At 37.3% G+C, this 72,089-nt stretch overlaps 1 protein-coding gene across 1 annotated transcript; it reads left to right on the top strand.

Moving 5' to 3' along the window:
* The first annotated feature begins 44,841 nt into the window (after positions 1-44,841).
* LOC145096244 (uncharacterized) lies at positions 44,842-46,874 on the top strand. The gene is made up of 4 exons (XM_079034000.1): positions 44,842-45,701; positions 45,744-45,940; positions 46,044-46,687; positions 46,761-46,874. Exons 1-4 carry the CDS (start codon positions 44,842-44,844, stop codon positions 46,872-46,874), a joined length of 1,815 nt encoding a protein of 604 aa, XP_078890126.1.
* The last annotated feature ends 25,215 nt before the right edge of the window (positions 46,875-72,089 follow it).

The raw sequence follows: 72,089 nt of genomic DNA on the forward strand, positions 1-72,089 counted from the left end.
CTCCTTCTCCTTCTCCAATTGTTTTTGGCGAGATCGGTCGCCGCCAGTAGTGCCGCTATGTCGCTATCATGCCTTTCGTTCCTGTTTCACAGTCGGAGAACCACCAGGCGGGAGTTGTGTCGTCTTTATGCCATCAAATCACCACCGAGATGCGTCGTCGCCCTTCCCATCGTGGCTGATGGACCGGGAACTGGAAGAAGCCCGTTGTCATCAGACGTAACTGCTTTTGTCGTGACTGATGGGGAAGATCGGTAGTGGGATGTCGAGAGAAGGGAGGGGCTGGCCATTGCCGCCGTTAGCTGATGCTGCTGCCGGCTGTTTCGCAGCTGTCGGCTATTTCACTCACCGCCATCGCCGCTCACCACAGGAGGGTGTGGGTTCGTTCTTCAAGCAAGATACAAGTGTAAGACTCTTCGAATTATGGTGCTGGTCGTGTATGGTTTGCTGTTTGGCGGGAGTTCAAGGAAAAAGCAGCTGCCACCACATGTCACCGTCGGCCACCACTAGGGTGGCTGTGTGTGTTATTTTGGTTTTAGCATTGTAAAATGTAACCGGAAAGAAAAATAATGACAAGAAATTGAAAACCACCACCTTACGGTGGTAGCTACCACCGTGTCGTGTGGCGTTATGTTTACCTCGTTGATTTTGATTCGTTTGGGGTGCTTGAAGCCCTAATGGGCCCAATGAAACCTAATGGGCTTAGTGAAAACTCTAATGGGTATAATGGACCCTAATTGACCCAATAAAACCCTAATGGGTTAATAATATTCTAGTGGGTCTAATTGGCCTAATAAAGCTCTAATGGACCTAAAAGCCCAAAAAATTGATAAACGAACTAGTATTTGGGTTGGAAACCCTAATGACGATAAAACCCTAATTTTCAGAGTTCATCAGGACCCCCACACACGGGAATTATTTAATAGTTTGAAATATTAAAATAATAATCATTGGAAAAGATTAATCTCTGTAATATTGGACTTAATGGATTAAGACTTAATGGATTAAGTCCTTAATGGGACAAGTAAGACACACTTATTCCTAATTATCATTTTATGTGAAAGCTCTAATCTCACTTGGCCTTTGAATTGGGCCTTCCTATTGGGCTTTGGCGATTAGACTATTGGTGGGCCATCTAAGAACAAGTTAATGGACAAAGGTAATTAGATGGGCTTTAGGATAAGGCCAATGTGAGGACTTAGGCATAATTTGGAAAATTAGGCCATAGACGGGCCATAATTGGGCCTTTATGATTATGAGATATTGGGCCATTAGAAATGCTAAATGTTTGGATTGGACTAAATGGTTGGGCCTTTAGAATAAGGTCATATAAAGGCTTGGGCCCAATTTGGAAAATTGGGCCACATGTTGGGCTTTGAGCCATAGTTGGACTTTTGGGCCTTTGGAGTGTGATTTGGACCTTGGGCTTGGAACCCAATTCTTAATTGGGTGTTGTTTGATGTTGGCAGTTCAGGAATCTATCAACTAGCAGCTGGAGTTTCATTCGCATGACTTCAGCAGTGCCAGGTGAGTTATCCTCACTATATCAACAGGGTCTAAGGCACTAAGGCCGACCCTTTATATATTTGTATCTGGATTATGACATGATATGTTTATTAATTACATCCTGGTAGTTAGGATGGTAGTATGCTTATGCTTAGTGACCTGGTTAGGTCAGTGTCCTGTTTATAGGATGATGCTATGTTAGTGACCGGTTAGGTCTGTATCCCGGTTATTGAGATGTTGCTATAAATAGTGAACTGTTAGACCGATTTAACTGTTATATGATACAAGCTAGCGTATGATACTTATGTGCACATATTTGTTTGATTGGGGGTTGGGTTGAGGCGGTCCTGATTTGTGCTGTAGGCCAACATAACCGAGGAGCAGTCCGGATAGGCTGTAGGCACTACGAGGCGGTCCAGTCATGCCGAAGCTCGGGAGCAGTCCAGATAAGCTGTAGGCCCTGCGAAGCGGTCCAGTCAGGCTGAAGGCTCATTATGCATGTTGTTCTGTATTTTTTATATGATATGGATATATTTTTATGGCGTTGGTATTTTGGGGAAACTCACTAAGCTTCGGGCTTACATTTGTTGATTTTATTTCAGGTATTTCTGATGATCGCAGGAAGGCAAAGGCGTGACCGTGCACCTCCTCATATTTCCATGATTGATTCTGGGGTTACTATGATATTAAAATATTTTGAAAACATTTTGTAATAACTAATGGCTATTGGATGTTTGAAAAGTTTTAAATTGGCTTGATTTTTATGGGTGTTACACCCATTTAATCATGCAACTCAAGATCTGAAACTTTGACCCAATGGTCCCTAGTAGGTCCCACCTGTATTACCAATATCACATGGGCCTTGCCCATTGGTCCCACCCAACTAGAGCTACACAGGCCTGACTCCGTCTCAGACCCCCAATGGTCCTCAATCTAGCACAGAGAAAGACTCCTCGACAATCCTGATTGGCGTGCCCAAGACACAGACTGATTCCCCCTTACGCTTATGACTACCTGTAACAATAGTCTACCTCATACTTGTGAATGCTACGATCCCATCACAGCCTTACAACGCTCCTTACTAACCATGGTTACCACCTATGGCCTTACCACATCCTAACCATCACAACCCCTGTATCCTGAGCCAAAACCTGCATCGAACTACGTCCAATCAGGTGATCGGGTCATCCTTCGAATTCCAAAGTCCTCAACATGAATTCAACCACAAGCCTGTTATGCATAATAAGGGAGACGCCGACCAACGGTTGCAAGTTTCCCAAACTCCCACTGACACAACCTCAATCTCAACAGCACTTGGGTCGTCTCTCGTCCTGGCCATGATGTGAAACTTACCCTAGTTCCACACCCTTCCGAACTCCCAGAAAACTTGATCGATTCTCCCCCACTTGGATCCGACAAAGCTCTTTCACCTATTAATTCTGATGGATTCTTGACCCATTAACCTCATATAGCACGAACCACCCATGTCATGCACTACTCAATACTAGCCAAGCTCAGTGATCACCCGACTTCTGAAATCAGGAAGAAGACACTTGAAATCTTAACCAGTCTGATAATCCAAATCACCTCCCATGATACCTTACCAATACCTTGAGTTCTTATGCTGGCGACTAAAAACGATAACCTTTGCCCTGAACCGACAAATCTTTTTTCCCAACTTCCATTCCGAAAGAATCACTGAATTCTAACCGACTACAACCCATGCGAATATACAACTCCCTTGACACATCCAATGACCAATAAATAATGCAAATGACACCACTAGTTTCCTGCTACTGCTCCTCCCTAAGCAACGGTAAGATTTAAACCCAAAAGGTCTTTCAGAGGTGACTACCGATCCCACTTGATCAAAAGATAAAACAACCGATCCCTCACTTCATTGGAGAACTAATCTACTAATCTTGACCAAAGATCCTCCAAGCAATATCCTTGAATTGATCCCGACATAGACCCAGATCCGCAACTGAACACGTTGAAACCTGCTCAACAAGATACGACCCTCTGATGATTCATTGAAGACTTTCAGCATGCAGAATGGCATATAAAAATCCTTGATAACCCAGATAATAGTAGATAACTAACCCGATATCTAACTTATTCAAACCCAATGAAAATTCCAAAGCAATACAAATTCTCGATAACCACTCTGAAGAAGCAGAAGATAACATACCCACAAAAGCATTTGAAGGAATCCTGACTTCCTCTCCCTGAGGACATGCTGGAATACTTCCTTCTGACCTTAAATGTCAAGGACTAACAATAGGATCCTCCTTCCTGAAGGATTCTAGGTATCTACAAGCCTTGGGCACCAGATGAGCCCTTATTTACCCTATTACAACCTCATCCCAAAAGTCCCGACGATGACCAACCAAGAGCTCCAAAATCCCTTCCTTGTCCGAACAAAGGATCACCAGGTTCTATTCCAAAATATCGCGAGTAATCTCCAATGAGATAAACTCTCATGCCCCCGCATCTATCGACTCACTACCTGCTACAGATCCAGAACCAAAATATGAACCCAATTCCTGAGTGCTCAACACCATACCGAAAATAACATGCAGGAAATCTGAGTATACCCAAGAATCCTCATCCCACAGGCTTCCTAGGTTCTCCAAGTGTAACACCCCAAAATTCAAGCCCAAAAAATTTCATTTTTGATTAATTAATTCATAAAACGTTCATTAGGAAATATTATATAAATACGTCATCTCAAAACCGAGTATCATGTTTGAAACCCACAACCATGAACAAATGTCATATCAGAGTACCATCCTAGAAAAACACCGTGCGGAAATCATATGTGAGTGTGTATGATGCCATGCTACGCCGCCGGCTCCTTCCCCTTGGATGAAGAGGTACCTGAAACCAAAAACTAAAACCATAAGCACAAAGCTTAGTGACTTCCCCCATCATAACACATACCATACAATACCATCGGTATCTTTCAACCGGTAATCATCATCGGTATCTTTCAACCGGTAATCGTCATCGGCATCTTTCAACCGGTAATCGTCATCGGTATCTGTCAACCGGTAACCGTCATCGGTATCTTTCAACCAGTAACTGGGGAATATTCCACCCCTACCACTAGCATACGATAGCAAGATAAAAGCACACATTCAGACATATCCGGGTACTGACCTACCCCCTTGGTCCTAAGGACCACTATCAGGGAAAGTATCCCTATCATGTAACATATCATACAAATATAACTCATAACCAAACGCATACCAGACCAAGATAAATTAACACAAAGACAATTATCTTCTAAATACTCCTCAATGGTGGGTCGACATTGTGGCCTTAGACCCACCCCTACTGGAAGGTAACTCACCTCGTATCTGCTGAACTGTGCGGAAATCCTCTGACTGCTGCCACTGCTGCTCTGGAAATCCACGAGCTAAAATTCCCACAAAACACTTAGTCAGAAACTGACATCTACCCTTAGGGTAAAATGACCATTTTACCCCTTGACCAAATCAAAGTCAAAGCCAAAGTTGACTTCCAGTTGACCTGACTCGCCGAGTTGACTCGTCATCTCGCCGAGTCCCTATCCTTCCATCAGACCTCATACCCGTCTCTACTCGTCGAGTTAGGCGATGACTCGACGAGTTTTCCTTCTAAACGAACACCGATTGAATCCCCATCTGATTTTCCGAGTTGTATGAACAACTCGTCGAGTTCATCATCAACTGATACTCATGTCCTGACTTGACTCGCCGAGTTGTATGAACAACTCGTCGAGTTACTCTTCATCCTATGAACATGTTCTGTGCTCGACTCGCCGAGCTGATGAACAACTCGTCGAGTTCCATGAAGATTGTCTTGGACTCGGCGAGTCTGTTCATGCACTCGCCGAGTACCATGAATTCCCATAACACTTTGCTTAGTCCAGAACGTTGGGTCACTCCCCGGGACTCCTAAAACCCTTCCACACTCAACTGGTCCTTATAACCCTCACTGATATGGGATCAAAACCCTTGGACTCACCGAGTCCAGGAAATAGACTTACCGAGTCTATTACATTCCCTACTAAGAACTTCGATTTCTGATGTACAACACTTAACCAAATGATAGATCTAGGCCCCTAAACTCGATCTAGCACGTAAAGTTACAAACTTTACGTGCATGCATGGGACATTAGAGATTAAAAGGCTCTAAAATGGTTCTTTTGTTGCATGGGGCCTTCCTTGGTGCAAAAAAAGCAACCTAGATCTGACTTGTGGCTCATAGGATGACATGAAACAGAAGCCCAAACCCCTAACCATGTTTGCAAACATGGTTGGCCACCAAAAATGGCTTATAAAAGCGGTAAATCACCCCAAAGAGGGATCTAACAATTGAATGAGAAAGGTTCAGACTTTATACCTTCCAAAGATTGCAAATGATGAACCAAACTCGAATCCTTCAGTTCCCTCTTGATCCTTCTATGCTCTTCCTTCTTCCTTGAGATCAAAACTCACCAGAATCACTCAAAAAGCCTTAGATCTTCACAAAAACGGCTAGGGTTTTCTATGAGGAGTGTTTGGGAGCATAAAGGGGGAGAGGAGGCTGCATAAGGTCGTTTAAATAGGGTGCAAACCCCTGGATTAGGGTTTTTGCCTAAACAGCGGCTACTCGCCTAGTCCGGGACTCGACTCGCTGAGTCTGCAACTTAATCCCCGCGCCTCGTCCCGCTTCTACTCGGCGAGTCAGTCCTTCGAATCGCCGAGTACAAGGCCAAAAATGCAAAAAAATATGAAGATTTAATAACAGAATACATACCATGAACCAGGTACTACAAATCTCCCCCACTTATTTTAGACTGCGTCCTCGAATTCTGCCGCTTGATCTTGAAACAGCTCAGGGTAGTGCTCCATCATCTCACTCACCGGCTCCCAAGTCCATTCCGACCCCTTCCGGTGCTGCCACTGCACCTTCACGAGTTCTACTCTTTTGTTCCTCAGATCCTTCGACTTCCGGTCAAGGATCGCCACAGGCCGCTCGATGTAATTCAGGCTGCCATCAACCTGAAGGTCCTCCAAGGGTACCACTGCCGTATCGTCCACTAGGCACTTCCGCAGCTGAGAGACGTGGAAGGTGCTGTGGATTTGACTAAGTTTGGTTGGCAGATCCAGCCGGTACGCCACCTTGCCCACCCGGGCTACAACCCTGAACGGTCCGATATACCTTGGGCCCAACTTGCCCCGCTTCCTGAATCGGATGATGCCCTTCCATGGCGACACTTTTAGGAGAACCATATCCCCGACCTGGAATTCCAGGTCTGATCGACGCTTATCGGCTTAACTTTTCTGCCGACTTTGAGCAGTCTAAAGCCTACTTCGGACCTGCTGAATCTTCTCTGTCGTCTTGAGCACTACATCAGTGCTCCCCATGAATCTCTGGCCAACCTCGCCCCAACATACTCGGGGTCCTACACCTCCTCCCATATAACATCTCAAAGGGAGGACGGTCGATACTCGCATGATAGCTGTTATTATACGAGAACTACGCCAACGGGAGGTAGGTATCCCAACTACCTCCGAAATCTAAAACGCATGCACGCAGCATATCCTCCAGAATTTGGATGGTCCACTCGCTCTGGCCATCCATCTGCGGGTGAAAAGCGGTGCTAAAATGTAGACGAGTACCCAGCTCGTCATGAAACCTCTTCCAAAACCTAGAAGTAAACCGCACGTCTCTATCCGAAATCACCGAAACTGGCACTCCGTGCCGCGCCACCACCTCCCTGATATAGATATCGGCCAATTTCTCGGCCGAGATGCTCTCCTGAATCGGAATAAAGTGGGCGCTCTTGGTCAATCGATCCACGATGACCCATATCGAATCCATCCCCCACGCGGTCCTGGGAAGTTTCGTGATAAAATCCATCGTAATATCCTCCCATTTCCATAGCGGGATATCCAACGGCTGCATATTGCCGTGTGGTCTCTGATGCTCGGCCTTGACCTTCCTGCAGGTCAAGCACCGCTCCACGTACCATGCCACATCCCACTTCATGCAGGGCCTCCAATAGTCGAGACGAAGATACCTATACATCTTCGTCGCTCTGGGATGTATGGAGAATCGGGATTTGTGCGCCTCCTCCACCAGGACCTGGCGCACTCCTCCATGATAAGGGAACCACACCCTACGGTGAAGAGTCAATAAACCCCGTCTATCATAGTCAAAAGAGGAAACTTGCCCCACAATCCGATCACTCTTCCGATGTTCCTCCTTCATGGCCTCCTGTTGAGCCTCCCGGATCCGATCCAAAAGCGGAGTCATCACTGTCATCCTTAGACAGATATCCCTGATCGGCGCTGCCTTGCGGCTAAGCGCATCGGCCACGACATTGGCCTTCCCCGGATGGTAGAGGATCTCACAATCATAATCCTTCACCACATCAAGCCACCGACACTGCCTCAAATTTAGATTTGGCTGATCCATGAGATACCTCAAACTCTTGTGGTCCGTGTAAATTGTACAACGAACCCCATAGAGGTAATGACGCCAAATCTTGAGGGCGAACACAACAGCCCCCATCTCCAAATCATGCATCGGGTAGTTCGCCTCGTGAGGCTTCAGCTGCCTCGACGCGTAGGCGATGACATGCCCTCTCTGCATCAATACCGCTCCCAAACCTGCGATGGATGTATCGCAGTACACAACAAAATCCTCCATGCCTTCTGGAAGGGCTAAGATTGGCGCCTCGCACAATCTCTGTCTCAGCGTCTCAAATGCGGTCTGCTGCTTAGGCCCCCAGCGATACACCACCGACTTCTTAGTCAGTCGGGTGAGCGGAACTGGTATCTTGGAGAAGTCCTGAATGAATCTCCGATAGAAGCCTGCCAAACCTAGAAAGCTCCGAATCTCAGATGGAGACCTCGGAACCTCCCAATTCATCACGACCTCTACCTTGGCCGGATCTACCGAAATCCCGTTCTGGTTGACAAGGTGCCCAAGAAACTGCACCTCCCGCAACCAGAACTCACACTTAGAGAACTTAGCATACAAGTTCTCCCTCCTCAAAGTCTCCAAAACCTCCCGCAGATGCTCCTCATGCTGCTCCCGCGTCTTGGAATAAACCAAGATGTCATCAATAAATACTATCACAGACCGATCCAACATCGGTCTACACACGCGGTTCATCAGATCCATGAACGTGGCAGGAGCATTGGTGAGCCCGAAAGGCATCACCACAAACTCATAATGGCCATAACGCGTTCGAAACGCAGTCTTCTGTGCATCCTCCTCTCTGACCCTCATCTGATGATACCCTGAACGCAAATCAATCTTGGAGAACCAAGATGCTTTCTGAAGCTGGTCAAAGAGGTCATCAATCCTCGGGAGTGGGTAGCGGTTCTTCACCGTTACCTTGTTCAGCTCCCAATAATCAATACACATCCGATGCGAACCGTCCTTCTTCCTCACAAACATAATCGGGGCTCGCCAAGGTGAACTGCTCGGTCTAATGAAACCCTTGTCTAACAGCTCCTGCAGCTGTGTAGACAACTCCTACATCTCAGGAGGAGCAAACCGATACGGTGCCTTGGCTATCAGAGCCGCACCAGGAACTTGGTCGATCCTGAATTCCACCTGTCGTTCCGGAGGTATCCCAGGCAACTCCTCGGGGAATACGTCCGCAAACTCCCGTACCACAGGTACATCGTCCATCGTCGCCCTACCTGTTTCCCAGGTATCCATAACATACGCGACATAACATGCACAACCTTGCTGGAGGTAGAGCCTAGCTCTCGCTGCTGAACATAAAGTTGGTCCTCGTTGTGGCCTCTCGCCCTAATCACCAGCTCTCCCCCACTTGGGGTCCTGTCCCGCACCAACAGTTGCGTGCAGTTGATCACTGCCCCATTAGGTCTGAGCCAATCCATGTCTATAATCACTTTGTTCCCATACAATGGAATGGGAACCAAGTCTACCAAGTAGTGCTCCTCAAATAACCTCAGCACACAATCTCGAAATACCGTCGATGCCCGCACCGAACGGTCGTCTGCAATCTTTACCTCTAGAGGGCAATCTAACGTGCCCAAAGACTCGGAAAATCTCTTGCTAAGCGCAAGAGACACAAATGATCGGGTAGCGCCCGAGTCAAACAATACCAGAACCGGGATGTCGTTCACATGGAACGATCCTAAACAGAGCACATATCAATAATACAATCACAACAAAAGAAGACCAGAGGGAAAGAATCATACCCGTCACCACATCAGGTGCAGCGCGTGCCTCCTCGGCTGTCAGCTGAAATGCTCGGCTTCGCACCACTGAACCTCTGACTTGACCTTCCGGCCATCTGTAACCCGCGCCGTCGCTGAGACCGGCGCCGCCGCTGGCACTGCTGCTGACGCTGCTGTCAATCTCGAGAAATTGGCCCTTTTGTGGCCCCTCTGATTGCAATGGAAGCAAATTAGGTCTGTCATCTGTACCGCAGGGGCGGGGGCAGTACAATCCCTGCCAAAATTCCCCACCTTGCCACACTTATAGCAGCCCGAACCGGGCCAGTGCGACAAGCTCCCTCGTGTGACCGACCGCATTTCCCACAACGGTCCCGTCCTGCCTGGCCTTTCGGCCTACCATCAGATCCCTTGGGCTTCTTCCCCGAAGCCCCAGTCGTCAGCCCCTCCACTGCCTTCCTCTTCTGGACGTGCTCCAGACAATCTCCCTCTCCCTAGCCCTGGCAATCATGGAATCCAAGGTAGGGCAAGCTGAAAAACTAACATGCTCCCGAATGTTAGCTCGTAGCATGTCGTGGTAGCGGATCCTCCTCATATCCTCATCACCCGCATATTGGGGCTCTAGCAATGCCCTCTCCCGAAACTTGGCGGTGATCTCCGCCACAGTCTCCGTAGTCTACCTCATATCCAAAACTTCCTGGCCAGTCGTTGAAGCTCCACAGCTGGCGCAAACTCCACCCTGAACCTGGTCACAAAGTCCGACCAAGTCATAGCCTCAACAGCCGAGGCTCCCAATGAGTCACCAACAGACTCCCACCAATCTCTAGCCCTGTCTCGCAAGCATCCTGCTGCATATCACACCTTCGAACCCTCTGGACAGAAGCTCGTCAGCTGCGCAGACTCAATGTCTGCGATCCATCTCCTAGCAGCAATGGGGTCTTTCACCCCATGGAAATCCGGCGCACCACTTCCCCGAAAGTCCTTAAAGGACAGTATGCGCGCACCCACCTGGCTAGACGCCATTTCACTCCTAAATGAGCGGAGACGATCCTCCATCAGCTCAACAATCCCTTCCTTGATCGACCCAAATATGATAGGGGTCGACTCAAGGATGCCCCTCGTGATCTCAGACGAGATGAACTCGCGTAGCCCGTCATCAACCTGCTCGGATCCCGAACCCGAGCCCGATCCGATCCTGATCCAGAACCTCCTGCCCCAAGTTGTGTGGTCACCATACTGGAAATACACGCATAAAGGTCAGGATCATTCATATACTCGAGAGATCTAACATACTTCCCAGGGTTCCCGATTTCGTCTAGGCCCTCCTTGATTCGAGTACGGGTCCTCTGCTTTTAGTAGTATGGGCCCATACTACCTTCCACATCTACCCGTGCTTTCCTCCAGGATTGCTTCAACTTCACCAGGTCCCTTTACCGATACCCCTTTCCACTAACCTCATCCTAGGCTTCCCTAGGGCATTCTCCGACCTACTCTCCGCCATCAGCTGCACAGGAGCCCCTTACCATTTCCCCATAACTAACTTGCAGGTACTGTTACATATCCGCTCCTTAGTTAGTTGGAAATAGCTAGAACCCCCATATCTCAAAGCAAGCAGCATTCGTGCATCGAGTAACCAAATCAGGCATAACCTATACAGGCCATCCTACTGCTGACTAAACAGCCCTAGCATATAGCTCATAAAATAGGCATACAAAGCATCCTACTAGCTCCTTAGCCCTAGCTAGCATGCGATTATCAGAATCATATATCAGGCACACAAGTCATCTTCCTAGATCCTTAGTCCTATTCTATCATGCAATTCTGAATCAAACCATATAGCATAACATAACACGTATGGGTATCTTGGGGAAAACTTACTTGAGCCCGGCCGGTCGCACGCATCACACATCTTGTCTTTCGTAAAATCCTTTTGCTTAGATTTTTAGAAAACCATTTTATTGGAAAAAATCTTTTAGCCCCTCAGTTTGAGTCCAGACACCCCCGAGGGCGTGTCTGAATCCCTCAAACCAGGGCTCTGATACCAACTTGTAACACCCCAAAATTCAAGCCCAAAAATTTCATTTTTGATTAATTAATTCATAAAACGTTCATTAGGAAATATTATATAAACATGTCATCTCAAAACCAAGTATCATGTTTGAAACCCACAACCATGAACAAATGTCATATCAGAGTACAATCCCAGAAAAACATCGTGCGGAAATCATATTTGAGTGTGTGTGATGCCATGCTACGCCTCCGGCTCCTTCCCCTTGGATGAAGAGGTACCTGAAACCAAAAACTGAAACCATAAGCACAAAGCTTAGTGAGTTCCCCCATCATACCACATACCATACAATACCATCGGTATCTTTCAACCGGTAATCATCATCGGTATCTTTCAACCAGTAATCGTCATCGACATCTTTCAACCGGTAATCGTCATCGGTATCTTTCAATCGGTAACCGTCATTGGTGACCAATACAATAAAACCCATTGAAGCAATCCCTAGGCTTTCCTAGGTTCCTGACCTCAACCTGCCATCACCTGCTGACAAACTCCCCGCAATGTCAGTTATCCACCTCATGAATACAATCACATGAAACAAAGCTTAGATAATCCTTCAAGTAATAGACTCATCCCTACTTCGTTTGGACTCGGACAAGAGCTATGTAATAGGGTCAAATCCATCACTTTGAGATTATTTAATCCTTGTCACATGTTAATTGAAATATTTACTTAGTAGCTAACTCCCATCACTTCAGAGTTCCATAAAGCACAAAGCATGTAACATTCGTGCAGTAATACTAAAATCCATTGAATAATCATAATCATCCAATCCCACATACTACAACCCATACTAGGAGCTCCCACTCTCGCTACTTATTGCCTTGCGCATACACATCATACCCAAACCAACATCCCATGCCTCCTAGGCTATAAGGCATCACATAACAGGCCCACCTATCATTGGCTAATAAGAACTAGCATGAAAGTCTACAAGCTTATACAATAGGCATACAAAGGCATCTCTCCTAGCATTCTATCATGCAAAACTGAGCAGATCCTTAGCCCTAACTAGCATGCGATTCATAGATCTAATCATACCAGATAACATGTATGGGTATTTTGGGAGAAACTTACTTGAGCTCGGCTAATTGTATGCACCACACCCTTTCTTCTCTTATAAAACTCTCTTCTTAAAATTACTTTTCTTTGTGAAAAGCTTACCAAATCCTTAGTTTGAGTTCCGACACACCCAAGAGTACGTCCAAATCCCTCAAACCAAGGCTCTGATACTAACTTGTAACGTCCCAAAAATAATGACATAAAATTTTCGGTTTTAGATTAATAAATCGCTAACACATATCATTTACATAAAACAAAGGTAATCAAGATTTAGCAAAACATCATCGAATCAGAGTAAATCACAGTATGCGGAAACATGTGGTGTGTGTTCTGGAATCATCCCGATCTCTTCCATTTGAAAACCAAAGTGCCTAAAACATAAACTGAAAACCGTAAGGACAAAGATTAGTGAGTTCTCTAAGATACCTCATACCATACATACAAATAAACATGAAATGGGACCTGCCCAACATCGGATCCCGTCCAGCATCGGGCCCCGCCCGACATCCAACCCCGCTCGGTAGTAGATTGGGCCACGACCGACATATATAACATGTATCAAGTAAACATAAACACATGCAATAATCAAAAAGATATATAGCATACAAAATGGTCAACGGGCCCCGCCCGACATCGAGCCCTGCTCGGTAAGCACATAAACATATAACACATGCAAGATTCATGCAGACAGTTAGCATACTAACATAGAATAAACATTGGTCGACATTGGTGTCTTCGACCAGCTAAACTCAATGAGGAGACTCACCTCGATCCGCTGCTAATCAAATAACACTCGACTGTTGAACTAGATTTCCCACACTAACAACCAATAAATCACAATTAATAATTATGGCATAATCCATTAACTGTGGTCTCAACTCATAATTCCCGACGCCTAGGGTAAAAGACCATTTACCATTTCCTTAATGGGCCCAACCTAAACTTGGCCCAAGGCCCATTAATAGCCCAACAATACCACTCGAGGCCCGACCAGAGCCCAAACAAATACTTTATAGCCTAAAGAAACATCCCATCGTAACCGAATCGCACTCTAAAAGAGTCCAAGACCAAAAGCCCACTGATGAGACGAACACACCACGTTCCCTGGTGGAGCGTTGGGCGTTCTTCACCTAACCGAGGATCGGGACCGCCTGCCAAAACACGCCACGTTCCCGAGATGAACGCATGACATTCCCGGTCTTTGACCAAAAATTCACCCCAAGGTCTTAATACCTTAAGCCATGACGTCGAAAATTCAAAATAGCATAACCTCAGAGACTTACTCCATAAAGTCAACGGGTTTAAGCCTTTACATAGCTCAAAAAGGTCCAATCATGATTTGAATCACTTAAACTTCACAAAGTGACCAATAACTCAAGCATGGGAGGACTTAATGCATCAAGACTCCAACTTTATATCAAATCCAACTCAGAATAGGCAAGATCTACAATCCTAGGCTCTTGGAGTGATCGAAACTCACAAAGAGCCTCAAATGACCATAACACGCATAATTCAAGCCCTAACTTAGATCTTATGATAAAGAAGCATCAATATGAAAGTACTATGAGAAATACTACGATACTTACAAACCATTTTGGAACAAGACTTACAAACCATTTTCATAGAAAATATCGGATTTCCTGAAAGTACTACGAGAAATATTCTAAACAAGTACAAAACCAATTTTATACAAAAATGCTTATGAACTCACCAACTTTTTAGTTGACGCTTTTCAAAACGACTTGTATTCTTAGGGAACCAGTAACATGTTATCAGCTCTGCTATGAGATCAAGTGGTGCAACCTTATGAAATTTTACTTTTTGTCACTTTTGTGTAACTAATAAACAAGTACAAGATGTAAACTATGTAAGTGTGTATTTTCAGTGTATGTCGCTTGGAATGCTATGTTTCATTTATATTCACTTGTGATGATACTATACATTGACGTCATACGCTCCCATACATTTCCGTTGTCTTGGTTCGGGGTGTGTTAGATTGGTATCAGAGCATTGTTTATAGTGAACTAGTATATCAAACCATACAACTATAAATACAACGGGACTAAAACACTCTTACTAAAAGTATACCTTAAAAGTATAAGTATTTTTTATAAAAGTATACACACATACTAGGACATTATCATGATAAGAAAAAACCAAAGTAACTAAAGTCAAACCTAGAAAATTATGTAATCATAAATGGGATAAATAAGGCCTGATTAACTATATTTATTCAAGATACAACCAACATGTGTTTGTGAGTGATACTCGTGTTGCAACAAGACTATAACTTACCCATTTTACATGCAAATGAATGTTAGAATCAACCATAAAGTTTAAAAATACTATAGGAGTATTATAGAAACCATACAAACCCCGCGCTTAAATTTTATACATGTTCCTCACACTTTTATTCTCTCGCAGACAACATGGCTGAATTTCACCATGAAGACCCCCACTACCCTGCCGTAATAGCCAACAAACAGATCGAGGACGCGTTAGAAGAGGTCCAAGAGGAAAACCCAGAAGTGTGTCCTGAAGAATACCAAGAAAAGGACTACGAGGGGGAGAATTCTGATGAGGAGTCAGATGAGGATGAAGGTGCCAGAGAGGCCCTTAGCAAGCCATACCCTTCGGGAGCAATACCAAACAAACACGTAGAGTAGGAGGACCCTACCGGCCGTCTATGCTCCCTAGAGGAAGAAGCGGCCACCATAAGGTAACAACTCCTTGAATCCGAAGCTAGGGCAACCCTAGCAGAGCAGAGGGCGGAAGAGGCCACTCGTTAAATGAGTGAAATGGCTGAGCACCTTGTGCGTTATTTCATCATATGAGCGCCATTACACTACTCGCACTATGTCCTAGGTTTATTATGCATTCCATTACAACTAGTATTAGTAAATCAAGAGAGGTACGCCCTCCAAGAACCCATGTAATCCAAATAAACTCATTGTACTGATATCTATATCCTCTTTTGTTAAAATCAATGATCGTCCAATACCTACTATTACGTATCATCATAAATACATTAAAGGAATGTAGATCGAAACATTTAGAATCATACAATGAAACGTGTGACTTATAAGCGTGCATACCTAAATGTATATCTATGAATATAGATGAAATACAACTAGAAATAACCATAGTTACTCATGAAATCACTTCTGATCATACAACATAATCATGTCTTCCCATGGAGACAACCAGCACACCGGTGAAACACTGATCCTATGGATAGACTCCGCTACTTTCCAAGCCGCAGTGACAGTTGCGGTGACAGCAGTCATGGCACAAATCAACACTAACAACACAAATGAAAATGGAATCGGTGTCAACAATTCCAATTGCACTAATAACCAAGAGCACCAACGAGTGACTGCCTACCAGGACACCCCAAACTACAAACCCAAGACCAAGAAACCAAAGTCCTGGAAAAAGAAAGGGTACTGCTCAGCTCAAGGACCTACCAAAAGGCAACAAGTTGTAGCAGCCCTTACCCACACTGACCCTACTACCTCCACACTGAGAGAAACCTATATTGGAAACCTCCCAAAATGCAGCAAGTGCAACTTCCGTCATAATGGAGTCTGCCTGAAGTTGCATTGCAAAAGGTGCAACAAAAAGGGGCACAATGTCCGTCACTGCAAGACCCCGACTCAGTGCATCGCCCCAGCCCCCGATATTGGAGTACGACCAATATGTCGTACTTGCGGTAAAGCGGGACATTTCAAGACAGATTGTCCAATGAAGAGGAATGACGGAGGAGCAGAAGGAGTTTAACAACAAGACAGGACGAAGCAACAAGACCCTACAAGGATTTTCAGTAAGTTTTCAAACAACAAAAAATAAGCATTGAATTTTCACAAAAAGTTTTTACCAATTAAAATGATAATCATAAATTGTTCCCTCATCCGAACAGGGCCGTTCATAGAAAAAATAAAGATCCTAGTAGGTGAAATATAAACGCATGGTCATATATAATTAAGATTCTACAGGCTTAGAGTGCGTGATTCCGCCTTAATTTATGTTCCTTGTCTGGTTGTGGACTTAGGGCAAGGCCACTCAGTCGACTGGCTTTTAAATCTTAATTATATACGACTAGGTAACACCAAACTATTATAGAGAGACCAAGTAGGAAACATACTACAAGGTTTCATCAGTATTTATCCAAGTACTCATACCTACTAGAACACCCTAAATCCGGTACAAAATAGTCGCAGAGGTAGTAACAAGGATGAAACTGGTAGTGTTAAAGACATGTACATAGAACCCACTGTCATTCCAAACAATCATCCACTTCCAAATCGACTTAACATTTGTTACGATGAGAAGTCCATCGTAGTCATTCGGCATGGGCTGGCTTGACCCTCACCATATCAATTTCTATGCTGCAAAGAGACCCTTCGCATTACCCGACCGATTAACGAAACTTTTTCAACCTATAACGAAAAACCTCCAAATCAATCTCTTGCATATGGCCACATAAGTATCGGTGCAAGAGGTACCACGCTCTTTCCTAGACCATAGTAGAAATAAGAAACAAGAAGCAAAGGACATCGAGAGTAACCTAGAGATTTATAACGTTTTCGAAGTAGTTTCCAGAAGGTCTTTCGGAAATATAACCTAAATGCCAAGTTGAGTTCAGAATCGACTCAACCCTTGGAGCCATTCCCATAGCCAAATCCCCAATGCCACCTAGCACCAACGTAAACACAAAGAGTGTCCGGTCGATGGGACGACCCAATAAGTAAGGGAATTATCAGACCAAGACTTGTATCTCAGAGAGCACCCATATGAATCATAAAGAGGAAACACTAATTGTCCATAGGACCACTGATTACTAAGAGTTAAAGAAGCCCATCATAAAGGATTGATATCCCCTATTCTGAATCAACAACCTATTCATCCGACTTTAAGAAACGAGCGAAATTCGACATACCACTTGCTCACAAATTCGTAGAAAGAAACTCTCGTGGCAACCTAAGAATTTCAACCCCAACTACATCACCTGAAACCTTAAACTCAGTTACAATAGTGTCCGCTTTAAGGATTAGGGACCCTACTTTTGGGGCGTTAAGTACACAATCCTCATTTACCATGATCATTCATTCACCTCACCATATAGAACACAAATACAGACACCCCCTATGTTGGGCTGAGATGACCAACAAACGGCTAGCCAAAGGGAAAGTACCCTACGACATTTTCACCGCCCCCAAAATTAGCAGAGAGACAACCAAAGAGATTACCCAAATTTTGCGCACGACTAGAAGTATCTTTAACTTGACAAAAGAGCTATACAAGTAAGTGACAGAAACCCTTGGGATTTAAAGTCGGTGATCGCATACTACTAAAGGTCTCTCCTTTGGAAAAAGGATAATATGCTTGGAAAAGCATGTGAAATTGAACCTGAGATACATCGGACCCTGGAAGTCCTTGCTAGGATTGGTACGGTGGCTTATAAACTCCATCTACCACCAAAGCTCAGCAATGTACACCCTGTATTTCATGTGTCAAACCTAAAGAAATGCTTATCTGATGAGACCCTCATTGTCCCGCTTGTCGAAATTGAAGTGAATGAAAATCTCAATTTCGTTGTGGAACCAGTTGAAATCATGGATACAGAGGTGAAACGAACAAAGCAAAGTCGCATTCTCATTGTGAAGGTCCGATGGAGCGCCAAGCGAGGACCAGAATTCACATGGGAACGCGAAGACTAAATGATGCAAAAGTACCCCCCCCCCATCTTTTCCCTTGTTCTTGAAGGCTACTTTAGAACAAACTTTAGGACGAAATTCCCTCAAACGGGGGGATGATGTCACAACTAGAAAATTAGGGTTAAGATTGTGATCCTTGTACAAGAAAATTTTCCTCTATGTAACCTTGCAACAACTCATTTAGTGAAATTAAAACTACAATACTATTTAAGTTAATACGATCATACATTGTGATTCAAGTCGAAACAGTCGCATGCAAGTCCAAAACTCAATCTAAAAGCTAAGTCCAATCAATTTTGGGCCTTAGCCCAAGAATTCTCAGCCTAAAACCCCTATTGGACCAAAACTTTTTCTTTGAGCCTTATTTGGCCGAAAACCTTTCTTTAGACTTTATTGGGCTAAAAAATCTTTCTTTGGGTCCTATTGGGCCGATAACTCTTCATTGGGCTTTATTGGGCTGAAAGTTTCTATTGGGACTTCCAATGGGCCGTAAACCCTTCCTTAGGCCATAATGGACCGAAATCTCCTACCTTTGGGCTTTCAAGGAATGAAAACTCCTATTGGGCCAAGCCAAAAATCAAAACCCACTCTTTTTGGGGCACCCTTTGGGTCGAGAACCCTATGGGTTCGATTCGAGTTTGAACAAAAAAAAGATAAGGAAAATACATAGCCACCTCACAATTGTTGTTGGACTAGGTGTCTAAGCCCATAACTATAATTGGTAAGTACTTGACTTGAGAGTAGCATGGTCCATTTGGGTTACATGACATCAGAACAATTTGGATAGACTTCTATGAGAAGAGGATATTTATGATTTATTAATATATTATAAGTTCTAATATATTAATATGAAATCATATTATTTAATTAGTATTGATCAAGAATTAGTTTGGAATTAATTTTGTGATCAAAAGAGACTAATTAAATAAATGGGGATTGATTTGGTAAATCATTCATTCTTATATAGTGGGTTTATGATCCATAGTTCTTCATGTTGGGCAAAATCCATGTGGTGACCCATGGATACTCCATGGACGTTAAAACCCATAGATCATGAGGAATATGAAAAGTCATTAGTTACATGGTGTAACCCTAATGTGCACACTATATAAGAAGCCTCATAGATCATGAAATTGGCATTAAAGAGTGACTAGTGTTAGACACATGAGGGCTAGCCGATTTTGAATGTATATAATCTTCTCTCAAGTTATTCCAATTGTTGGTGGTGTTATGTGAACCATTTGAGGTGCAACACTTGGGGCACTAAGCAGTTTAAGGTCCAAGGAATCAAGTTACAACAAAAGGTATGCCATTCAACTATATTTCATATTGTATATACTCCATAATATGCTAGTTAGGATGATACCTTGGAAAATTGAAATTTGCATGTATAATAGAGAAAACATAGAACCAAGGTATATAAAGTTGCATGTACACCATAAGAGTGTTAGAATGCTCAAAACCCAATAGTGGTATCAAAGCCTAGGCTTGTTTTCTTATATACTTGATGCAAATTGCTTAAAAATCAATTTTTTTGCTATCTGGGCAATGGACTCGCCGAGTCCACTGGCAGACTCATCGAGTTGCATGCATTTTGCCTTGGACTCGTCGAGTCCAGTAATGGGCTTGACGAGTTGGCAGTCCAGATTGCAGTTTTTCGATGTTTTTGGCTGGAATTGGACTATGATCATTACCCTAAACTATTTTTGAACTTATAAACTTGTTTTTGATGTGGTAATGATCATACTGATCCAATTCAAAAGATAATTGTCAAAAGTTTCATGTTTTGTATTAGTTTAATGCTTTGGGTAATTACATGAAATTTGTTTGATTTGAATTGTCTTGTTGATATGAGTTTAATCTAGATTATGAATATTGCTAGACATGTTTGTTAGTTTATTTGGTGATTTAAATGGCCTTTAATGGATTCCATAACTTGTCCTCAAGTTATGGAATACCAAAAAAAATTCCTTTAAAAAGTTATTAAAGTCATAGGTTATAAACTTGAAGAGTCTTTTTCCATAAATTGTTTTATAACCTCCATAACTTGTCCTCAAGTTATGGATTTTCAAGAGTCTCTCCATTAAAACTACATTAAACTCATATGTTATGGATTCGAAAAGTTTTTTGAATTGTTTAAAACTTGCCCTCAAGTTTTGGAATTTGTAAATGTAGAGTCTTCTTTTGATCCATTTAGTTCCAAACACTATAATTTTAAATAGTTTAAAATTCAACCCTTATACTATTAAAATATTATGGGTTTAATATATATATATATATATATATATATATATATATATATATATATATATATGTATGTATAAGAGTAAAAGTCATTCTTACCGTTAGTAGGCCCCATTCACGAAGCCAGTCTATAAGGGGGTATAAGGTTACTGCCTATAAAATGGCAGTTTAATGGGTGTCCACTCTCACCTACCGCTTCCTTGACTGGTGGAGGGTCGTTAGTCGAACGGGTAGGATAGGACTCTAATTCTCCCTTCATTAAAAGTATAATGATAAATATAAAGTAACTAAACTTTTATTAAATTCCCAATCTTGGTTACATTAGGAAAATATGAATTTAGTGTTAACCCATGAAATTGCACTTTGCACCTTGTTAAGTCGTTAGTGGAGCGTGTGTGGTTAACCATCACATGAATATTGGACTGGCAATGTGTGGCAAAGGGTAGCTTGATGTAGGGGGTGATAATTTATGACACAACACGACAAAAATACACAAAACAAAACGAAATCGGGACGAAATCAAAATTTGAATTCGTGTTGTGTTCGTGTCAAGATTAAAAAACACAATGTCGTGTCGTGTCGTGTTCGTGTTCATAAATCGACACGAAATTGACACGATTAAGAATGTGGTTGTCGGGTTTTTCATGTTTGTCATTTTTATCATGTTATATATCTTTAAGTAGGAATGAAATACACTAATGGTTATGTAATATTATCTTTGTCGTGTCGTGTCGTGTTGCCGTGTTTTAATTGGTTCGTTTTCGTGTTAATGAAAAAAAACATGACATCGTGTCGTGTCGTATTCGTGTTGTACAAAACATTATCGTGTCAGACAAAAACACGACATGCCTACCCGATTTGACAGCCCTAGCTTGATGTTACTCATAGATCAATGGAGTGTGTGTGGTTAACCGGCACATTGATTAGGTGATTGTAACATTTGGTGTACCAAGCTAATTTGCATGGTTATTCACACCTTGTTTGTGATCCCTGGCATCCCAGTCACAAACTTGAAGGACACAGTCGAGATTTAAACATGTCATTGAATTGTTCAATGAATCTCAAAGGATCTAGGAGTTTCAATACACTTAAGACCTAAAATTCTTTTTCGTTTTTCATGGTGGAAATTGGTAAATCGTCATTTACCTACCTTCAAATATTTTGTTGTTTGGATTACGGCATCCTTCTTCCAAATTGTAAAATATTGTGTGGGTCCTAGCCTTAATATTTCATTTGGGTGTTATATTAAGGACTAAAATCAACTAAACTTGAATTTCTCCCATTTTTTGATGTCTAGTATAGAAAACTATGGTCTTCCCAAATCTTTTAAGAACAAGCTTTCCTCTTAAAGATGATTTTACACATGGAGATTAAGGTGAAAGATTAATCCCTTCTTGGAGATGAAGTTACATACTAACAAGCTGGGAGAGTTGAGTGTCGTGTTCCCATGGAAGTTGGTTGGGTTCTTCAATCACTTCCCGAGTCATAGAGTGAGTTCATTAAGCACTACTATGTAACAGACTAGGACATGGCCCTTATTTATCTTACCTATTTGCTTGTTGTTACTGAATCAATAATGATTTGGCACACTGGAAAAGCAAATTTTATTGGAAGATCTGCACCTCAATCTTCCATGGATATTGGCAATGGCAACATTGGAAGTCCAGAAAAGCTTTCTCTTCCCAATGGAAAAGGATCGGCCATTGTCAACCCGGGTTGACCAAATGGTAAAGAGAAGGGCTAAGTCTAAAATTGTCCCATGTGCCATTCCCAACGAGTCCATGTGTTTCTGTTGCCAAGAGAAGAGGCATTGGTTGCGAAGCTGCCATATTAACCTGAGAGACCACAAGGATGGTAAAGTCAAAGCTTGACTCTACTTCAGGTAAGTCTATTGTCTAACTCTATTAAGTTCTTATTTGGAGATTCTTAATACATGATGTGACTAGGTCGCATCTTGATGTTTTGAATCGAAAAATAGAGAGGGAGCTTAAGAGTAAGAGCATGTTGAGTCTAATTGCGAAGAAATGGATTTCGATCGCACGATTCGATGTGACATCCCCATTTTCACGACCAGAAAATACCGATTTTGTTTATGCTTTATAAAAATCAAAGTACCTTTTTTAATAAAAATGTTGCGGAATTTGTTCCTAGTAAAACCTGATAAATACGTTATCAAAGAATTTCCGAAGAAAAGTATTTTTATTCATTTTAAAACATTTGGGACGTCATAGTCAACACAGAAACATAAGCATAAACAGAACTTACATTCATTATCACTAGTGATTTATATCTCCTTAATCTCTCAGTGTAATGTGACTTCATATCAACACCTGTGATATAAATAAACTGAGTTGGTCAGGTTGGGAAACCTGGTAAGTACATAGGGTTTTCAACCGACAATAAATAAGTTTATTAACTTTATCAAACCAAACAAACCCGATTACCCGTTCCCGTTATCCTTAATTTACGTACCTAAAACATCTAACACAAGGGACCTAGTCTAAGGACTTTCATCGGGGTGACAAGACATGCTTCGAGGGTTCCTCAGTAATTCATGTCAAATAAGGCAACCATGTGGGGGGTGGAGTACTACTGGTGAGCACACAGTTCAAATTAACACACAGTTCAAATAAACACCTACATGTTGCGAACCTGCTAGCGTTCCACTGGACTGTCTAGAATAGTCTGTGGTTGTCATCTATACTCCGCTAGATGACTAGATCATCAATAACATCTATATCGAGGCCTCTCATTATTTTTTTTGGTCACACAACAACTATTACATCTACGCATGTTTTACCCAACACATTTTGTAGATATAAAATACATATACAGTTTAAATCATTTAAAACATGTATAAAATCGTTCATCCAACATAGATAGCAAGTATACAGATAATATGCACGCACAACATGTAATTTATATAAAATACTTCATATCTATGTGTAAGATGAAAGTAATTATGCACTCACTTGATAAGGTGGCGACTCTGAATTCAGACATCGCTTCGTTACTCTTAAAACAATTTCCCTCGACAAAACCTAGTATCATTACCACTAGGGTTTAGTTTAATATTCACCTAGACTAATTAATAGTCTAGCTATTATTACTATTATATAAGCGTTAAACAATACTTATATAACCCATAATAATAACCCAAGTATTTATCATAAGTTCCTAATAACGTTCCTATAATTTAATAAAAGCTATATTAAAAATAGTGTAGGCGTAGCTCACTTACAACGGGTTTTTCTCAAAATCGGGCGCTGATGGAGCAGTTTTCCCAAGCCGAAATGCTCTTCTTCTCGGAGCCGTCGGGCACTCCGGGGCTTCCTCCTCGTGCTAGGGAGGTACCCTAGGTTTTTCGAGGGGTTTCGGGGATAAAGAGAAGTTCTAGAGAGAGGGGGAAGTGAGGGGAGATGTGTGGAATGAAGAGGGATTCACCTCTTATTTATAGTAGGCTAGAGGGTCACTCACGTCGTCAACCAGGCTAGCTATAGCAGGCACAGCCTGGTGCTGACATGTGGCATTGCACATAGGGTGGAAATCAACCGATTTTCAAAAATTCATAACTTTCGGATACGAACTCCTTTTTTGACGTTCTTTATATCCACGCGTAGGTAAAAAGAAGATCTACAACTTTCATTTAGACTCCGTCGGCTCATTCTCGACCGATCTTAAATTTAACAGTAGGAGGAGTTTAAGCTGTTAAATGACCGCGAAGAATTCGTAACTCCTTCACACAGACCTCGTTTTCATCTTTCTGTTTACTGTTGAGTTCCTATTAATGAGATCTTCAACTCTCATTTAGGTCACGTAGGCCAAAAACCACTCAAACTAAAATTCGAGTTTTGGGTCGTACACCGTTAAGCTGAAACTTCGAAAAATCATAACTTCCACATACGAAGTCAGATTTGGGCGTTCTTTTTATGGATGCTCTCAGGTTAACATATTCTAGGACTTTAATTTATATTACTAAGGCTAAAATTCTCTCTATCGTAAATTCACTTTTTACGTCTTCTCGGTGCCGTGTCGGTTCCGTCGCGAAACTTCGACGGGTCATAACTTCTTCGTTATAACTCGGATTTCGGCGTTCTTTATATGTATGGAACCCTTGAGACATATTATAATACTTTGTTAAGATTATTTATTCTAAATAATATTTTGTCAAAAAGTCATTTTCGACCCCTATTATATCTAAATTGACTAGTCCATATCTACGGGCGTTACAATTATCTCCCCCTTAGGATGATTACGTCCCGAAATCATCAATGAAATAGGACTCACATGATGACTCCATACATTATCTCTTCATCCTAAGTAATAACCTTAACTTTCATGTTTCTTCGAACGAGTATCTAACTCTAAGACTTCCTGAATGCAGGCGATGTCCGATCTTGGACCCACTCTCTATCTCATGTTAGATTTCCAAATCATTATCTTCATGTCGCGATCTCGATCTTTATTGGAGACTCCTTCTTTAACAAACTTGAGATAAGTTTCTTCCTTCGATTATCATAATAGACCGATGGGTCATGTTCTAATGACCTCTCATCGTATGATGCACCGCTTGGACTCAGGTCTTTTAGAGTCAAATTCCAGAACAGACTATACCTTCCTTCATGTTCTAACCACATCTTAAAAGGTAGCATTTCTAGCTACAGGCAACTATCGCGATACCTCTACCGATCGATTTGATTATCTTTTATTTCAATCTTCTGGCTTAAGTCAGATGCTACATCAAACTTGGTTCTCTGAACCATGTAACATACTCATCGTAGTCGGACTCAATTCGATATGACCACTAGGTTCGGAATAATAATCATATTCTTAGTCATTAACGAAATGATGGTAACGACATATTTGAATAAAAAGGTATCAATTACTAGCTTTTTTGTAACCTTGTGACTTTCCCTGATCCAAGTGTGAGTCCTGTGCTTCCGGTAGTATAGGCCTCTACTACCATTCACACCTACTCATACTTGTCCCAAGTATTGTCTCGCAGTTTTACAAGTCATTATTACATAAACAGTTTTAACACATACAAATGTGTCCGAACAATCATATAATTTTCCCTAGACTCTACTAGGACTTCTTCCATGCATATCTTCAATCATCAATTCTGCTACACTCGGTTGGTGATGAAACTGTCAGATGATGGGATAACTCCATGGATTATACCAAAATTCTTTCTTTCCGCCAATTAAAAGTGTACTTCATCCGTACCACACATATTACCTATTTAGATGCATTCTAAAGGCAATATATCACTCTTACGATATCTTCTGATAGGTATCATTCACTATCGTAAGCCTTCTCATTTCCTCCATTCAATAAATTCACTATGAGTGTTCACCATGATGTTCTTGCACACCAAAGCAGGTGTTGTTCAGTGTATCGACACGAGAATATAGATAAAGGAAGATTTAGACGTGTATTCCTCCTTATTACTCCGAAAAGTTACATGCCTATTCTAACACCGTAATTAAACATTTAGAAATTTGAACACATAAAATTTCCAGATCCGATCGGCAACGGACCATAGATTCGATCAAAAAATAACATAAAACATCACAAATCATTTAGCACATAAAAGCATGTTAGGTATTTTCCCTAAATAAGCTAGTGCTTCTGTCTATTCAGGTGTACTTCCTAAAATATATTAGACACACTCCTCACAATCATCGCTTAGCATTCTAAGTTTAAGTCTAGAAATAAATCCTTACTCCTAGTTCGCTTAAACTAATGCTCTAATACCAACTGTGACATCCCCATTTTCACGGCCAGAAAAGACCGATTTTGTTTATGCTTTATAAAAACCAGAGTACCTTTTTTAATAAAAATGTTGCGGAATTGTTCCTAGTAAAACCTGATAAATACGTTATCAAAGAATTTCCGAAGAAAAATATTTTTATTCATTTTAAAACATTTGGGACGTCATCGTCAATACAGAAACATAAGCATAAACAGAACTTACATTCATTATCACTAGCATATCTCCTTAATCTCTCAGTGTAATGTGACTTCATATCAACACCTGTCATATAAATAAACTGAGTTGGTCAGGTTGGGAAACCTGGTAAGTACATAGGGTTTTCAACCCATAATAAATAAGTTTATTAACTTTATCAAACCAAACAAACCCGATTACCCGTTCCCGTTATCCTCACTTTACGTCCCTAAAACATCTAACAAAAGGGACCTAGTCTAAGGACTTTCATCGAGGTGACAAGACATGCTTTGAGGGTTCCTCAGCAATTCATGTCAAATAAGGCAACCATGTGGGGTATGGAGTACTGCTGGTGAGCACACAATTCAAATAAACACACAGTTCAAATAAATACCTACATGTTGCGAGCCTGCTAGCGTTCCACTGGACTGTCTAGAGTAGTCCGTGGTTGTGATCTATACTCCGCTAGATGACTAGATCATTAATAACATCTATATCGAGGCCTCTCATTATTTTATTTGGTCACACAACAACTATTACATCTACCTATGTTTTACCCAACACATTTTGTAGATATAAAATGCATATACAGTTTAAAACATTTAAAACATGTATAAAATCATTCATCCAACATAGATACCAAGTATACAGATAATATGCACATACATCATGTAATTTGTATAAAATACTTCATATCTATGTCTAAGATGAAAGTAACTATGCACTCACCTGATAAGGTGATGACTCTGAATTTAGACAGCGCTTCATTACTCTTAAAACAATTTCCTTCAACAAAACCTAGTATCATTACCACTAAGGTTTAGTTTAATATTCACCGAGACTAATTAATAGTCTAGATATTGTTACTATTATATAAGCGTTAAACGATATTTATATAACCCATAATAATAGCTCAAGTATTTATAATAAGTTCCTTATAACGTTACTATAATTAAATAAAAGCTATATTAAAAATAGCGTAGGCGTAGCTCACTTATAGCGGGTTTTTCTCAAAAACGAGCGCTGTTGTAGCAGCCTTCCCGAGCCGAAAGACTCTTCTTCTTGGATCCGTCGGGCACTCCGGGGCTTCCGCCTCGTGCTAGGGAGGTTCCCTAAGCTTTTCGGGGGGGGGGGGGTGTTTTGGGGGCTTGAGAGAAGTTCTAGAGAGAGGGAGAAGTGAGGGGAAGTGTGAAGAATGAATAGAGTTTCACCTCTTAATTATAGGAGGCTGGAGGATCACCCACGTCGTGAGTTTTAAGGTGCTCACGTCGTGAGTCAAGCTGGCTACAGCCAGGCGCAACCTGGTGCTGACACGTGGCATTGCACACAGGGTGGAGATTAGCCGATTTTCAAAAATTCATAACTTTCGCATACGAAATCCATTTTCAACGTTCTTTATATCCACGTGTAGGTAAAAACAAGATCTACGACTTTCATTTAGACTCTGTCAGCTAATTCTCGACCGATCTTTAGGATGTTAAATGACCGCGAAAAATTTGTAACTCCTTCACACAGACTCCGTTTTCATCTGTCTTTTTACCGTTGAGATCCTATTAATGAGATCTTCAACTCTCATTTAGGTCACGGAGGCCAAAAACCACTCGAACTAAAATTCGAGTTTTGGGTCGTACACCGCTAAGCTGAAACTTCAAAAAATCATAACTTACTCGTACGAAGTCAGATTTGGGCGTTCTTTTTATGGATGCTCTCAGGTTAACATATTCTACGACTTTCATTTAGATTACTAAGGCTAAAATTCGCTTTATCATAAATTCACTATTTACGTCTTCCCGGTGTCGTGCTGGTTCCGTCGTGAAATTTCGACGTGTCATAACTTCTTCGTTATAACTCGGATTTCGATGTTCTTTATATGTATGGAACCCTTGAGACATATTCTACAACTTGATTAAGATTATTTATTCTAAATAATATTTTGTCAAAAAGTCATTTTCGACCCCTATTATCTCTAAATTGATTAGCCCGGATCTACGGGCGTTACATTCGATGATCAGATTCTTGAGTTGCTGGTTAAGAGTTATGATAGATTGCTTTGGAATGGATAACAACATTTTTCCACTTGTATTTTCATTTTAAGGATAAGTTTTCCACAATTTTACAAATAAAGAAAAATTTTGAAATTTATCTTATTTTAAAATTTCCTTACAATGACATTTGTGAAAAAATGTTGCTTGTATATTTCCATTGATAGCAATATTGGAAACATGAATTTGATTCTTTCGTTTGTGGTAGTGTCAAATTTTACCAAATAAGGAAAGATTCTCAACTCCCAATTTTCAATTGGACAGAAACTTGGAATCATGCAAGTTGTATTATATGATGGATGAGAATTTTCATCTTTGGTGAATGAAGACTAATTCCTTGTTCACATGTATATGTGATTCAAGTGAAGGATTTGAGGATCAGGCACACTAGGTGTGCGTTGGTCAATATCCACCACAAATATCAATAAGACTATTCGTCATGATTTACTAAAGTCTAGTAAACATGGTTATGCTTACAAATTTAATTATAATTCTGAAACATTGGAAAAAGGTTTAATGTATGGCGGAGCGAATGAGAAGAATCAAATTAGGCAGAAAGATAAAAGAATCTCCAATCTGAAGAGACAGGAGAGTACTTTAGTATCGTGTTTTATGACCATCTTAATGATTATGAAATAACCATGTCACAATTGATCCTATAAGGATATCTTAGTGCATTTGTATGGCTAAGAAAAGGAATCATGAATTGTTGAAACGGTTAAATCAAGAAGTTGAGTCATACTTTGTTTCCAAAACAAGTCTTAGATTCATACTCCAAGATTGTGCCTTGAGTCACATTAAATTAAGAAAGGTTTAAAACACTTATCAAATGTAGAGTAAAAGTTTTCAACTCTTCTACATATGAAATTGGTATGTTGTGATTTTTTGGATAAAACAAAGACCAACTAAGGCCATTTGTGTGAAGTGTTTGTCTTGATAAGAATCTGCACTAACTCTTGAATATTTGATTCGTCAAGGAATGGTTCATGACAAGAGAATCTTATATGTCAAGAGGTCAGTGGGAGTCTTAAAGATCTTGAAAGTTTCAAGAACTAATCAAGAGTGAACCTATTGTTAAACACTAGCACACGACTTGAGGTTTGTAACCTATCGTGTTGACTTATTCTTGTTTCTGCGCCTATTGGTGGTTGTCGAGGCCAACACAAATAATAACCCTAAATATTACACACTAAAATAGTGTATAGTGGTAAAGGGATCGAATCCACGGAGATTGGTTCAATTTATAACTCTATGAAAAATCTCTTTGTAAAAATACTTGTAAAAGGACAATAAAAATAAAATGGGGGTTTTTGTTGTTTTGAAATACTTGAAACAAACTAGAATTAACTATGATTTAAATAGACAAATGCAACAAAAATAAGAGTTTGATGTAAAATCAATGAGGGAAAGATGGTTGACTTAAAGTTTCCTCACTTTGACTTTTGATGAACATATCATTAGAATCCAATGGTGCAATACTTTGATTTAAATCCTTAATTTGGCTATAGTAATCCAAGGAGCTTGAGATTACCTAGACTTTTCTTAATTGTTGAAATGGCTAGAGAAGCTCACAACAATTTCCTTAGTCAAAGTCACTAATTCCAAATAGCATGTAATTAGTGAAAGTCAACTAGCATTAAGAACCAAAAAGTCACCAAATCCAAGAGGGGTCAAATGTTTTCACCACCATGTTGGAGGAAATGTTTTTATGATTGTGTGAAGCAAAAACAACACAAAAATCATTTGTTGCTTGTTAATTTGAGGATCGTTTACTTAATCAAGAAATTAGCCAACTAATCACCACAAACACATTTAAACTCATGAACTAAAACATACAAGTAGTGATAAGATGTTAAAACACAAAACATTCCCATAAAGATTTAAGAACATGTTCATGGATTCTTCAACATTCAACAAAAGTTCAAAGGATTAACCAAAAGTCAACCAAGATTAGTTTAGCCAAGCATGGCTAAACACAAAGAAACAAAGTTAGAGAAAATTGTACCAAACATTAAGCAAGAATCAAGAGGTAAAAATATGATGTTCTTCAAGTGTTCTTGGCCTTCAAAAGTCTTCAAAACTCCAGAGAGAATCTCCAAAAATCGGATGTCTAAGAGTCTTCAAAAGATGGGCACCAACCTTCATCAAATAGCTCAAAAGAAGAATTTCCGAAACTGCCCCTGCAGGAGGTTGCGCGACCCGCGTGCTGTTGCGCGGGTGGGTTGCGCGGGTGGTCCTTGGATGTAACATCTTTGAGGTTTTGGGCCTCTATAGCTTAGCCCACTTAGCCCAGATCGAATCTAATCACCTCCTAGCCCATTTTCTTCAAGTTTTTCTTCATTTTAAGCCCAATTTGACCTCTCCAAATCCTCCAAAGCTCGTGCACTCTCCCGATTAACAATCTACGCACGCTTGAATAAACTCCCGCATCTTGCAAATTTAAAGTTTATTTCTCTCCAAGCCTTCAAATAATCATCAAGATCACTCCATGCATCATCTCCACTACCCATCAAGCCTAACATCATTTTTGTCTACCAAATCTCATCGCTTCCCATACGTCCCGAACACTCCCGCTCCGCTAGACCCAAAAACCTGCAATTATGCTCACAAGATTCGAAAGTACCCGAAATAGTCATAAAATAACAAAAAGGAAAATATGCATGGAAATTATCTAAATTATGAATGAAATATGCTAAAATAAACTATAAAAAGAAGTAAACAAAACTAACTATCACCTATTCCAGTTAAAGTTAACTATTCATATGAGTTCTGAGAGTTCTCAATTGGTTACATAACAACTTGGAAGAAATGGTAGGCCCTTGCGTTGCCAGGTGGCGAGAAATTAAGAATAAACAAGTTCAGTCCATATGACTTTGGATTTGTCACTAACCTTATCTTATGATTATAGTTATGACAAATTCACATGGATAGGAACACATACATCATAAAATCTAAGTGTCATAAGGTTTCTCTCCGATTCATGAAAATGATTGTGAGGAAATGCTTTCACTAATTAGATTTTAAGGAGATAGGATTGTGATATTTGCATTCTCAAATTCAATTATGATTACGGAATCCCTCTTCATAATTCGAATTGTGAGAAATGGCAAAAAGGTCTAAACATTGGAGCCTTATTGCTGTAAGTTCTTAAATAGTTTAGACACACATGTGAGCTATCTAAGGAAAGGTGTATGAGTTTAAGAAACCTAGATAAAGTCTTATCAAATCATCTCATATCATAAATCTGAACTTCGATAAGGAAGTCAACAAACTGTTGATTTCTAGAAATCCAGTTGATTTCTGAGTACATGTCAAAGCTAGTGGAAGCATAATTATTATGGGAAGAGTTACAATTTAGCAATGTTAATTATAGAAAACAAAAGTTTCAATTTGCAAAGATGCATGGTTTGAAAAGTTGTTTTGCTATAATTAAGTGAGAGGAATTCATACTTCATTTCAAATCTAAAAGCTTAGATTGAGACTTTGATGAAATTTAGTCAAATATATATGAATGTTATGTTGGAATGGTGCAACATAAGGAAATTCTATATATGGAAAAGGTTAATTGCGTTCTCAAAATTTGGTTATGATTACAACATCCCTCTTCATAATCTAAATTTTGAGAACATGGAAAATAGAAACATTAAAGCAAAAGAATGGTTAAGTATCACGTCTTTATGTTAGACATTATGATCATGTCTTTATGTTAGACATTATGAATCGTATCCCATATGCTTCAGGTATAGGATCGATTGCATATGCTATAATATTCTTGTGTTCTAATTTTCAAAATGCCTAGGGCATTAAGAGGGAAAAAGGAATAGAACCGGATTTGACTAAAGTGGTTAAACAACTATTAAGGACAATCTAAGATTCGCTAAAGATTGGTCGCTTAAGGACAGTTGGTAATATAAAAATGGATGGACCATGTTGGCATATTTTGAAGAGAGGCAACTCTTGTTCAGAAGTGATAGTCAAAATGGGAATAAGGAATGTTTCCAAATTGGGAGTTGAAGAATAGATGAGAAAGTTAGAAACTTTTATGCAAGAAGGATGTTCAAAGGAATGTACTTTGAATTTGAGACTTCATTTCCATGGTATTGTCTTGTAACAATATCCAAAGTAATAATTTTGTAATATCATTGGCCAAGTCTCTGTGAATTTTGACACCTGGACATTACAATAGAATCATTGCATGATAGTTTAGAATCTAACACATTCTGGCAATGACAAGAATTTGGAATTCTTACACTTGCAATAAGGATTTGAAATTTTGAAATAAGCATCATTGAAATGTTTTTCAATTGATCTATTTCACAAATTAAGGACCATAGACAAACATAGTGTGCATGCTTGGTGCATGACATAACTATTGTTTAGACAAACATAGTGTGCATGCTTGGAGCATGGCATAACTATTGTTTTAAGTCAAGTATTAAGTTGATTATTCGAAACATTATATAATGAATGATGAGTAATCAATATGGCTCAAAAGTTTTAGGGCCATATAGGATTAGTATTATTCTTGTGTTTCACTTTGCATGTTTTGACTTCCCAAATAACTAGGTTATTCAAACCATCCACATTCGATCATACTTTAGAAGTAGGTATTGAGGCAAGACTGTCATGAATGGGTCTGTAGTTTGTCTAGGACAAAGTGGTTACAGTGTTCATGAGTGCTCCTGGAATAAGATTCGAGTATTGGATTCAACTCACGCTCATTTGAATCACTTCATGGATTTTATCACGAGTGATCATGAGACGATAATATATTATATTCTTCAAATGGAGACATGTGAGTTGTAGTTGCGAGTCGGTTGCACATTGACATATGTAAACGCACTAATAACTTGGTTGTTATAAAACATATCATTGTGTGTAATTCGATGAGTAAGTACAAGCAAGCATTTGGGTCGAAGTTTATCTGTTCATTTTACCCCTCGTGGATGGAAGCGATATCTATGGGCCCCTCGATGCTTTAGTGATGACACTCCTAAGTGCTTGGCTAAGCCTAGACTAATTTGATTTGTTTAATTAGTCAGTCATCATAAATCGGAAATTGAGAAACAACAGATGGACAGGGAGAATGATTAAAATCCATGTCTCAGTCCATATGATATCTAGAGTGGAGGAATATATGATTCCTTATCTAATGGACACGTCATTGACTAGATCAGAGTTCGACAGCGGCTTTTAAGAGCTACGATTGCTAGTCGGGATGGAGTCATTCTTGCAATAATAGTTATTAGACTTATCCAAGTGAGAGAATATCGGATTAGGTGTCTAAGCCCATAGCTATTATTGGTATGTACTTAACCCGAGAGTAGCATGGTCCATTTGGGTTGCAAGGCATCGAAACAATTTGGATAGACTTCTGTGAGAAGAAAATATTTATGATTTATTAATATATTATAAGTTCTAATATATTAATATGAAATCATATTATTTAATTAGTATTGATCAAGAATTAGTTTTGAATTAATTTTGTGATCAATAGAGACGAATCAAATAAATTGATGTGGTAAATCATTCATGCTTATATAATGGGCTTATGATCCATAGTTTTTCATGTTGGGATAAATCCATTTGGTGACCCATGGATACTCCATGGAGGTTAAAACCCATGGATCATGAGGAATATGGAAATTCATGAGTTACATGGTGTAACCCTAATGTGCACACTATATAAGAAGCCTCAGAGATCATGAACTTGGAACTAAGGGGTAACTAGTGTTAGATACATGAGGGCTAGCCGATTTTGAGTGTATATAATCTTCTCTCAAGTTATTCCAATTGGTGGTGGTGTTGTGTGAACCATTTGAGGTGCAACACTTAGGGCACTAAGCTCTTTAAGGTCAAAGGAATCAAGCTACAACAAAAGGTATGTCATTCAACTATATTTCATATTATATATACTCCATAATATGCTAGTTAGGATGATAGCTTGGAAAATTGATATTTGCATGTATAATAGAGAAATCATAGATCCAAGGTATATAGGGTTGCATGTATACCATATGAGTGTTAGAATGCTCAAAACCCAACAATTGTCTCCCATGTAACAAAGCTATAATCCTCCCTATATCCATGTAACTTTCACGTCAAATATCACAAAAGTCAACTTCTTTCTCCCTCCTCTCTCTTAGGATCGACCGACCCCCCCCCCCCCTTCCAACACACCTCAAAAACTTCATTTTCCCTCACTTAGTCTCAAGAACTCCTCCCACTTCTTCCTCTCAAAAACTCAAACTTCTCTCATTCTTCCTCTAAAATTTCGTGGGTGTGTGGGTGCCATCTTCGAAATAGTCTTCCTCAAAGGTTCATAAATTTGGTAAGACTTTCATGTAACTCTTGTAGCTCTAAACATTTTTATGATAACAACTCCTTGTTTACACACTTTTGTTGTGTGTTAAGCTCTTAGAAACACCACCGTTTTCGAGATCTCTCCAAGACACAAGGCTAGGCCCGAAAATTTCCTTCTTCTTCTTCTTCCTAACACACGAAAATCCTCAAGGTGAGCTTCATACCCCCATATTTTTCATATTTTCATGTTTTCGGGGGAAGGATACAAGTCAAATCTCGTTTAACCGTTGGATAATTGCATGGACCAATGTGTTATGTGTTTAACCTTTGGGAAATTACATGAACATGGATTTCACCTTATACATCATCATAAAAATCATGAGAAATGTGTTTGTTAGTATATATATGTTGCATGAAATCTTGTGACTATGGGTTGTACATTTAAAAATGACAAAACTATGAGTGTTGTGCTCAAACATATAACTTTTGGACATATATATTTTTAGACACTTATACTTACACAAATATTGGAATATAATAAATTTCAAGGTTTCTATATGATTTTTGTGAAAACTGTGACATGTTAGAGTCACGAAAAAAATAGTATATTTGGTGTTACGAAACTCTTAAACTAAATTTTGGTGTATTCAACAAACTACAAAACTTGATTTTATTTATTTAAAAATGATTTTTACTAGTAAAATATTCGTAATATGATGTCACCATTTGAATGGTTTAAAATTTTAGAGGATTATGCTATTTACACAAGATATATAACAAATAGACAAGTGCATTAATGATTATTTATAAAAGGTGTTATAAATAATTTAACCTAAACGGTATACAAAACAGAATTATATGACGGAAAATTTTGTGTGTCATAACCTGTCCATCATAAAGCTATTAAAAGTACAAGTTATAAGTTGTATGTCATAAAGCTGTAAAACGTGTGTTATAAACTTCAGTCATAAATTTACACTAGTAATGTCGTTTTCATTATTCAATGAGTGGAGTCAAAGTTTGCGTAAATTAGTTAATGCTCTTGTGAGACTTTTTTCTTCGTCGTACCTACCTAGCATACACTGTAAGTCCTGCGTTATAACCAGAGTTTCCTGGAGGGAAAACGAGAGCGTTGTGTATAGATCTATACGGGATTGACAACCCCACACCTCAATTGTTCGCTACAGTTAGACCGTCGTGTCTAGGGTAACAAAGGTACCCCCGTCTCCGATGCTTGAAGAACGTTGTGGTCAGGCATATCAGTTACATTAGTATGGTTATAAGAACTCACACAGGGATTAACATACTATTTCGGTTTACGGGAAGCTTACACTTCATTAGTTTTATTAAACTATAAAACAACAAGTCAATTTTTTTCAAGTATTCAGTATCTTACACTTCTAGTCTTAGGGTTTAAGAATACAGTTTTTCATGCATCTGAAAATATGGGATTTTTTGGGATTGACAACCCCACACCTCAATTGTTTGCTACAGTTAGACCGGTGTGTCTAGGGTGACAAAGGTCCCCCCCCCCCCCCCCCCCCCGGTCTCCGACGCTTGAAGAACGTCGTGGTCAGGCATATCAGTCACATTAGTATGGTTATAAGAACTCACACAAGGATTAACATACTATTTCGGTTTACGGGAAGCTTACACTTCATTAGTTTTATTAAACTATAAAGTAGAAAATCATTTTTTTCAAGTATTCAGTATCTTACCAAATATACCGTTGTTCTATATTTTTCGTCCTCTTTCCATAGAGATCAATGTTGACATATAAAAAACGAACTTTTTTTCCAAAAAAAAACCCACTTCATTTTGTTAGTTTTTTTCAATATTTAAGTTTATTTAAAAAAAATAATTATACCAAAAATATTAATTTTTTGTACTCTGTTAATAAACATCAACAACGACTAAAAAAACCTCAATCAGTGTAGATTCACACTATGAATCTAAACTGTAAATATTTCAATTTTTAACATTCAAAATGTGAAAATGCTCGATCAGTTCATATTCACATTGTGAATCTGACTTACTATTATGCATATTGTGAATTTAATAAGGTTCACAATGTGAATCTGAACTGAAATATCGATTATTTTTAGCATCAATAAAATCTATGTTTAAAGAGTACCAAAAACTATGAATTTTGATATATTTATTAATTTTTTATAATAAAAAATAGATCTACTTTTCAACAAACAAAGAAAATGAAGTGGGTTTTTTGAAAAAAAAATCATTTTTTATATATCTGTATGGATCTCTATGGAAACAAGACGAAAAATCACAAATAATGATATATTCAGGTTTTTTTATAAACAACATGGTCTAAAAAAATTAAAATAAAAAAAAGGAAGTATGTTTTGTTATAAACCGGTGCATGTGTGTACATTGTAAAAGTCTACAACCTTTCGTTTTGTCGTTGATCTCTTTAAATTTCGACGTTTTGGATTAGTTCATTGGTTCCTTTATTAATAATGGTTATCTATTAAACTTTTTACTATATATATATATATATATATATATATATATATATATATATATATATATATATATATATATATATATATATATATATATATGGATAGGGAATATACATTACAGCCCCACCTAAGCTTAGATGTTAAACCTCTAAAATATGTCGTTTCACTTAGTAAATATACCATTTCGATTTTCATTTGCTAAATATACCATCCCCATCGCATTTATTTCCTCCATTCTCGGTTAACCATCCATGTTTTTTTTCTATTATCGTTTATTACTTCACACTAGTAAACACTATTGTTTTCCACCATCACAGGGGTCGAAGATAATCAATGTTTTTTATTTTCGTATCAAAATTATTGCTTCAATCATGAATCTACAGCTTCAAGCGGTAAACGTGAATCCCCTAATCGCAATGTTTAGCTAATAAAATGACGTAGTTCTATAAGATTTAGTACCTAAGTTTAAGTGAGGCTGTAATGTATATTCTTTATCCCTATATATATATATATATATATATATATATATATATATATATATATCCCTACCTAATAAAAGAGTAGCAAATTTGCCACGTGTCAATCAATTAGAGCTTGAAATTAATTATTTGCCACTTGTCAGTCTTTGGTTTTTTCTCATTAATTACATTTCCACTAATTCAATCCTCTCTTTTGCACATATGAAACACGTCAGCAAAATTTTTATTTATAATATTTGTTGCCTAATTTATTACAATAAGCCTTAATCAATAAATGTAATTTCAAACAATCACGCCACATTTATGCAATCCCTTCAAATATACTAAATCCCTACATAACACCTATTCGTTTTTACAATGTAATTTTCAAATAAAACAATGTAAACAACTGAACAATATACTCAATACATATACAAATATTTACCTTATCTGCAGTGAATATTCACGAATTTAAAAAAGTCAAAAATAAATTGTACTAATCTACTAAATTGAGTGATTGAAAATCAGCTTAATCTAAATTAAGCATAATATTATTCGTGAAGATTTCATATTTTTATTTAAAACAACGATTATAATTTTCTATAAATACAAAAATATATATCTTAATTAATAATTTATTTACAATAATTGATTAGTAATTATAAGTTTTTTTATAAATATTTAATTTATTTTATAACCGTGGTTCCCACGGGTTATAACCTAATATATATATATATATATATATATATATATATATATATATATATATATATATATATATATATATATATATATCCCTTCTTAATAAAACTTACCTGCCACTTGTCACTTACATCTTCAATTTTTTTTAATGTTAAATTCCATTTTTGCCCATACTCTTTTCCCTTCTTTTCCTGCTCAAGTTAACTTATGAAATCACCTTCCTATTGCTCTAAAATCCGAATTATTCTCTTCTTAAATCTCGCTAAACGGTCATCAATGTTATATTTTCAATGCTTTATCAACCTAATTACAATAAATCAGGAACAAAATCTGGAAGCAAGTGTCTACCCCCCCCCCCCCCCCCCCCCGCCCTCTTCAAAACCTTAGCCTGTACTTCTTCTCTTATAGCCGAGCATCAACGTAAACATTGAAGATGCACTTGTTGGGATACAAAGCCAACACTTTGCTAACTTTTGCTATTGAAAATTCGTCGTAATGTGCACATCTCTTCTGTCTCCGTCAATTTCAATTCTCACTCTCCCACCTCACAAGTCCAGGTCTTTCTATCCTTGTATTCATATGATATGAAAGTAACGATACATTATTTTTAGGTAATATGTTTTGGACCTTTTGGTTTTTGAGGATATGGATTGTTTTCAGTTGTTCGGATTTAGGTTTTGAACTTCAATTGGTTTGGGAATAATCCAGATGCCGATAATGAAGTAACTGATAACATATGACATATTGGTGAGTGTATCTTCTTTGTATTTACTGTTGCTAATTTGTTGGCTTTCTATATGCACTTGATTTCCCAGATCATTGTTTTTGTATGATAGGGTTTTACATTTTGCACCTATGGATTTAATTGCAGAACCTACTAAATCTATCTTATTCTTCTGAAGAGTTGTGTGGTCAACCATCATTGTAAGTAATAAAATTTATTGTGTGTTTTAAAAGAATATTAAATGGGTATAGTTTTAACAAATTTACCAAAAGGGGTGATTTGCAATTTATCAAAAATCTTTTACGTGCATAACTCATGTGTGACTTCTGCGACTTCATCTACCGACGAGACTTTTGGCCACACTTCCATCTTTTCAAACCTTGATCTACAATGATTATTCATTGTCAATTGCAAATATAGAAATTATGGAGCTGTACAGATCGTGGGTGAAATTCATTTTTGGAGAAGGGCTACGAATTTTGTTCAGGAAAACGTTGAAAACCTCATCAGATTTATAAGTAATGTTTGTGTTTTTATTCAGTTTTATCCGTCTCTATGAAGTTTCAACTCCATTAAGTTTATCTACACGATTTATGCTTTCAATATTTTCGTAGTTTTACACTGATGCACATGAAGTGTTTCATGAAATGCCTCAGTGAAACCTTTTGTTAGCCTTCAAATTGGATATATAGATGTGATGTCTAAAGTTTGAAATAACTGCAGGTTATATTAGTACTTAAGGTTTGTTGAAAAAAAATCGAATATATGATGCCTAAATGAAAGGTCATTGCTATTACTTGCATTCCCGATGCAGTTACATGTTTTATATACAACTTATATGTTAATTTTAAATAATCAATATAAAAGTCTAAACAATGCTTATATCTTATTAATTTAATAAAATTTTATAAATCTTTTACCCGTATTTCCATGGGTTGTAACCTAGTATGTGTGTGTTTGTGTGTGTATATATATATATATATATATATATATATATATATATATATATATATATATATATATATATATATATACATATATGGGTAAGATCAACATAAAACTAAATTTAATCAGAGAAACATAAAACCAATTTATTTACCTTTGGAGCAAATTAGATTCATTAAAGATATAATGGTAAAATGTAAAAAATTATTTAATTAAAAAGAAATATTAAATTTATTAAATCCGATGAAAATTGGTATTCATTAAATCTAATTAATTACTATCCAAAATAGTAAGAGATCTCCTAAAATACACGATATATATATATATATATATATATATATATATATATATATATATATATATATATATATATATATATATATATATATATATATATATATATATATATAACGTGTTGCTAGATTAATTTTCATAATTTAACATTTATATAAAAGCTTAGAAATTAGTCATGCTCGTATACATTCATAAATGAACATGTATGAATATTATGATCACAAGAAGATTGATTGTTCAAACATTGGCATTTAAATGAATATTTATACATATATCCTAAATTTAGTCATGTTAATAAATGAACATTTATACAAAAATCCAAAAATTGTTGGTGGTCATAAATGTTTATAACTTAACATGTATGGATGTAATGATAAGATATAAATATGAAATATTTTGATATGTTTATAGATTAACATAGTCTTTAAGAACTCATAAATTGGTTATGTTCATACATGTTCCGTAATAAACATATATGATTGTAAACCTTCAAAATATGAAACTAAAAAATTATACATTTCAAAGAGTAATTCCATAAGAATCTGAAACTATAAAAATTAAACATTCCAAATAGTAATTCTATAATATTACATTAATGAATATAAAACATTATAAACATTGTATTTAAGCCAAAAAAAATAATGTGTTAAGTATCTAAAGCATTTTCTAAGCATTGACGCATTTTCCAAAAACTAAAAGAGTTCATAACCTCTTCCAAGATCCAATTATTTTCCAAAAATCAAAAAAAAATTGACAAACATTCTTCGGCGCTTGATTCCACCTATTACTACACGTGCATGACCTTATTATTTTTGTTTGTATGCATGATTCGACAACTAAAAAGAAAATTATGTAATATCTCTTTGTCCTGTTTTGCCTTTTTATAGTGGTTTTTAATATAAATATATAATTATGTCACACACACACACACACACATATATATATATATATATATATATATATATATATATATATATATATATATATATATATATATATATGTTCATGTGAGACGGCCTAATTTTGTGAGACCGTGAGACGCAATTTTTAATTTTTTTAAATATTTTTTAGTTAATTCAAGTTCCGAAAATAATATTTAAAAAAAGAATTTTTGGATTTTTTCATTTATTTTGCATTTTAAAATTATTTTTTAGAATATGTACAGTGTAATATTCTATTATAATATTTCACGTACTTTTCAAAATAAATCGGATTTTTTTTCAATTTCTTTTTATTTTTTTTAGTTAATTCAAGTTCCGAAAATAATATTTAAAAAAAGAATTTTTAGATTTTTCCATTTATTTTGCATTTTAAAATTATTTTTTAGAATATGTCAGTGTAATTTCTATTAGAATATTTCACGTATTTAAAAAAAAAACGAGATTTTTTTTATTTTTTTTAATTATTTTTTATTTTTTTAGTTAATTCAAGTTCCAAAAATAATATTTAAAAAAAGAATTTTTGGATTTTTCCATTTAATTTTCATTTTAAAGTTATTTTTAGATTTGGTTTCACGGTCTCACAAAATTAGAATGGTCTCAAATGAACCTGAACATATATATATATATATATATATATATATATATATATATATATATATATATATATATATATATAGAGAGAGAGAGAGAGAGAGAGAGAGAGAAGGAGAGAGAGAGAGAGAGAGAGGTGGGTTTAATTGAGAAAATAAAAAAGGTTGAGAATGGGGAAATCATTCTCAGTCACTCATTTAATTAGCCTCTAAATATAAAGGACACGGTGACAAACTTGTAAATATGATATAATAGCCTTCAATCACAAATACGAACAATTGAAATTCATTCGTTTTTTGCTCTTTCAATCCAACTTTCAATTCTGTTTGAATACGAACATATCTTCAACATCTACGATTAATTATACTCCAAGCATCATTAGAACAACATCATCGATAATCAACAAAGAATTCAATTCGTATTATTCATCAACATCATTCATAAAATAAAACATCGAAATTATGGTTAGAAAAAGATCAAATCATTTTTTGTTTGAAATTTTCATATATTTTTCTACCAATCTGCTATTTTGTAAGATTTAAATAGTCAAAGTATCATATTTATCACATTTTAAAAAAAGTTAACTTATATACACTCCCACTGTTTGATGAAATGCATAAACTAAATTACCACGTTATATTCACATATGAATATGTTTTCTCACCTGAATCAATATATGATTATTAAAACACAAAACAAATATGTAAGTCTGTATGTTATTCATATGTGAATAACATATAAAAATTATATATATATTTCTGAAAACACATTGTAATATTCATATATGAATATACTATACAATATTCACATATGAGTATACCAACTATTATTCATAACTGAATGTACGATCTAATATTCACAAGTGAATATACTATGTATTATTCTCATGTGATATACCATGTAATACTATATAATATTGACATATGAAAATATCATATAATATTCATAAGTGAATATATCATCTAACATTCACAAGTGAATATACTATGTAATATTCACAAGTGAATGCATCGTCTAATATTTAAATATAAATATAATATGTTTAGTATATGTTATATTCATATATGAATGATACATAAATTGTGAAAAAAATTAATCATAGTTTTTATTCATAAGTGAATAACGAATATATTGTATTAAAAACCAGATTCATTTTCATTCACTTATGAATAACGATAACTGAAAATATAAAAAAAAATAAATTTTTTATTTTATCTTAAAACTATATCAATATGGATGTATATTTGTAGAGAATAAAAAATCATGAATTTTGGTATATTTAAAATCATTTTTCGATAAAAATAGTTTCTTAAAAATAAAAATAAAAACGAAAAAACTATGTTTTTGTATATATTAAGATAATGTTTAGCATAGTTTAAGGGAACATGTTTTGTTAGAAAACACATGTGCATTCCTTTCCCATTTCCGTCGGTACGTTGGAGCTTTTTGCGACAAAAATAAATGATTGACTGAGAATGATTCGCCCATTCTCAACCTTTTTTTTCTCAATTGAACCCTCCTATATATATATATATATATATATATATATATATATATATATATATATATATATATATATATATAAGTTCAGGTTCATTTGAAACCATTCTAATTTTGTGAGACCGTAAAACCAAATCTAAAAATAATTTTAAAATGCAAAATAAATGGAAAAATCCAAAAATTCTTTTTTTAAATATTATTTTCGGAACTTGAATTAACTAAAAAAATTTTAAAAAATAAAAAAATAAAAAAAATCTAGTTTTTTTTTTTTTAAAATACGTGAAATATTCTAATAGGATATTACAGTAACATATTCTAAAAAATAATTTTAAAATGCAAAATAAATGGAAAAATCTAAAAATTCTTTTTTTAAATATTATTTTCGGAACTTGAATTAACTAAAAAATAAAAAATAAAAAAAATCCATTTTTTTAAATACGTGAAATATTATATATAAAATAAAAGCTTAAAACCTTCGTGAACAGTATTCTTTCTTCTCTTTCTTCACTGCACACGGGACTCTTACCCTTTTCACTTTCGCCACATATCTTTCCTTACTATTTTCATCTTCTTATATTGAGTTTCGCAAACTTTTCTCTTCTTCTTATCTTCAATTTTGCCGACTCTTTTCTTCTTCTTATCTTCACTATTGCCGACTTTCTTTCTCTTTTCTTATCTTCACTTTTGCCGACTTTCTTTCTCTTTTCTTGCCGTGTTGCTAATTTCTCTTGCAGGCTTGCTTCTTTAGGTATGTTCTGTCCTCCTTTTTTTTAATCCGATGTCTGCACCTTCCACTTCTAGACGTAGTTTTTCTCGCTGTTTAGCTGCGATTTCATCTTTTGAAAAGGGTTAAATTCTTCTATTGCTAACAATGTTTTACTCTTACCTTCTTATGATGACGTCGGGGACTGTACTTTTATTTGTGAATTTTGTGGCGCTCTTTTTTGGTTTGAGGAAAGGGTTATTTATCTGTCACGCCCGAATTGCCCTGCCTATACACGTTGTTGTAAGTCTGCTTCTGTTGTCTTGCCATATCCACTCATACCTCCTGAATTGTTGGTGGCTCTATATGATTATCATCCTTTCATCAACAACATTAGGGCTTATAATAGCATGTTTAGTATGACGTCTTTTGGAGGTAAGGTAGATGATACTATTAATAGCGCTGATGCTCCATGCGTATTCAAAGTTTCGGGTCTGGTTTGTCACTGGATTGGCGCTTTTGATGTTGTTAATGAAAAAGGACCCAGGTTCTTGCAGCTGTATATTGTTGATACAGAGCATGAATTAGATAATAGGTTGTCCGCTTTTAAAGGTAATAATAACAGTTGTTTAGATTCTATTATCGTTCAGGCTCTTATGGATATTTTTAACCTTCATAATGAATATGTTAGGACTTTTAAATGTGCAAGAGATATTGTTGCTGAAAGGGAATTACCCGACTACGCAGTTTGTCTTTTTAATGATGTTCATGATTGTCTGTATGGCCCTCCGGCCCCTGGTAGTTTAGGTTGTATTGTTGTTGGAGAGGATGCGGTTGGTAGTACGTATGACATAGTTGTTCGTTCAAAAACTGGCCCTCCGCGTAGGGTTAGTAAGCTTCATCCCAACTACATGCCATTGCAGTACCCAATTTTATTTCCTTATGGTGAGAATGGTTGGTCTCCATGTTTGAAGCTTTTGAATGAGGTTGGTTCAAAAGCTAGGAACCTCACTATTAATATGTACTACAGCTACCATATACATACAAGGAATGTTGTATATTCTCTTGTATTGAGCTCATGTAGATTGTTCCAGCAATATTTAGTTGATGCCTATGCTTCTATTAAGCTTTCACGTCTTGAATTTTATGAGCAAAATCAAAACCACCTAAGATCAGCATATGTTAGTGGTATTTATGATGCTATATCGCGTGGAGACACTGACAGTAAAAGTATTGGGAAGCGAGTTATGTTGCCTCCCTCTTTTGTTGGCGGTCCAAGGTATATGTACAGTCACTATCAGGACGCTCTTTCTATTTGTAGGGAATATGGAAATCCACAATACTTTATAACTTTTACGTGTAATGTTGGATGGCCAGAAATCAGGAGATATATGGCTATGTATCACCAGGTTGATGTGGCAAGCAGAGTTGAGATAATCTCACGTGTGTTTCGTATGAAAGTCAATGCGTTTATCGCATACTTGAAATCTGATAGCACATTTGGACCTGTCTCAGCATGTAATTTCCTTTCCTTGAAAAAAAAAATTATTACCTACCTTACTTCTATTGTTTGTTTATGCACTTAAAATTTTCCTTATTTCCTTTTACGTTTTATTTAAAGATCTATATACCATCGAGTTTCAAAAAAGAGGCTTACCACATTGTCACACGCTTATATGGATAACAGATTCCCATAAGATAAAGGAACCATCTGCTATCGACAGTTACATTACTGCTGAACTACCGGATCCTGTTTCAGAACCTTTACTATATGAGACTGTTACAAGATGTCTTATACATGACCCGTGTGGTTTGCTCAACAGTAGATCCCCATGTATGAAGGATGGTAAGTGTAAGAAAAGATACCCAAAAAAATTCCGGTCGGATACGATTTTTGATAAGGATGGATATGCCCATTATAAAAGAAATTCCACTGTTGTTCATAAGCTACAAACAGGTGTAGAAATAGACAACAGGTTTGCTGTTCCTTATAACAAAAGGTTATGTTGTCGTTTTAATGCGCATATTAATGTTGAGTATTGCGGGTGGAATATGATGATTAAATATTTGTTCAAATATGTTTCTAAAGGAATGGAGCGTGTTAAGTTTGTTGTTCACAGAGATGTTCATGGTTGTAGATCTTCGGCTTCAGCGGAACCTACTGTGGTTGATGAGATTAAGAATTACATTGATGGGCGTTTTCTGTGTCCTCACGAAGCTGCTTGGCGCATACTTGATTTTCCTATTCATGACCGAGATCCGCCTGTAGTGATACTACCTGTGTATTTGCCAAATATGCAACCTGTGTTTTTTTAAAGAAAACGCTTCTATTAAACAGGTGGTTGATGATCCCAGTTTTGGTAGCAGTTTGTTATTGGGTTGGTTGGAGAACAACAGGTGGGATACAACTGGTCATGATCTTACGTATACTTCATATCCTACCAAGTATTGATGGGACAAATAGGCTAAAGGTTGGAAAAAAAGGAAACGTGTCACTTCCCATGCGTTAGGTAGAATTATCTTTGTTCACCCCTCTACTAGAGAGTTATTTTATTTAAGAATGTTGCTTTGTCATAAAAAAGGATGCATGTCTTATGAAGATGTACGGACTGTTTCCAACACTATCGACCCTGACTTTCGTAGTGCATGTGATTCTTTAGGTCTAATAGGGGAAGATAAAGAGTGGATGGATGCTTTTGCTGAGGCTTCTGAATGGGCTACATCCTCTCAATTACACTCCTTATTTTGTTATCTGCTCCTTTTGTGTGATGTGAATGATCCTATGTCTTTGTGGCTTTTGGGGTGGGAGAAAATGAGTGATGATTTGGTGCATAACATTAAGATGTCAGGTCCAAGTGTTGATGTGACTCTAAGTAATTTTCACATACAGCAACTGGTTTTATATGAATTGGACCATCTCCTCAAATCGTCTACACCCTCAAAATCTATTGTTGACTTCAATTTTCCAAAACCAACAGATGAAACTATTACTATGTTAAGAAATCGGCTTTTTTTAGAAGAAATGACATATGATAAAGAAAGCTTGAAAGCTACTCACCAACAAATGTGGTCATGTCTAAATAATGAACAACGCCACATCTATAGTGTTGTCGAGTCTGCGGAGGCTACAAATGAACAGATGCTGATGTTTGTTTATGGACATGGAGGTACCGGGAAACATTTGTGACAACTCGAACTTTTCATTCAGACAAACCCTAAAAGTCAATCACTTCGATTTATAGGTCAATTACATTATGTAACGCCGGTGTTTCTGGGCTTGCCATTTTTAGCAATGTAATAGTCTAGGTTAACCTTTGTAACCCAAATTTGAAATAACAAGAATGTATTATTTGTGAATTATGTGAATTATGTGTTTATTTTCTTAATTATTATAATTTAATGAATTGAGAATAAAATGAGCGTCAAAATTTAAGTGTAAAATAAACTCGATATCTTTGCATAAAGTTGTAGTGGCTGAAACGAGGTTTCCGAATATATATAGAACGCCCAAATCTGACTTCGTATGAGGAAGTTATGATTTTCTGAAGTTTCGACTTAGTAGTAAGCAGCCCGTATACTCGATTTGAGATCAGCAGTTTTTAGCCGAAACAATCTAAATGAGAATCGAAGATCTCGTTGTTAGTAGCGAAACGATGAAAAGTTAGGCGAGAACGGACGTCGGACGAAAAAGTTATGAATTTATAACGAAGTTTCCTGTCACGGCTTACTAAAAATAAATAATAAAAATAAAGTCAAAATTAGTCGACGGACTCTAAACGAAAGTTGTAGAGCGTAGTCTCACTTACACGTGGATATAATGAACGTCGAAAACGGAGTTCGTATGAAGAAGATATGAATTTTTGAAGTTTATTAAATAATTAAAATATAAATTTAATTAATAAATCCGATATTATCTGAAGGGGAGTCACCGGAGTTATCCGGGGTACGCCCAGCGTACGGCGAAGCGTGACGATCCTCGCACTCGAGTACTCCGATGACGTAAGCACTGACGACTTCCGAGGCGTACGCCCTGCATACTCCAAAGTTACGCCCAGCGTAACCCCGAAGCTCAGCACCTATAAAAGGGCATGCGAGGGCAGCCAATTTCCTTTACAAACTTCTTCCTTTTCTCTCTAGTTTTTGCCTCGATTTGCGTGCCATTTATACCCCGAAGCCCCGGTAATATTACCGAGCCCCGAAGCAAGATCCGAAGCCCCGAGAAGTGATATTTTCGAGCCGAAGCCCTGCCCGCGAGGAGCCCGGTTTTTGTGAAGATCTTCTAGATCTAAAGAGAAACACTACTTCTGCAAGCCGTAGTGCTGCCCGATCATCTTCTGATCAGGTGAGTGTGTAGTCATTTTCTTCTAACATATTATTATGAAGTATTTTATACGAAACACGTGTTACGTGTATACTTTGTTGATTATATGTGTGAATGTATATTCACTTTCTTCTATCTCATAGATCTGATTTATTCTCTATGAAATACGTGTTATGTGTGTATGCCTCATCTGTTATGTGGAAAAAATGTATTGATCGAGCATGCTATACAGGTTTTAAACTTTGTATAAAAATGTATATTTTTATCTACTAATATGTTGGGTAGAACATGGGTAGATAATTGGTGTGTAATAAACAGATGAGAGGCCTCGATGTTGTTGGTGTTATTCTATTCATTCAACAGAGTATGGATGACGACCATGGACTATTCTAGACAGTCCTTTGGAACACTAGCAGGCTCATAACCTGTAGGTGTTGTGAACGACGTGTTCACCGGTGTACTCTATCCCCCTCATGGTTGCCTTTAGGATATTTATTGCTAAGGAAGCCCCCTTTGCAGTAATGTCCGTCCCGATGAAAATCCTAGATTAGGTCCCTTATAATAGATGTTGTTTTAGGTACGTAAACTGAGGATAACAGGAATGGGTAATCGGGTTATTGTTAATTGTTGAATTAAATATAATTATTTATTGTGGGTTGAAAACCCTACATGCTCACCAGGCTCCCAAGCCTGACCCACTCGGTTTATTTGTATTATAGGAAGTGGCGCAAGGGCACAAGATGGATGAATCATCAAGTTGTTTTGTTTACAAGTCTGTATATGTATATATTTGCTGAATGACTTGTAATATTATTGTTTATGCTTTATGGTCTGTATCGGAACATGACATCCCGATTTTTTATTATGAAATGAAACCATATTTCTTTATGAAATGTTTTGATAAAAATCTATTTTATCATGTTTTGTTTTTGGGAACAAATTCCGCATCTCTTTTAAAAATCAAAAGGATTTACTCTGAAAATGTTTAAAAAGCATAAATGAAACCGGTGTTTTCTGGCCGAGATTTTGGGAATGTCACAGTTGGTATCAGAGCATTAGTTTAAGCGAACTAGGAATTTGTAGGATTTCTACACTTAAACTTAGAATGCTAAGTGAAGGTTGTTAGATGTATGTCTGTTATATTTCAGACATGAGCACTAGTTTATTTTAGGAAAGTTACCTAAAATGCTTTTATGTGCTAAATGTTATATGTTGCCATATATGATATTATTTGTTCGGATCTATGGTATGTTGCCGACCGGATCTGGAAACCTTATGTGTGTAGGATTCTAAGTGTATGTCTATGTTATTAGATCTAGCATGTAAACGTTTCGGAGTGATAAGGATGATTTGAATATCTATCATGAATGAGGATCTAATTTCACCTTATTCGGTGTATAGATAAAAAATGGTGAGAACAAGAAGCGGAGTTGGAAACGCGGATGAAAACAGGAATCAACCACCAGTGATTGAGCAAATACCTGTCATAGCAGCAACACCTGAGCCGATAACAATGGTTGGTGTATAAATGATGATTCAAACGATGTTGGATCGTCAGATGGAAGAAACAAGCCGTCTGCTTAGGCAGAATCAGGAAGAATCATCAATTCAAGTGGAAGAGCCCAAGGAGAATGGAGGGCAGTCTGAAGGACGAAACTTTAGTGGGATCGTTGGTCAAGACGACCAACCGGTGGTTAGACACAACAACCAGTATGGAGGAAATGATGGTCGTGGGTGTAAGTATAAGGATTTCATGGCATCAAAACCACCATGTCTATCCGGAAGCCCGACGCCGGTACAAGTTATGGACCGGATCTCCGAAATGGAGACTATGTTTGAAAGTTACGAATGCAGCAACAGGCAGAAGACCGCTCTTGCGATCCCTCTGCTAAAATCTGGCGTGTTGAGTTGGTGGAAGCTGTTAGCTGACTCTATGCCCAAGGGAGAAGCAAGCAAAATGTCTTGGGAAGACTTTGTGGAACAACTAAAACTGCAATAATGCTCGGAGCAAGACCTTCTGGAAATCAGTAATATGTTTTAGAATTTGAAGAAGGGGAAATTGAGCGTTACTGAATACGCTGCAAGTTTCATAGAAAATATGAAGTTTATCCCATATTTGGTACCAACAGAACTCTCTAAGGTCAACAAGTTTGCCCACAGATTACCAGCGGACTACGGTCCAATGGTTAAGCAAGCAACCACATTGAAAGCTGCCATTTGGGCTGCTAGAAATGTTGAGACCCAGATCAGGGAAAAAGGTCTGGAAAGGTCAGAGGTTGGTGAAAAGAGGAAGTTCGAGGGATCTTCAGGTTCCAGCAAGAAAAGTAAATTCTCGAAATCTGGTTCGAGAGGAAGTGGAGGAAAGGTAGAGGCGAAATGGTGCGACAAGTGTACGAAGAAGCATCATGGGAAATGTGACGGGGAAGTGGTCACATGCTTCAAATGTGGAAAGCCAGGGCATTATGCCAACGACTGCACCCTCACCAAGAATGTTTGTTATGGTTGTGGTGAGGAACGACACATCTCGAGAGATTGTCCGAAGAAGAAGGAGGCAACAAAACCCAACATTCCGCCAAAGCCGAAGGCGAGAGCATTCCAGATGACACTGGAAGCTACTAAAGATGAAGCTGATGTCGCTTCAGGTACCTTTCTCGTAAACAAATTGTCTGCCCAAATTTTATTTGATTCTGCAGCCAATTACTCCTTTATATCGCATGAATTTGGTAGAAAACTAGCTTTGCCTGTTGTTAGACTAGATGATGCTTTATTAGTCGAAGTTGCTAGTGGCAAGTTTGTACCTGTTAGCCATCGTATGAAAAACATCTTAATTGACTTAAATGGGAATAAGTTCCACGAGGAATTATTTCCTATAGAAATTAATGGTTTCGACATCGTGTTGGGAATGGATTGGCTTAGCGCCAATGACGCCGAGATATTGTGCAGAAAGAAGATAGTCAAGGTAAACCCACCAGGGAAAGAGACATTTATGGTGTATGGGGACAAACACAGAGTAAGTTCTGGGATCATTTCCCTAATGAAAGCCAGAAAGTGTTTGGCCAAGGGGTGTACATCATATTTAGCATTCGTGATCGATGCTAAGAAGGAAAAGAAGGTGATGCAGAATATTCCTGTCATATGTGATTATCCGGAAGTATTTCCTGAAGATCTTCCTGGATTACCGCCTGATCGGCAAGTAGAATTCCGTATCGACTTGTTACCAGGGACGACGCCAATAGCAAAAGCACCTTACCGACTAGCACCGACAGAGATGAAGGAGTTGATGATGCAACTTCAGGAGTTATTGGACAAAGGTTTCATTAGACCTAGTTCATCGCCCTGGGGAGCTCCGGTGTTATTCGTGATGAAGAAAGATAGAAGTATGAGAATGTGCATCGATTACAGGGAGCTGAACAAGGCAACGATAAAGAATAGATATCCGTTGCCGAGGATTGATAACCTGTTCGATCAACTACAAGGTTCAAGTTATTTTTCAAAGATCGACCTGAGGTAAGGATATCATCAGCTAAAAGTAAGAGAGCAGGATATAGAGAAGACAGCATTCAGAACACGATATGGACACTACGAGTTTTTGGTTATGTCGTTTGGACTAACCAATGCTCCAGCAACATTCATGGATTTAATGAACAAGGTTTGTAATCCGTTCCTTGATAAATCTGTGATAGTGTTCATAGATGACATTCTGATTTACTCAAAAAGCCAAGAGGAGCATGGCAGACACTTGCGAGAAGTGTTGGAAGTCTTGAAGAAGGAGAAGTTGTATGCTAAGTTCTCCAAATGTGATTTTTGGATTCGAGAAGTTCAATTCTTGGGTCACGTGGTCAACTAAGAAGGTATAATGGTTGATCCAGAAAAGATTGAAGCTGTAATGAAGAGGGAACAACCAAAAAGTCCCACGGAGATCCGAAGCTTTTTAGGATTAACCGGATATTACCGAGGGTTTATCCAAGGATTTTCTTCGATCGCTAGTCCATTAACAGCTTTGACCCACAAAGGAGCTACTTATGCTTAGAGTGATAAGAATAAAGAAGCATTCGAGAAACTAAAGAAGAAGCTATGCGAGGCACCGATTCTATCTCTACCCGATGGAGTTGAAGACTTCGATGTTTATAGCGATGCGTCTGGGGTTGGATTGGGTTGTGTTTTGACCCAAAGAGATAAGGTGATCGCATATGCGTCTGGACAGTTGGAAGAGCATGAAAAGAACTACCCGACTCATGATTTGGAGTTGGCAGCGGTAGTTTTCGCTTTGAAAATATGGAGGCATTACCTCTATGGAACAAAGTGCAAATTGTTCACTGATCATAAGAGTCTCCAATATCTCTTTAGTCAAAAGGAATTGAATATGAGACTACGACGTTGGCTAGAGTTACTTAAGGACTACGACTGTGAGATACTTTACCACCCCGGTAAAGCAAATGTTGTTGCTGATGCTCTCTGTCGGAAGGTCAAGAGCGTTAAGAATAGAAGTTGTCTCGACAATTGTGGAAAGTATAAAGAAAGCTCAAAGGTAAGCTTTTGAAAAGAATGACCGAAAAGAGGAACGTTTGGGTAAAACGTTGGTGTTCGATACAAACGGTCATGGACTGAAGGTATTCCAAGATCGGATTTGGGTACCTAAGTCAGGAGGAATAAGAGATCTTTTGATGGAAGAAGCTCACAAAACCATGTACTCCATTCATCCCGGTAGCACAAAGATGTATAGGGACCTGAAATCCTATTACTGGTGGCCGACGATGAAGCTTGATGTTGCGAAGTATGTGGCGGAGTGTGTGACATGTGCAAGAGTCAAGGCACAACATCAGAAACCATACGGGAGTTTACAACCTTTGCCTGTGCCTATGGGTAAGTGGGAAGGCATTGCGATGGATTTTGTCACTAAACTACCCAGAACAAAAAGTGGTCACGACATGATTTGTGCGCATTTCATAACAGTCAATGAGAAATGGTCCATGGAAAAGCTTGCGAATTCTTACGTGAAGGAAATTGTGAGGCTTCAAGGTGTTCCGTTAACAATTGTGTCAGATCGTGACAGTCGTTTCACCTCACGATTTTGGAAAAGTCTACAAGAGGAATTGGGTACCAAGTTGTGTTTAAGTACAGCTTACCATCCGCAGACTGATGGTCAGAGCGAACGGACAATACAAACACTTGAAGATATGCTGAGATCATGTACCCTAGAATTCCAAGGTAATTGGGATGAACATTTACCATTGGTAGAATTTGCCTATAATAATAGTTTCCACTCGAGCATTAAGATGGCACCTTATCAAGCTTTGTACGGGAAGAAGTGTCGTACGCCGTCTTGTTGGCTTGAGGCTGGGGAAAAGCAGTTTATGGGACCAGAGATAGTCCATCAAACTACTGAAAAGTTGAAAATAATTCGGGAGAGAATGTTAGCAGCTCAGGATTGTCAAAAGAGCTATGATGACAAAAAGCGAAGACCGATGACTTTTGAAGTTGGAGATTCGGTTTTGCTTAAATTCTCGCCGTGGAAGAGACTTATAAGATTTGGTAAAAGGGGAAAGTTAAGTCCAAGGTTTATTGGACCGTTTAAAGTTCTTTAGAGAATTGGGAACCAAGCTTACAAGCTCGAACTACCCGAAGAACTGAATAGGATTCATAACACTTTTCATGTGTGTTATTTGAGGAAGTTCACGGGAGAAGTTCCCGACATAATTCCACTTTCGGAGTTAAGAATCGATGAGAACAAAAGGTTGATTGAAGAACCAGAGGCAATCGTTGACCGAAAGACTAAGAAGTTGCGACGTAAGATGGTTGAGTTAGTGCTTGTCCAATGGAAACACACGAATAGGCCGAATCTCACCTGGGAAATAGAGAGTGACATGACGAGTCGCTACCCGCAGTTGTTTGTCGATGTGTGATTCCGGGGACGGAATCATTCTAAGGTGGAGAGAATTGTAATGCCTGTGTTTCTGGGCTTGCCATTTTTTAGCAATGTAATAGTCTAGGTTAACCTTTGTAACCCAAATTTGAAATAATAAGAATGTATTATTTGTGAATTATGTGAATTATGTGATTTATGTGTTTATTTTCTTAATTATTATAATTTAATGAATTAAGAATAAAATGAGCGTCAAAATTTAAGTGTAAAATAAACTCGATATCTTTGCATAAAGTTGTACGGGCCGAAACGAGGTTTCTGAATATATATAGAACGCCCAAATCTGACTTCGTATGAGGAAGTTATGATTTTCTGAAGTTTCGACTTAGCAGTAAGCAGCCCGAATACTCGATTTGAGATCGAGCAGTTTTTAGCCGGAATAATCTAAACGAGAATCGAAGATCTCGTTTTTAGTAGCGAAACGATGAAAAGTTAGGCGAGAACGGACGTCGGACGAAAAAGTTATGAATTTATAATGAAATTTTTCTGTCCCGACCTACTAAAAATAAATAATAAAAATAAAATAAAAACTAGCCGACGGAGTCTAAACGAAAGTTGTAGAGCGTCGTCTCACCTACGCGTGGATATAATGAACGTCGAAAACGGAGTTCGTATGAAGAAGATACGAATTTTTGAAGTTTATTAAATAATTAAAATATAAATTTAATTAATAAATCCGATATTATCCGAAGGGGAGTCACCGGACTTATCCGGGTTACGCCCAACGTACAGCGAAGCGTGACGACCCTCGCACTCGAGTACTCTGATGACGTAAGCGCTGACGACTTCCGAGGCGTACGCCCGGCGTACTCCGAAGTTACGCCCAGCGTAACCCCGAAGCTCAACACCTACAAAAGGGCATGCGAGGGCAGCCAATTTCCTTTACAAACTTCTTCCTTTTCTCTCTAGTTTTTGCCTCGATTTGCGTGCCATTTATACCCCGAAGCCCCGGTAATATTCCCGAGCCCCGAAGCAAGATCCGAAGCCCCGAGGATCCCGAGAAGTGATATTTTTGAGCCGAAGCCCTGCCCGCGAGGAGCCCGGTTTTTGTGAAGATCTTCTAGATCTACGGAGAAACACTACTTCTGCAAGACGTAGTGCTGCCCGATCATCTTCTGATCAGGTGAGTGTGTAGTCATTTTCTTCTAACACATTATTATGAAGTATTTTATACGAAACACGTGTTACGTGTATACTTTGTTGATTATATGTGTGAATGTATATTCACTTTCTTCTATCTCATAGATCTGATTTATTCTCTATGAAATACGTGTTATGTGTGCATGCCTCATCTGTTATGTGGAAAAAATGTATTGATCGAGCATGCTATACAAGTTTTAAACTTTGTATAAAAATGTATATTTTTATCTACTAATATGTTGGGTAGAACATGGGTAGATAATTGGTGTGTAATAAACAGATGAGAGGCCTCGATGTTGTTGGTGTTATTCTAGTCATTCAATAGAGTATGGATGACGACCACAGACTATTCTAGACAGTCCTGTGGAACACTAACAGGCTCATAACATGTAGGTGTTGTGAACGACGTGTTCACCGGTGTACTCTATCCCCCTCATGGTTGCCTTTAGGATATTTATTGCTAAGGAAGCCCATTTGCAGTAATGTCCGTCCCGGTGAAAATCCTAGATTAGGTTCCTTATAATAGATGTTGTTTTAGGGACGTAAAGTGAGGATAACGGGAATGGGTAATCGGGTTATTGTTAATTGTTGAATTAAATATAATTATTTATTGTGGGTTGAAAACCCTACATGCTCACCAGGCTCCCAAGCCTGACCCACTCAGTTTATTTGTATTACAGGAAGTGGCGCAAGGGCATAAGATGGATGAATCATCAAGTTGTTTTGTTTACAAGTCTGTATATGTATATATTTGTTGAATGACTTGTAATGTTATCGTTTATGCTTTATGGTCTGTATCGGAACATGACATCCCAATTTTTGATTATGAAATGAAATCATATTTCTTTATGAAATGTTTTGATAAAAAACTATTTTATCATGTTTTATTTTTGGGAACAAATTCCGCATCTCTTTTAAAAATCAAAAGGATTTACTCTGAAAATGTTTAAAAAGCATAAATGAAACCGGTCTTTTCTGGACGAGATTTTGGGGATGTCAGACATTATTACTTATTTTAGCAAATTTAAAGTTCGTTTGATTATTTTAATATTATTCTTTAAACAAACGGGTGAAAGAAAGTGCAGTCTCGGGTTTTGAAATTTAAAAACCGCAAATAGCTCGTGTCTTAGAAGTTCACGACCAAACTTTTATGTTTGGGTTGAAAAATCTTCCAAAAAACATAAACGCATGCCTTAAGCATGAGTTTACTCCCCAAAAACTAGTCATTTGTGTTTACTCCCCATTTACCAAAAGAGTAAACTCCAAAAATCCTCTCAAGTATCATCCTAGAAATTATTCAAGATCTTCAATCTAGTAAGTGTTTCTAGCCCTTTCAAGTTAGTATATCATTTAATCTAGTGATTGTACATCCTTTAATCCATCCATTTTTGTGTTTTGACTAGTTTTGCAAAAACACCAAGAACACCAATAACACATACTAGTGTTCTTGGACTTTAAGTTCATTTCAAGCTTCCACAATGTAAGTACTTCTATCCTAGAGTCATTTAAAGCTTTCTATACATGTTTATATCAATGAAAAGTCCCAAGAACACCAAGTTAAAGGTGTTCACGGTTTTGGGAGGTCCCAAAACCGTAAACACCAAGAATAGGGCCAAAGTGGTGTGTTAGGGTGTCTAGACGCTTCACAATGCCTTAGGGACTTGTCTAGATTCATCCTTGATGAGTTTATCACACAAAAAGCACCAAAATCATACATTTTTATGTGTTTACGGTTTGGGGATCTCCCAAAACCGTAAACACCCCAAATGATGTGTAAAAGTCCCATAAATGTCCCACAGTTGTTCCTTATGTCTAAATCTAACCTAGACTATTGCCATGTTTGAGCTAAGGACTTGAAAACCAACAAATACCAAACTTATGAGTTTAAGGTAGTAAATTCATGAGTTTAAGGTAGTAAACTCATGAGTTTAAGGTAGTAAACTAATGGAGAAATGGTTCTTAGACCGTAAACTCCATTTAGGAGTGTTTTGATGCCACACAACACTTCCTAAGGCTAAATCATGAAGTAGGAATGTTTGGAATAGCTTAGAAGACTTCAAAACAACAAATGGTCAAAATTTTAGGAGTTTACGACCGTAAACTCAAGGGGTGTTGGTCCTTAGGGAGTAAACTCATTTTAAGAGTGTTCCTTGAGCCCCAATCATACTAGCTTTTCCCTACAACACTTAGATGCACTCCTTAATACTTGTAACACTTACACAAAGTGTTTGTCATGCCTTAGAGTGTCTTGAATTTGTCTATTAGTTGTCTAAAGACTAATTGTTTATATACATATATCGTTATATGTTATTAGGATCTTTGTGCGTGTCTAAGTCTTCACTTGACACCAAGCACTTATCCGACACTTCCTTCCGATCCACTTGCTACAGGTGAGTTCATACCCCTTAATCAATGTTTTAAATGTTTTTAAATGCTTTATGGGGGGATACAAGTAGAATCATGCTACTTATTATATCAATCACATATGATTAATAAGCAGCATTCAAATGATTTACTATTCATTAGCCGTTTTACCAAACAGTTTCCTTCAAATGATTTTCATAAACACTTTATATGTTTAAAACTCCTTATTAAGGTGTACATTTTACTCTGTATGTTTCATTTCAAACTCATTTACAATTGTGTTTCAAACAAATGTTTCTTTATACTTAAATTGTTTTATCAAACCCATGCTTTCAAACCGTTTTATAGATTGACATCAAATCGATCTTTTCTTAGATAATAATTATGTTCAAAGGTTTTATAAAACTTATTTTATGCTTTTATATTATCAATTGCATGCCTATATATGTATAGTTATATAAGAAATGTTTAAAAGACTTAGGAAGGCTATCCACCCTATTTCCTTTTCGCGCTTGAGATGTGGTCTGGTGGGATATCGGGTACCCGTCCGAAGGTCATTTAAATATCAGTTATATATCATGTGTACATATATAGTCATAAAGGTTCTTCCAGTCCATTCAGTACCCTTGGGTAGCAAGGGTATACTTCCATGTTCATACGTACCAGTTACATTACTAGTAAGCTACCATATGGGTAGTTTAGGAAGATACTAGAACTATTATTAGAACGCGATATCATACAACAAGTCAGTTCATTCATGAGTCAATACTTGCTAGATAGATAGAGAACACACATTATAGCTAGTGCACACAGTACATTACTATACTATTACATAGATACATCTACATGAGTACATTTACATGAATACGTTTACATATATACACTTACATGAGTACATATACATAGATACATCTACATGAGTACATTTACATGAATACGTTTACATATATACACTTACATGAGTACATATACATATATACATCTACATGAGTACATTTACATGAATACGTTTACATATATACACTTACATGAGTATATATACATAGATACATCTACATGAGTACATGAGTACACTTACATAAGTACGTTTACATAGATAACATATGATGAATTAATAGTACATTTTATATGTATAGATTCTGTTATATAATCCTCATTCTTATCTTCACTTTGTGATACAATCACATAATCGGCGAGATAGATTGGATTTAATATCCTAGTACCAAAGGATACTTGTGGGATTAACCATCCCTAGAATCTCTGTTAGCTACAGAGGTAAAAGCACATCTACGGATGTCAACGGTTGATACCATTACAGGTATACTTTAAGGGACTGACTATTCCTATACCCAGCTGTTAGCAACAAAGGTAAATGTACATCTACGGATGTCTTCAGTTGGCACTGTTAATTATCCTAGTACAAAAGGATAACACTTAGGTTATTTATATTATTACCTCCATCTTGTGACTCATTCACATAACCAATGAGGTGAATTATTTGAGTATTCTAGTACCAAAGGATACAAATTCTTGTTGGATTAGTGTCTAAGTCCATAATTATTTTGGTATGTACTTGACCCGATGGTGCATGGTCCTTTTGGGTTGCCTTCACCAAAGCAACTTGATAGGATGAATTATGGAGAGAAAGGATTAAATATGATTTATTAATATATTATTAGAATAATATATTAAAGGAGAAATCGTATTGTTTAATTAATATTAGTCAAGAATTAATAAGAATTAAGTTTGTGGCTAAAAGAGATTAGTTAAACTTAAGGGACTGGAATTGTAATTATAAGATAATTGTAATTGGGCTATGGATTACCTTATAATATAAGGTTGGACGAATTCTATGGGGAAGCCCATTAGAAATCGTCCAAGGATTGTTAAGGAAGGAGTCCATGGGTTGCTTAGGGCCTAAGCATCCAAATTAGGGTTTCCTTCTTAGATAACCCTAATAGCCTCACTATTTAAAGGACCCTAAAGCCCTAAAAACGTGGTGAACTTGTTGTCTAGGGTTTCCACACGTTTTGGGCAGCCTCCTTCTCTTCTCCTCTTCATCCTCTTGCTCTTGGTGTTTGTGAACCATTAGAGGAGTGACATTTGTGACTCTAAGCTTTCTAAAGTCAATACAAGAAGGATTTGAGATTGTTATTGCTACATAACAATCAAGGTATGATCTAAACCCTTATTCATATGTTATCTTGATTATCATATACTAGATCTAGGGTTTAAAGTCTTGGATGAATTGCATGTACAATAGAGAAACCTAGATCCAAGCATTAGGGTTTGCATGAGCACATAGGATGTTCTAATGGCTAAAACCCATCAATTCTTATAATAATAATAATAATAATATTAGCACAGTTAAGTCTTGGTAGAAGACTACATTAGAACAGTTAAGTCTTGGTAGAAGACTACATTAGAACAGTTAGGTCTTGGTAAAAGACTGCCTTTTATACTAGTAGGAATCATAGGGATTCTAGGGTTTTTCAAACGTTTACAGTTGTTTTACAAACATTTTCATACTTACACAAAAAAAATTTCAAAACATTTTCAAGTCTTTTATTACATGTCATACAAATACTTACATTTCAAATACACACAAATACTTACATTTCATTCGTATAAATTCTTACATACAAATTAAGACACTAAAATACTTATGATCTCACCAGCTTTAAGCTGATACTCTCTTTCAAAATAACTTGTATCCTCAGGTCAACAATAGACAGGTACCGATGCAAGGTTTAGAGAAGATGGAGCTCGTTCAAGACTCATCTTTCATTTTTTTTATACTTTAGTGTCTATTATAATTTGATAGAACACGTGTATTAAAATTATATTATTAATGCAATGGATGATGTTGTTGCTTGTTTACTACTTTTCGTTGTTGTGATACTGTACATGACGTCCTCCGCCCCAGAACGTTTCCGCCGTTCTTGGTTTTGGGGTGTGACAGATTGGTATCAGAGCATTGTTTATAGTGAATTAAGTATATCAACCCATAAAAGATATACTAACTATAAATACATAGGGATTAAAAATACTCTGACCAAGATTTATACTTTAAATAATAAAATATTTAAGTAAGTATACATGCCTGCATTCATACTAAAATCAGTGTCATTAGGACAGTACAAAAGAATTATGATTGTTGGGCAACACAGGTGGAGTTAGAGACATATGGTCAAAACTGGGAAGATATAGCCTGATCAACTATATTATCCGAGGGTTGGCTAGCATGTGCCTAAGTGTAGTTGTGTGGTTGCAACAAGTCTAAAATCTTACCAACAATACCACAATGAGAACAGTAGAACATAACATTAAACTTAAAATACTATAGGGGTATTTGGTGTTACTATAAGTACTTTATACTTGAGAACTAAAATGGGATCTTCATTACGAAGTTGATAGTTGCTAAGTGGATACACTAAGGCTATATGTAATTAGGATGTTATAGACTTAGAATCTGTGAAAATTTTACTTTACCCCTATTCTGTGTGAATTTGGAGTTAAGGTCACTTATTCGAAGGCCTATCATGTTTTGATTACATATAACTGGTATGCACTTCACAAATGGCGATGTAACTAATGAAGATTTTCTAAATAATTATCTAGATAGTTCGTCTAATGATTATTTTCTTACCCCAATTCTCGCGTAGATAACATGGCTGGACTCCATCCCCAAGGCAACCAGTATCTTCCGAACGAAGTCATTGCTTGTTGGTTTGGACAAGAACCAGAGAATGATCATCCTATCCCTTTGAATGATCACCATGATGAAGACCTTTCGGCCTGCGCTAACTCCGAACCCGAGGTTGAGAACCTACCCCAGGCAGCTCCCGTTCCAATTCCTAGCCCTCGTCCGGCTTTTCATGGCCCGATGCCTAAGTGGGTAGAATGCTTGGAAACATGGAGCCAAGGAAAAAATCAACCCATGCCATTTAATGGCGACCGAAGCTTCTATGACCTGAACAATGGGGGCTCAGCAGACAGAGTCTTGCCAATCTTGGTCCGCAGAGTGGCCCGAAATGAGATTCAAGGCAGGACAGCCCTACATCAAATCACAGAAGTTGTCGCCAATGCGAGAATGCATAGCCTCCGCACCATTCGTCTAGAAGATGCTCGCGAGAGATCTGAGAGAAACCATGAAACCCTGCTACAAGCACTGGCTGAATCACGAGCCGAAGTCATAGAGCTTCGAGTACGCCAGAGGGTGTACGAAAGACACCTTCTTGATGTGGAACACCAGTTGGTTGAACTGAGAGTTCACCAGAGGCATGACCGTCGCCAGTAGTAGATGCTTTACTTTATCTTCCTTGTTTGAAGGAATCGTTTTTCTGTCTTTGCCCGATGTGGCATTTTCTATAAAACTATCTTGTACTGTGAGTACTTCTGGTTAGGTCTTTATGCTGTCAAGGACTATCTTCGATGGATATGATGTAAGACCTCTTTACCAGGTCATTTCCCGAACTTTTACGTCATGAATATCAAAGATTTTGACAGTCGGCTAACTTCTGTGTCATTCTTTATTCAAGTACTCTATCATACTTTCATTGGAGTATATCTGAAACCTGCTTTAGTCAAGTCATTGGACTATAGTAATTTAACTTCGGATACATTTCCAAGTCTCTTTTAGTGGTTGGATCATGTTATTCACAAACCATCGATACCTCGGCTTGAACGACAAACGTCTTCAGACCATTCTATGAACTTACGTCCACTCAGTACTAGGACTGCATCATAGGGATGTAGGTCAACCTTTCGAGAACATAGTCTTACTCTTTACTTGAACAATCGAAGTACATCTAGGGTCAACCAGAATCGCTCACAAAATCCTTATCTTTCGTATTACAGAATCATGTCGTCATTCGGAAACAATCAGCCGAGCAACGAAACCCCTGCCTTTACTATGGACGCCGCTACCTTTCAAACCGCAGTTACAACTGCCGCGATGGCTGCCATAATAGCTGTCCTTGCGCACCGTAGCGCTATCAGCGCAAGCAATGCTGATGTTGTGGTTGAAGATTCCGATCGTAGTATCAATCCAGGAAGTCATCAAACAGTAACAGTCGTAGGCTCGCAAAGCCGAAAAACAAAGAACAAGAAACGAAAGCGTTAAGCCCAGAAAGAACGCAAGAAATCCCAAAGGCTAGTCATGCAACAGCAGCAAGTGGAAACCCCTGCCATCCCCGTACCGAGCAGACCATACGAGGGAAAACTCCCGAAGTGTGATAAGCATCATGGGGCTTGCCATGAGATGCAATGTTGCAATTTCCTAAAAATAGGGCACGATGCTCGTAGCTGTGGAGCACCGGCACGACCCATCACTCAAGCCCCTAACATCAGAGTCAACTAGGCTTATGATGGTGGTGTTAAAACTAGACCCTATGAAATGAAAATTTCAAAGTGGATGAACAAGGAGAACACTCGTGTCCATGTCACTCTAGCTCGACACATCACTCCCGCCACCAATGCAAGTACTAGCCAGCCATGCCACCAATGCGGTGAGATAGGGCACTTCAAGAAGGATTGCCCTATAGCAAAGACCTCTGGCGCAGATGGGAAGATTCTCAGGATCACAGCTGCAGGAGAACCTGCTCCGGAACCATGTTAATGTAACTTAGGTGTGTTGTTGTAACAGACTGATAAACTATCCAGAACTAGTGCAACTAGAGTCTTATCTTTTGTGGGATCCTATCGGTATAAGGATGCTCGTGCTGCATATACTTGTCTTTTGTAGTATACCTTATTCACAGCAATAGTCTTGTAGTAAATCTAAAGTATTGTAACTCTGTTGATGGTTGCATGGTTGTGTTTTGTCTGTAAACGTCTTATGTTCAAATTTAATGTCTTTACGTTTCAGTATGATTCCGACATTATCATACGACTCGATTCAATTGGACCCTCACAAAAACAGCTTCATACGTACATCTCTTTATCAGTAAACGTCTTTTTAGCGAAACCGTCATTTCAGAACACCGCAGTACTCATGCCTGGAGTACTCCATAGTTCTTTTCTTTTCCGAAGAAATCCCCAAAGTACCACTCGTGCAGTACGTCAAGTTCAATCCAAGGATTCATACGGTTGATCTATCACCGAGGAATGTATACATAAGGGTAATACATAATCAAGGTTCTACAGGTTTAGAATTGATGATTCCACTTTAACTTCTTTTTCCTCGATGGGATGTGAGCTTAAAGAAGAATCAGTTATTCGACTACCTTTTCAATCTTAATTATATATGACTCGTATACACAAGATTGTGATTGTGAAACCATGTATGAATTCTAATATGAACTTCAGGACGGAGAACTGCCCAAGCCTACGAGTAATCGCATCGTCATGTGAACAAACTTAGAACCCAGTATGACTCCTGTAAACAGATCGCCCTACAGTCTAAACACCTACGGAGATGCAAGAACAGTACGGACAACTTAGCGAATTGCACAGAAATAGAATTGGAAGACTAGGCTTTTCACCCTGGAGAGCCCCGGTCTTATTCTTCCAGAGGTCGACGGATTGCATCGTATGTACCTCAGATATCGAGGACTCTGTCAAGAATTCGTTGTCTCTGCCTCGCATAGATGAAGCGGTTGAGCAAACGCAAGGAAAGAATTTCTTTCAGAAATGGACCTGAGATCCGAATATCACCAGTTTGAGTGTGAGGGAAGGATGTCTTGAAGACTACCCTCCGAACTCAATGCGGACACTTCGAGTCCGTAGTGATACCCCTCAGATAGGACCAATACACCCGAAGCATTCATGAGTTTAATGAATAGAGTCCGTCTTTCTTACTTGGATCAGTTCTCCATTCTCCCTGTAACGAATTACTTATCTACCCTCGTAGTAAGAAGGAGCCCACGGAAACATTACCCTCGGAGACACTTTTCGCAAAGTTCTCTGAACACGAGTTTTGGAATTGAAGAGTCAAAATTTCCTAAGACACACTATTAGTGATGTGGAAATTCTTGAGTACTCTGTCAATTTATCAAAACCATTGAGAATTTTTCGACACCAGAGATGCCGACAGGAATTCGCCAAATTCTAGGTCTTACAGACCTACGGTCATAGATCATCAAGAACTCCTCACAAATTACAGAAACCCGTACGACTTTCACTACTAGAAAAACAGGATTTTACGACGCTCATTGCGCATCGTAAAAGGCTCAGACGACGCACAAATGCGCGTCAAGGAAGGCCCTGTCATAAAGAGAGACGACACGCTTTTGCGCGTCATCTATAGACGACGTGCATTTACGACGCTCATTTACGACGCGCAATTGCGACACGCAATGCGTATCAAGGAAGGCCCTGTCATAAAGGAAGACGACACGCATTCGCGTGTCATAACCTTACGACGCACGTGTTAATGACACACAATGCGTATCATTAAAACACCTGTCAAGAAAGGTCATGTCATAAATGAAGATGACACACATTTTTGCGTATCGTAAATTTAAATGTTTAAAAAGAGTATATTTATATATTTATTAAATTTTAAATTAAATTTGCATTTACTGTCTCATAATAGAAATAAAATACCATATAAAAAAATACAATCCATTGCATAAAATTTAGTGCCATACAATTCTATTTCTTACAATATATAAATTTGCATTCATCTAATCTACTATGTGTTTCATACTAACAATTGAAATGAAGAATGCAACACTTGCATTTGCAGCATCTTATCTCTTTCAGCTTGAACTTTCTTTTCCTCTTCTAACTCCAAAGCTATTCGCTTTCATCAACCCTATAAACACAACACAAAATCACTTGTCATTTTCATTCTACTTTTAAAATTAATTCTTATTAGGACATTCTACTTTTAAACCTACCTATCCAACAATTTTTTCAAAGAATATAATTTATAATTTTTTTATGGAAAGTACATTGCTATTTCTTGAATATAAGATGTTACAAATTAAGAAACTTACATGGACTGCTGACCACCATGAACCTGCAAGACACGAGACATCAAATAAATCAAAATTAAATTTTGATTTTTTTTCCTTTCAGTTACGATTAACATTTAACAAAAAAACAAAAGGCCAACCCACTCCCTTTGCCTCATTCCAGCTAAACCACTCCCTGGAAACAAGAAAAAAATAAAAAAAAATATCAACCAACATTTTACTTATATTTGAGAGGTTTTCATATTGATGTATTTATTTGTTAATAAATAGTTTACATACTACACCTATGGTATGGATTTAGTATTCAGGGGAGGATTTACTATCAAGAAAAATGTTGAGGGTAAATTGTTCATTTCAATATTGGATGTACCGATACCTTTCAACGGGTGATTGCTAGCCACTCTTCATCATATTCTATCTCATATGGACCGAGACTCGATTCAACTTCAATAATCTGTTGAAATCATAATTGGAAAATAAAAATCTTTTAAAAAAGTTAACGACTAGTCAACAAGCAAGAAACTTAGTGACTTGACCTCCATCTGGATGTTGAACTAAAGCAACAAATTTGCAATGTAAATGAGCAGAAAACCCTGGAAAGAATTTAAGTATAATGTTACAATAAACAAAATAAAGAAAGTAAATTGCTATTTTGAACATGTGAAGCATTATAACAACCTGCTCTGTGACAATTCCTTTGACCTGTCTACCAAGAATTCCACGTGACTTCATGCCTCTTTCAGATTATGGTGCTTTGTAATCAGCAGCCTCCTGACCCAAATAAAAATTATATAAAAAAAATGGAAGTCAGAAAAGATGACATCAGCGAGTGAGGTCTTATTATGTTATAAAAAAATGAAAGTCAGAAAAAACTGTAAGCATGGTGACATATTTAACATAAAATGTTAATTTAGTGACTTAATAGGCAATGAAAATAATTTTTTAGCCAAATTAATGAAAATGAGACATTTGGTTGCTATACTACCAGTCAAGTAATCCAAGATAAAAAGAGTTAACATCAATTTCACCTAGCAGCCTTGGCAACCAGGTGAAATTGATCATTAAACATTCCTAGAGAATAGAAGTAGCTTTCTCAATTGCTTAGAGCGTAACCCTGATTCACCTTCAAGATTTGCATTGTCACATGTAAGGCCATCACCTATGAAATTAATCATTAAACATTAGACATCGCTTGAATTCTAAACTGAACCATTAACAATTTAATATGATCCAAACTATGTGAAGTATCATGTGACTTGTGTTCAACCAAACCATTAATCAATCAATACATGACACTCTACAAGCACCAAAAAATATAGAATTCAGGTGCATGTCGAGTGTCGACATTTAATCATTCATATGACCTGGAAAATAATTATAATAAACTTGTGCATGAAGTTTCCATATCCACACTCAGAAAGGAAAAAAGTAAAAATAATAATAACAAACTTATCTCCTCAAATGAGGGAAAAGTGAACATATGGAAAGGATCCTAACGGTTTGAATGGCTAATACCTATACCGACGACTTGTCAAAAAATTAATATGCTAATATAATCTTGCCATTTTTTATTATTATGAATTATATAAATTAACATACAAAAATATTTTAACTTTGGTCAGCTTACCATTAGTTCATGCAAAGGTATATTCACCTTTGAAAGCATGATCTCACAGTTGTATGCTCGCCTATGATCAATCTGTAACAAGGTCAAAAAAGTCAAAATTATATATAAAAAAATATACATTAAACTGTGACAGATAGTATATTACTATATATTACCAGTTGAACTTTTTCTGGTTTATTAGCAATTGGAGCAGATTTTGATTTTGCAGCATTCTTGTCAAGGGGGATTGCAGCTGAGAAAAGATTCTCAAGTTCTGATATATCAATCTATGGTGTCCTAATTAGTAAATTAACAATTTAGATATTTTGTCAATTTGTGCTAGGAAACAAGCACAAATTGACAACCCTAATAGCGAATTATGAAACTATATTGCGCCAAACTTTATACAATTTGTGACTTCAAGAATTTAACAATTTAGATATTTTGTCAACAAGGAAAAATAAAAAAGGAACATAAGTTTCCTTTTACTAATTGTTCAAACTTTTGTGTAAGAGTACATTAATTGTAGCAAGTGTACGACCCATGGAAAATATGAAAGACACTGTTTTGAATATGTTACCTTCTCTGAATCTAACTGATCCTTGTAAACAGTTCCAAATCCACCATTCTCTTAACAAATCAGCAATCATGAAGTTCTACTTAGATGCATCAAGTTGAAAAAATGTAAAGCTTCTGGCCACATTAGTTCTCTGGCTACACCACGCCTATGTTTTCCGATGTGTCTGCATAAACAGGGGTGAAAATGTCTTTTGATCATGAAAAGAGAATGGGAATGACTTACATTCAATGCTAATAACTAAGAGTATAATGGTGGGAATTGTTTATCCAAAACTAAAGGATATTGAATCACGAACTCGGACCTTTAGTTGTGGGCCCACCCAAAACTGTCATTACTCTAGCCCCTGAACCAGGAACACATACTCCCTAACAAATGAGAAGCTATGGTTAAAGTAGTTCCAGTGAACCTTAATGCCTTTTGGTCTATAGGAACTGGCCATGTATATTTTTGAAACTCATCCAATACCTGATATGATATCAAGTTAATGACCTGAATACCTGCTAAAATGAAAAAGAGCAAATAGAAGAGGAAAAAAGTAGAAAAGGAAAACATAATTAATGACCTGATTTCCTGCTAAAAATGCAAACAATAAGATACATTTTATTGCTACTAACTAAATTTCAAAATCGCAACACCCTTGTTTCTATTTATGGATTATGGAATTAATCCAGAAATAGACACGAATGTGTTGCCATTTGTTACCTTATATGGGCAGTGTTTAATTATTGAACTGAAATTGGGAGCCTATCTGACTTTATATCCCGAGTACATTCCTACTTCTTCCCTAGGCCTGAACCATATAATTTAGCACTATAGTTTAGAATATTTGTGCTTAATATTATTTAATAAACATATATAATGATTGAAATCACTTGTTGGAGCTAATGCCCATGCCTGGTATAAAAAAATCTCATGTAAAGCCAAAAATACATACAATATTATACTTTCTTATTGTTAGGGATTTTGATTTTGATTTCAACTATAGATACGGCCTCTAGTTTGATGCATCAAGATCTTGTTATAAAACATAAAGGATTTGAGTATTAAAATGTGTTGTTGTCTAATATCTATTTAATCACAACAATATTACTTTACAACATGATAAATTGATTAGTCCACGAACGAGTATTTAGTCATATTTTCTTTTAATTGTCAAGTAATATGAACAAATAACTCACTTTGTATTCTTACATAGACTATCATACGGTGAATTTGGACATTAATTCAAGGTGCCTGCTAACTTCCCTACTGTACTTTAGACATGGCGAACATATTAGTTCAAAGAAAAAAAGGATGAAGTTAACCATATACAATGAACTCATTAAGAAAATTTTACACTTGATACAAACCAACGAAATGATTTCTTAAAGAGAATAGATAATATATAAGTTGTAAGTGCAGATGTGAACCAACAGATCAAAACATGGACATAGAAGAAAAAACATGAAAACGGGGGATAACAAGATTGATTGGAGCCTTAGCTTTATTAGGTAGAGAAACTAGTTCTGGAATTAAATTACAAAACAACGCATCTTCTAATTTATAATAACATAAAAAGAAATTGAATCAAACTAAAATATTGGAAGAAAAACTACTGAATAAAAAAACTTCCGAAAATTCCCCTTCCCCTTATTCTAAATTACTCCAACAAAAGGATCATACTCAATATTCAACGTAAATGGATTGTTGTTAACTTAATTAGGAGTTAATACAACTTACTATCACAACGGTTTATTCAATCCAGAAATTAAATAGACCTTATAAATTGATTAAAAAGTAAGGACTTCATAATGAAAGTTAGGGATTTCCCATTACGTATAACATTTTACAAATTTGCCATCATTTATTTTTTTCCCTCCATTTTCCAACTATTTTTTTATCCAGAAGAACAGTGGATGGGAAAATAGAAACAAACAGAGGTTGTAATAGAAAGAAACAGAGGTTGTACACATAAAGTTTAAGTTAATTTCCAAAGAAAGTTGCAAACATTGACAAAAAGCCTTATTTTAAATTTAATATTTGGTTGGTGGACAAATGTTTTAAATAACCTTTAATAATGATAAGAAACACAAAAAATATTAAACCTACTTCATAAGTGTGAGGATTGATGTGTAGTAAGCATAAATATTGAGTCGTACCCTTGTTTGTTTGACAAAATTTGAGCAAAACATCAAGTAATTAAAGATAACTTCAACTGAAAAATAATAAGAAAATAAATTAAACAATACTAAGTTATTTATTATGTAGTTGAAGTTCAAGCTGTTTGATGCAAAAAAATTTAAAACTATAACAAATATAGAAAGAAAAAAAGAAACCAAAAGCAAAACCAAATTTCAAATATTATAAACAAAGAAGTCAAAACTTTGAGGTTGGGAATCTGGATTGAGTTTCACATACCATTTGAGAACTTTCATGTTTTCAAGCTAGCGGGCCTTCGCCACGATTGTGTCGTCTACATCATGTTTCCATCTGTTGGTTAACTCCTTGGATGCATTATTAGTGGTTTCGTATCTGGATATGCATTATTAGTGATGTTATAATTAAATAATATCAAATTTATATCATTATGTTATATTAAATATTTTTCAACAAACCATTCATGCATGAAAATTTTTGAAAATCTGGAATTGTATTCAGTATATTCAATGGGACAAAATCTGCAAAGATTAAACCCATATAATGAAATAATTAAAAACAAAAATGAAGTCAAAATAAAAAGAAGAAAAAATCCCATTACCAGGTTGTATAGATAATATCTGACCATTTGGACTGTTATTTTTGGAAGTAATATTGCTCGATTCCAAGTCATAAGTCCGCTGCAAGTTGAATCCGCCATCACTAAAATCCGTACCTGGTGCAAACCTTACCACATATACTGCACCAGAAAATAAACAATTTTATTTTAGGTTATTGGAGATTTCAAATTTCAACCAACAAAAAAAATATTGTTACCAGATACACAAAGGAAGGGGGGTTAATAAGATTGATCGACATTTATATAGTTAATCAAATTATAAAAGAACTTTAGCAGAAAGATCAAGTACTTATAAATCAAATGGCAAAAAATTAACTTTAATGAAACATGAAAATCTATTAAGGAACATAAACAACAAGATGTCTTAAAAAGCCACAAAATTGAGAATGACCTATTATAGATTGGGGAATCGAATTAAAAATCAACTAATTTGATGTTTAGAAAAGAAAGGTCAATTTCAATTTTCACATTGCACCCTGCACCCTGCACTGCACTCAATATCACTCTCATATTTTACAAATCAAGTAATCACAAAACGACAAAAAAGGACAGAGTTGACTCGCTTGAACTGTTAATGATACCCTAGTAAAAGAAGCAAGTTTTTTGTCCACCAGGCTTACCGCTAGAGACTCGCAAATTTTCTCAGCAATCTCTTCATCCTGTTCCAAAAGGGTACATTTGTTATTTTTAACTAACTACTTCATACTTTATCCAAGAAACTTTATATTGAGAATGAAAATTTTTCAACATACCACATTCTTGGTCATAAGCCTGTCTTTTAGACCCTTCAAAGCCACTTCAAGATCTGCCTTCTCCAAAATTTCCTTCCCAGCAATGTTGAATCAACAACTGTATTGTTAAAATGGCTGAATGGATAACAACATCTATATGGATAAAGTGTTGTATACATCAAACTGTGATTCCTTTTGTAGACTGAATGACCATTTAACCCTCACATTCAAAGAAAGAAAATCAAATTTCACAACATTCATCAATTTTTAATGTGATAGGAGTTGTGAGGAAAAAACAAGTTAGTGTATTAATACATTAAACCAG

Source organism: Lactuca serriola, chromosome 3 (genome assembly GCF_051521515.1).
Source record: "Lactuca serriola cultivar US96UC23 chromosome 3, Lser_US96UC23_V15, whole genome shotgun sequence".
In the NCBI taxonomy this organism is placed as follows: Eukaryota; Viridiplantae; Streptophyta; class Magnoliopsida; order Asterales; family Asteraceae; genus Lactuca; species Lactuca serriola.

Bases quoted from the DNA above. Each gene is read 5' to 3' on its own strand.
- LOC145096244 (XM_079034000.1), top strand. From the start codon at position 44,842: ATGACGTCTTTTGGAGGTAAGGTAGATGATACTATTAATAGCGCTGAT. The intron at 45,702-45,743 runs GTATATGTACAG...TTCTATTTGTAG, and splicing joins TCTTTTGTTGGCGGTCCAAG to GGAATATGGAAATCCACAAT. The intron at 45,941-46,043 runs GTAATTTCCTTT...TTTTATTTAAAG, and splicing joins ATTTGGACCTGTCTCAGCAT to ATCTATATACCATCGAGTTT.